Source organism: Manis pentadactyla, chromosome 13 (assembly GCF_030020395.1).
Source record: "Manis pentadactyla isolate mManPen7 chromosome 13, mManPen7.hap1, whole genome shotgun sequence".
NCBI lineage: Eukaryota > Metazoa > Chordata > Mammalia > Pholidota > Manidae > Manis > Manis pentadactyla.
Window position 1 is genome coordinate 58,092,568 of NC_080031.1, and position 72,089 is coordinate 58,164,656.

Consider the following 72,089-nt stretch of genomic DNA (forward strand, 5'->3'; position numbering starts at 1 on the left):
AGGGGACCTTTGCACATTGTTGACTAGAATATAAATTGGTGTAGCCACTGTGGAAAACATTGTGAAGATCTCCCCGAATATTAAAAATAGAACTACCATGCTATCTAGTACTTTTACTAGTGGATATTAATTTGAGGAGAACAAAAATACCAACTTGAAGATATATATGCACCACTATGTACACTGCATTCTTTTCAGGAGAGAAGATATGGAAACAATCTAAGTGTCCATTGATAGATGAATGGATAAATAGGTGGCACATAGATATAATGGAATATTGCTCAGTCATAAAAAGGAATGAAATCTTGCCATTTGTGGCAATGTGGTTTGGCCTGGAGGGCATTGTGCTAAGTGAAATAAGTCAGAGTGAAAGATAATCAGATGATTTCACCTTTATATGTGGAATCTAAGACAGTATTTTTGTATGAACAACAAGAGCAAAACAGAACAGACTCATAGATACAGGAAACAAACGATTGGTTACCAGAGAGGAGGAGGTTTGGGGCAGCAGAAGTACATGAATGGGATTAAGATGTACAAACTTTCAGTTATGAAATAAATAAGTCCCTGAAAACTATAAGACACTCTTAAGAGAAATTAAAGAGGACACTAACAAATGGAAACTCATCCCATGCTCTTGGCTAGGAAGAATTAATATCATCAAAATGGCCTTCCTACCCAAAGAAATATACAGATTTGATGCAATCCCTATCAAATTACCAACAGCATTCTTCAACAAACTGGAACAAATAGTTCAAAAATTCATATGGAAACACCAAAGACCCCAAATAGCCAAAGCAATCCTGAGAAGGAAGAATAAAGTGGGTGAGGGGGGGGGGATCACTCCCCAACTTCAAGCTCTACTACAAAGCCATAGTAATCAAGACAATTTGGTACTGGCCCAAGAACAGAGCCAGAGACCAGTGGAACAGAATAGAGACTCCAGACATTAACCCCAACAGATATGGTCAATTAGTATATGATAAAGGAGCCATGGACATACAATGGGGAAATGACAGTCTCTTCAACAGATGGTGCTGGCAAAACTGGTCAGCTACATGTAGGTGAAAGAAACTGGATCACTGTCTAACCCCATACACAAAAGTAAATTCAAAATGGATCAGAGACCTGAATGTAAGTCATGAAACCATAAAACTCATAGAAAAAAACACAGGCAAAAATCTCTTGAACAGTAAGATGCTGTAAAATCACTACTTTTCTTCTCTGTGTTGCACAGCCCTCCCCATGCCCCCCGTGAAGGGGCATTTGGGGGGGGCTTGGTGAAGGGGCGAACCTAGTAAACATAATGTTCTTCATGTAATTGTAAATTAATGATAACAAAATAAAAAATAAAATAAAATCTCTTGGACATAAACATGAGCAACTTCTTCATGAACATATCTCCCCGGGCAAGGGAAACAAAAGCAAAAATGAACAAGTGGGACCAACATCAAGCTGAACATCTTCTGTACAGCAAAGGACACCATTAATAGAGCATAAAGGTACCCTACAGTATGGGAGAATATATTCATAAATGACAGATCTGATAAAGGATTGACATCTAAAATATATAAAGAGCTCATGCACCTGAACAAACAAAAAACAAATAATCCAATAAAAAATAGGCAGAGGAGCTGAACACAGTTCTCCAAAGAAGAAATTCAGATGGCCAAAAGACACATGAAAAGATGCTTCACATTGCTAGTTATCAGAGAAATGCAAATTAAAACCACAATGAGATATCATCTCACACCAGTAAGGATGGCTACCATCCAAAAGACAAACAACAATAAATGTTGGCAAGGTTGTGGAGGAAGGGAAACCCTCCTACACTGCTGGTGGGAATGTAAATTAGTTCAACCATTGTGGAAAGCAATATGGAGGTTCCTCAAAATGCTCAAAATAGACTTACCATTTGACCCAGGAATTCCACTTCTAGGAATTTGCCCTAAGAATGCAGCAGTCCAGTTTGAAAAAGACAGATGCACCTAAATGTTTATCACAGCACTAGTTACAGTAGCCAAGAATTGGAAGCAACCTAAGTGTCCATCAGTAGATGAATGGATAAAGAAGATGTGGTACATATACACAATGGAATATTATTCAGCCATAAGAAGAAAAATATCCTACCATTTACAACAACATGGATGGAGCTAGAGGGTATTATGCTCAATGAAATAAGCCAGGCGGAGAAAGAGAAATACCAAATGATTTAACTCATATGTGAAGTATAGAACAAAGAAAAACTGTAGGAACAAAACAGCAGCAGAATCACAGAACCCAAGAATGGACTAACAGGTACCAAAGGGAAAGAGACTGGGGAGGATGGGTGGGAAGGGAGGGATAAGGCGGGGAAAAAGAAAGGGGGTATTATAATTAGCATGTATAATGTGGGGGCCGGCATTGGGAGGGCTGGGCAACACAGAGAAGACAAGTAGTGATTCTACAACATCTTACTATGCTGATGGACAGTGACTGTAATGGGGTTTGGGGGGGGCCTTGGTGAAGGGAGGAGCCTTGTAAACATAATGTTCTCCATGTAATTGTAGATTAATGATAACAAATAAAATAAAATAAAATAAAATAAATAAATAAGTCTTGGCAATGTATATCATCAGGAATACACAGGAATTCCTTATTTAATTGCACTTGAGTTTATTGAGCTTATTAGATACTGCATTTTTTATTACTTGATGGTTTGTGGCATCCCTGAATCAAGCAAGTCTACCATTGCCATTTTACTAAGAGAATTTACCAACTTTCTGTCCCTATGCCACATTTTGATAGTTGTTAAAATGTTTTCCGTTTTTATTATTATCATATTTGTTATGGTGATCTGCGATCCATGATCTTGATGTTACTATTGTAATTGCTTGGGGGCGCTGTGTATCACAATAGGAGACAGAAAACTTAGGGATAAACATTGTGTGTGTTCTGACTTCACCTACCACCCAGTCCCTGTCACTCTCCCTGCCCTCCAGCCTTCCTCTTCCCTGAGGCACCACAATATTGAAAATAGGTTCATTAAAACCCCACAGTGACTGCTGGCTGCTCATGTGAAAGGAAGAGCTGCACGTCCCCTTGCATGAAGTCAAAGCTGAGTGATCAACCTCAGTGAGGGAGGTGTGTTGGAACCTGGGACTGGCCAAAAGCAAGGCCTCTTGTGCTCAGTAGTCAGCCACATTGTGAATGTGATGGGAAAGTTCTTGAAGGAAATTTAGAGTGAACACACAAATGATAAGAAAGTGACACAGCTTTATCATTAATATGGAGAAAGTTTCAGTGGTCTGAATAGAAGACCTAACCAGCCACAATATTCCTTTAGGACAATGCCTAATCCAGAGCAATGTCCTAACTCTCCAAGTCTATGAAGGCTGAGAGAGGTGAGGAAGCTGTTGAAGAAAAGTTTGAAGCTAGCACAGGTTGGTTCATGAAGTTTGAGGAAACAAACAATCCCCATAGCATAAAAGTGTATGGTGAAGCAGCAAGTGCTAATGTAGAAGCTCAGAAAGTTATCCAGAAGATCCAGCTAAGATAATTCATGGAGGTGGCTCCACTAAACAAAGATTTTCAATGTAGACAAAACTGCCTTCTATTGGCAGAAAATGCCACGTAGGACTTACAGTTAGAGAGAAAAGCCAAAGCTTCAAAGGACAGACCAACTGTCTTGTTAGGGGAGAGTGCAGTGGTGACTTTAGGTTGAAGCCAAAGCTCACTGACCATTCTGAAATTTCTAAAGGCTTATTGAATCATTCTAATCTACTCTGCACTGCTCTAGAAATGGAACAACAATGCTTGGGTGACAGCACATCTGTTTACAGTATGATTTACTGAATATTTTAAGCCCAGCGTTGAGACCTACTGCTCAGAAAAAGAAGATTCCCTTCAAAATAGCACTGCTCTTGACAATGTACCTCATCGCCAAAGAGCTCTGACAGAGATATAAAGTGAGATTAATGTTGTTTTCACACTTGCTAACACAAAATCCATTCTGCAGCCCATGGACCAGGGAGCCATTTCAACTCTTAAGACTTCTTAAGGGGCACATTTCATAAGGTATGGCTGCCATAGATCATGATTCCTATGATGGATTTGGGCAAAGTAAATTGAAAACCTAGAAATATTCACCAGTCTAGATGCCTTTAAAAATCTTTGTGATTTGTGAGAACAGATCAAATATAGACATCAACAGGAGTTTGGAAGAAGTAGATTCCAAACTATGTTGTTAGTTTGAGGGGTTCAAGGCTTCAGTAGAGGAAGGAGATGCAGAGGTGGTGGAAATAGTAAGAGAACTAGAATAAGAAGTGGAGCCTGAAGAAGTGACCAAATGGCTGCAATCTCATATCAAAACTGAATGTAAAAGGTTGTTTCTTGTGCATGAGAAATGGAGGTGGTTTATTCAGATGGAGTCTACTCCTGGTGAAGGCACTGAGAAGATTGTTGAAATTACAGCAGTCTTGAATATCACATAAACTTAGTCAATAAAGAAGCAGTAGAGTTTGAGAGGATTGACTCCAATTTTGAAAAAATTCCTGCTGTGATTAAAATGCTATCAAACAGCATCTCATGCTACAGAGAAATTGTTCATGAGAGCAACAGTCAATAAATGCAGTAAACCTCATTGTTGTCTTAAGAAATTGCCACAGCCACCACAAGCTTCAACAACTACCACTCTGAACAGTCAACAATCATCAACATTGAAGTGACACCCTCTATCAGCAAGAGGATTACAACTTCCTGAATGCTCAGATGGCGTTAGGAATTTTTAGCAATAAAGTATTTAAGGTGAGTACATTGTTTTCCTAGATATACATCTATAATACACTTAATAAACTAAAGTACAGTGTAAACAATTTTTATGTGCATTGGAGGTCAAAAAGATCATTTGACCTGCTTTATTTTGACACTCCATGGAAACAGTCTCAAATTCAACCCACAATATCTCTGAGGTATTCCTGTAGCCAATAGTAACATAAAAACTTCCTATGTTGACAGATGGTTAGATTTATCATGTGAATCACTTAATAATGTATAAAAATATCAAACCACTCTGATGAACACCTGAAACTAATAGGATATGATATGGCAATTATACTTGAAAAATCTTATGCTACAAAAGGAGGGTGAAAAGTTAATAAAATAGCATAACTTACTCTAGTTCATTGAAAAATGCCATTGATATTTTGATAGAGATTGCATTCAATCTGTAAATTGCTTTGGGCAGAATGGACATTTTGACAAAATTAATTCTTCCTTTCCATGATTATGGGATAGATTTCCATTTGCATCTCTTTAATTCCTTTCATCACTGTCTTATAGATTTCAGAGGACAGGTCTCTCACATCATTGATTAGTTTAATCCTAGGTATGTTATTATTTTTGATGCAATTTTAAGTGGAATTGTTTTATTGATTTCTCTTTCTGCTACTTTGCTGTTAGTATATAAGAATGCAACAGATTTCTGTATACTGATTTTGTATTCTGCAACTTCACAGAATCCGGTTATTAGTTCTAATAGTTTTATGGTGGAATCATTAGGTTTTCTATATATTATCATGTCAACTGCAAATAGAGAGAGTTTTAGTTCTTGCTTGCCCAGGATGGGCCAGAGGACATGATCATCTGGTTTCAGGCAGAAGTGTTGGAACCTCTACCTACATGGCTTTTGCTTTTTTAGGATATGGGGGTGGAATACATTGTTATGTTGGGTTCTGAAATGGGTAGACTGGCTTCCCTGATGCCTCACCCTTCCCTCCAGCAGCAGTTGCCATGTGCCCATCACATCTCAGGGAATCAGGTGCTTCTGGATTGTCTGACAATAGCCATCAGGGCATTTTGGCCTAATCAGGGTGATTTACCATACTTTCCCACTAGCTGTCCAATGTACGCAGAGCTCCAGCAGGTGTTACAGGAGTTGGGTATGAAAAATAGCATCTATGATACAGACTCCTGAGGTCCCTGTGAATAGCTGTTCACCATAGGAATGAGAAACCTGGTGCTCCATATCTGGATACCTAGTGAATATTCTTGCCCCCTGCATATGTCAACTCATAAGTGAGGCTACTCATACTTTAGCAGAACTGGGGGAGGTTGAAAGAATAAGATCATGGAAGGAAGTGTGGGCTACAACTGAAAGAAGAGGCATAGGGCTCCGTGAAGGTCTTGAGGACCCAGATGTGGGTTGATTTGATAAAGGCAAGGGTAGTGAAAGAAAACCTTAATAGACAACCAAATAGGGCACCAATTAAAGCCAGAACAGCAGTTCTGGTTACTGAGGTCCAGGACATGGAGGCCTGAGGCAAAGCCTCATGTGTGTCCAGGCTCCCTGCAGGACTTCCTGGGGTTAGTACTCAGGCTCTGCCTGGGCCCTAACACCCACAGGAGGACAATTGGGCATTGTGGTTTGACTGAAGTTGGGTTCAACGCCCCCAATTTGGGTGACGAGTTGGGGACCAGAGTCCACATGTAGGATTAGCCATTAATTGGTCCCCTGTGAATGTACAATGCATCCTGGCACTGGCAGACACATGAGCTGAATGTTCTCTGATTCATGGCAACACTGAGTGTTTTCCTGGTGATAGCTGGCTATAGGGGGTAAGGCAATTACAATGAAAAAAGTCCAAACACCATTGGGAATAGGGCATTTTACCCCCAAAGGACTATACTATGTACATTTCTCCCATCCCCAAATATATTTTCTGGGTGGATATCCTGTAGGGTCTATGGTTACAGACCACTGCAGGTGAGTTCGGACTGAGGGTATGTGTGGCAAAGGCAATTCTGAGTTGACATGCTAAGCACACACCTATAGCTCTGCCTGTATCTCAGTGGGGGACAAATACTAATCCATATAAATTGACTGGGGGACACAAGGAAATTGGATAAACTCTACAGGAGTTGGAGAAGGTGAGCATCATAAAGCCCACTCATAGTCCTTTTAATTCCCTGGTGTGGCCTGTGAAGAGCTGGATAGCTCCTGACGTATGACTGTGGATTACAGGGAATTGAATACTCACACCACCTTTGCATGCTGCTGCTGTCCCCTCTATAGAAGTGCATACAGACACCCTCAGTCATGAACTAGGGACATATCATTATGTTGTGGACCTTGCTAATGCTTTCTTCTCTATTGATATACCACAGGAAAGTCAGGAACAGTTTTTCTCCATGTTGGAAGGCTGGCATTGGACATTCACTGTCCTTCCACAGGGATACCTCCACAGTCGGACCATTTGTTTATGGGCCCTTGGTCATACTAAGACAGTTACCATATACCATGAGACTGGCTATTTGTCTGTGGCATACCCAGGGAACGAAAAAGCAGACACAGTGGCCTAGTTGTGTTGGCTAGATGGAAATTCTGCCTCTGATATAGCCCAATGGTTGCATCAGCATTTGTAGCATGCATGGCAAAAGACAATGTGGGCTGTACCCATCAGTGGGGCTTGTGGTTGACCTTTTGAAGGAGTCAGCAGAGCCAGGGAGGAGTGCTTTGTGTGCTCTAAGGGGGACTTACACCGAGTCTTGCAGCAACATGGGGCAATAGTAAAGGGGCTAATACTCCTGGTCGGTTGTCAGATAAACTCTCTTGGGCCTCTGTCCATATGAAAAGTCTATTGGTATGCCATGACTTGGGTGGCACAGCTACCGGACTGTTAGTTGCTTTTCCTGCATGTTCTTCAGACCAGCAAATGACCAAAAGGGGCCTAGAGCATCTCTTTGCAGTCAATGGCTGGCTGCAGTTGATTGAGAGCAATCAAGAACCCACTTTACTGGACATGAGTTACAAGAATGCATGCAACAATTAGGGATAAAGTGGAAGTTTCATGTACCATAAAACCCTACCAGGGTTATAGAGAGGTACAGTGGTTTGTGGAAATCTGGCTTGCAGTCAGACACCAATAGTCTATGGGGCTGATCAGTTCTCTTATGGACAGTACAATGCATTTGAATGAGAAGCCCCGTAAAGGAGCCTTGTGCTCTGTGAATATGCTAACACACATTGCCGCCTCTCCTGTACAACTGTATGTGCAAACCAGAGGAGCTTGAAGCCAGGAGATGGCCAGCAGAGCAACATCTTGCTGCCAGCCCCAAATGCATTGAACCCTGGAGATGCTATTGAATGGATTTGGCCACAGACATTTTGACCCATGGACCAGCGATGGCTGCCCCTTTTGGCACCTTGGGAAGAAGACCAGGAAGCTGAACTGCTGTGTGTTCCTGGAGTAACAGCAGAGTGGCCCCCAGAGATCATGGTAGTGTTTCCAAGACATCCAGGAGCTAAAAGCATCTTACGGGAAAGTTTTGTTTTATCTTTATGGCCAGTGATTGACCTCCCTTAGTCCTATATATTGACCCATCTGTAACTCCCACAGGAGGGTTGGGGGTGAAAGTCCGGTATACTAGACCAAGAAACTTTCCTAACACAGGACTACTCAGTTGCATGCATCCTACCTGATGGACAAGATTTGCCTATGTTCATGTCATTAAAATAAGTATCTTATTGACCTTAAGGTTATTTTCTGCTACAGTTCCTGTGACATGGACAAGCCTACTAGCGTCAACTGCTGCATGATGAGTGCACTGAACTCACTACCTATTCAGCTGACGGCCTGTGGAATGGGTGAGCTACGCACTTAATTTGCATAGGACTTTGAACATAGCTGAATCCTCTCGCTAGAGGATTATCATGATTTTAATGCTGTTTTTATCATATATTATTGGTCTTGTTTCAGTGCTCCAGCTTTCTCACACAGGGGCCATTGTGGAAGATGGGGAACAAATAGATTGTGAGGTAAGATTTCTGGAGAAGTGGGCCATGGGTAAAATTGTAATATTTCCAGAATCTCTCACCTCACCTTAGTGCATCTCCATATCAATAGGGGTTTCCAAGGAGTGGAGAGAATAATCCATCCCCATATCAATAGGTGATTACATGGGTGGTGCTGACCAATGCACACCTGGACAGAGAGGCTTTGGTGGGATCTTTTTTCCACCTAGGTCATGAGAGACAAGCAAGAGTAGATGACTGCTCGTGAGCAATAAATGGGTTGCTCCTACTTTATTTCTCCCTTTGACTGATTTTGGCTTCAAAGGTTTATTTTTCCTGAGCTGGGCATCTATTTTCCCCCCAGAATTGTAAGTATTTTGTTTATATTCTTTTAGAACCACCTCTTGGTTTCACTGACTTTTTTCTATTGTTTTATCATTCTCTATTTCATTTATTTCTGCTCAGATCTTTATTATGTCCCTCCTACTACTAACTTTATGGCTCATTTATTCTTCCTTTCTAATTTCTTTAGTTGTGAGTTTATATTGTTTACTTGGGATTGCCCTTGTGTCTTGAGGTAGGCCTATATCGCTAGTACATCCCTCATAGAACTGCTTTTGTGGCATCCCAGATATTTTTTTCTTTGTGGCTAATATTTACTTTTATAAATTGCTAACATTACTGAGCTTGTAATATGTGCTAGGTAATATATTAACATTTTTCAATGAATCTTAAACAAGCATTGATAAGATGCATTATTATTTTATGTGCTAAGAAGTGCTATTCATTAGGAAAGAAAAAACTGCTGTCATGGAAACCATGATAAAAATACTTTTCCACTAAAAATAGTTCATTAATACCTATTTAAATATTCCTTTAAGTTTATATTTTTAGTACATGTCATTCTTCTACAGATATAAAAGGAAATTATAAGAAAAATATATTGGACTTAAACTTCTTCACATTCAGAATTTCTTTTGAATTTCTTGTTGATTCAGAATCAAGCATGTAATGGTTTTTCCAGAAAATATTGTCCTTTGAGCCATAAAAATCCCTGGAATTTCTTTTTTGGAAGTATAGATGATTTTGCTTTTAAGTATAGAACACAGTTGTTCAAAATTTCCCATATAATTAAATCCTCACCACAACTAGCACAGTTACTGTCAACATAGGAAGATATTACAGAATCACTGGCTTTATTTTCCATGCTGTACTACCTCCTCATGACCAACTTATATTATTATTGAGAGTTTTTGTGCCCCTTTACCCCCTCATACTCCTCTCACACAACCCAACCATTCCCCCTTGGTAACCACCAGTCACTTCTCAGTGTCCTTTGATATCATCATGGAGATCCCCTTATAGGTATCTGTCTGTCTCTCACTTAAGATTCTCTGTTCACCTTTTATTTTTCAAAATCAGTTGGACTGAGGGATATCTGGGAAAGCATTGTCTACCTGCCCTTTTTTATCCATAGAGTGCTTGCTCTAACCCCAATCCCTCTGGCATGCTTTCCTCTTCTGGTAAATCTTTCAAACTGCCACCACCCTGTTCGGTCTCAGTAGGACCATTGGAAAATGCCTCTCCTTGACAGTGGTCTCATCTTCCCAGAGTGTTTCAAATATCCCTGGTGTCCAGCCCCATTAATCACCAAAACCCAATGCAATGTGAACTCATGTCCCCAGAGAAGATCTCCAGTGCCTGTTGTGCAGGTGCCTGACTGCTTATCCCATTCCTGCTCCATTCATCTCCCTCATGCTTCTGTGATGGGATGGGAGGCGGACTTGGGTCACAGTCAATCATGGCTCTGCCACTCTACCCTGCTTTATGTAGTCTTTTCCTTTTCAGCAGTTGTAGGTGTCTGTTCTGCAGTCTTCAGGTTGTTTTCAGGGTTTCAGTGTCTGTTGTATTTGCTGTGGTTGATTCCTTGGTGTTTATGTCAGAGGAGGTTCCTGCCTTGCCTTCCTACTCTGCCATCTTTCCCATACCTCTTACAATAAACCTTATTAATGAGAAGGATTAAAAGGCAGTGCTATGAACAACAACATGCCACCAAATTATATAAACCAGATTAGGTGGGAAAATTATTAGAAAGATGCAAACTGTAGAAACTGACACAAGGGGAACCAGAAAATTTTAATCACCTAGAACAAGTAAGAGATTTATTTAGTAATCAGAAACACTTCCTACAAAAAAGGAAAAGCTGAGGACCAAATAGCTTCACTGGTGAAATCTATCAATCATTTAAAAATCAAAGCTGATCCTTTGAAATTCCTGCAAAAAAATAGAAGAGGACCCGCTTTGCAACTTATCCCATTAGTCCACTATTACCCAATTACCAAAATCATACACAGACATCACAAGAAAAGAAATCTATAAACCCATATCTCTTATGTAAATAATGCAAAATTCCATCAAATATCCATCAAATACTAACTGTTGCCTTTGTGTTATATAAAATATTATATACCATAGCAAAGTGGAATTTATCTCCCAAAATGCAAGTTTCATTCAATATATGACAATCAATGTAATACACCATAGAAATAAAAGAATAAAAGTATAGGATAATCTTGTTAGATGAAGAAGAATCGTTTTATGGAATCCATTGCCTTTAATGGTTATGATAATAAGAATAATACTCCTTATAGAAGGGAACTTCTACACCTGATGAGGAAATTTAGGAAATTCAAAGGTAACATAATAATAATGAATAACTAAAATTTTAAGTAACATCAGGAACTCAGCAAGGATATCCACTCTTCCTACTTATATTCAATAGTGGACTGGAATTTTTAATCAGAACATTTATTTGAAGAACAGAAAAATAACATCTAGATTGCAAATAAAAAGTACAACTAAATCTATTCACTGTTAGCATAAAAAATTTCCTCTCTCTGACAATTCCTAACTTTGGAGGGTGATTTTGTTGAACATCTTACTCTTTGTCCTATTTCCTGATGTCCTCTTTCTACAGTCATTATAAACACAATTTATTATATTAAAGGAAATTATGAAGTTCTAGATCATAGATATACTGCACTAGGTTACCTAACATAAATGCCTCCATGTAAGTTTTGAAATGAATTAAGAAGCAAACATCCAAATGTTTTACTTCATTTGTATTTATGTGCATGGGAAAGACTTTGAAATAGACTGTCCAAAATTTAACACAGGTGTCATGCTACGCGGGTGTACAATAGACAACTCCACCTTCATCTCTCTGGCTCTCATCTTCCTACATGACTTCTGTTGGGTTTTTCTATTTTGATGCAATAGGTATTAACACAGAATACCAAGAACACAGTAGATGTCTGTTGAACTGTACTCTGTTGTAACCACCATCCTTCAGAGAGTGCTGGAATAAAATCATATTTTTCAACCATGATGTTATGAGATTCCATAACAAACCTGCGCTAATTTTAGTATGTGACAATTTCTTTCTTACTACTTTGTTGCACTTCCTTGGTTTGCAGTACTAACAGTGATATGTCTTCTAGAAACATTCCAGATCTCTACAGATTAGTTATTCTAGCAGACGAGATGCTGTTTTTCTGAGGATAGTGTCTTGGAGGTGATGAAGAATGATGCCAACAGACAAGAGTACAGAGCAACCAGCAGCATTTTTAATGAGGAATGAGGAGTGAAAAGAGAAAGTTTATTCTAATCAGGAGGGGCTCCAAGGGATGGTGCCATCAAGACTGCAGGATCTAAGGTTTATAAGCACAGAGAAATTTACATGATTGCCAATTCCCAGAGAATACCCAGGGATGGGGAAATAGGACAACAGGGAATTCTGGCTATGAATATGGAGATACTGTTTGGGATGTTGAAAGGTTATAAAAACAGATACTGGGGATCACAGGAAGATGGTGGCATGAGTAGTTCAGAGGAACTCTCCACCCCAAAATATATATATTTATGAAAATACAATAAATACAACTATTCCTAAAAGAGACACCAGTGGATGCAGTACAACAGCCAGGATACACCTACATGTGTGAGAAATCAGCATCACATGAAGGGGGTAACATACAAGCCGCGGCCAGGCGGGACCTGAACGCTCCCCCACCCCAAAACCCAGCCGAAATTAAGAAGTCGGAACGGGGAGAGAGCGAAATCCCAGGACTGCTAAACAACCAGCTGTAGAAATCTGCACCTGGAACGCAGACACAAGGTGCATGGGGTGCTGGATATTAGAGAAACAGAAAAGCAAAACCTGTGGGCAGGTCTCTGCAACCGGTGCCCCTGAGATAAAAGAAAAGCGAGTGTTTTCTGCAAGTATTAAAGAGACAGCGACCCCATAGCTGGACGATGTTGTCCCGGCAGCTGGGAATACCGGGGAAAATCAGGCACCCTAAATTGAGGCAGTGCAGCTCTGAAGCCCCTCACAGGACTAGGCTGCATGCCAGTCATTCCTCCAACTGGCGTGGACCCCGACACACAGGCCCAGTAGCAGGAGAGTGGGAGCGCTCGCCGGTGGTGGAAGCACTGGAAGGAACCAAGAGCAGATCCGTGCGGTGCAGGGGAGGCATGTGATAGCCCGCAGCAGCATGACCGAACAGCCCGGGCACAGCTCGTGTGCACTGGTGGCAGTGAAGCCAGAGCCCAGTAGAAGCCTGCGTGGAAAAGCCTTGCGCACACCAGCAGCGGAGCCAGAAGGAGCAGGCATGCTCTCAGGAGCTGACTGGAATCCCAGCCCAATGCACAGCCACCCGGGCCAGAACCAAAGGCCGCTGCTGCCACACAGCTGCCCAGCAGGGTTGCCGCTAGCACACTGGAGCACACCTGGCGTGCCTGCCACCCCCCACAGGGCTCCATGCTTCTCTGATGGACGCCTAGCCCACAGCAGCTTAGGAGATTAACCCAGTGGCTGCTCCAGGAGTGCAGGCAGCCGTCACAGGCAGTGGAGAAGGGCAAGGCATCCAGCAAGCAGGAAAGGCCTTTCTTCTCCCAGCTGACACACCTGCAACCTGCCTACAGCCACTGCTATCACCATGAAAAGGCAAAAAAATCTGGTCCAGTCCAAGGTAGTTACACCTGAGAAAGGATCTGCAGAGGCAGACCTAACCAGTCTCCCTGAAAAAGAATTCAAAATAAAAATCATAAACATGCTGACAGAGCTGCAGAGAAATATGCAAGAGCTAATGGATGAAGTCTGGAGGGAGATTACAGATGTCCAGAGGGAAATTACAGAAGTGAAACAATCTCTGGAAGGATTTATAAGCAGAATGGATAAGATGCAAGAGGCCATTGATGGAATAGAAAACAGAGTACAGGAACGCATAGAAGCTGATGCAGAGAGAGATAAAAGGATCTCCAGGAATGAAACAATATTAAGAGAACTGTGTGACCAATCCAAAAGGAACAATATTCACATTATAGGGGTACCAGAGGAAGAAGAGAGAGAAAAAGGGATAGAAACTGTCTTTGAAGAAATAATTGCTGAGAACTTCCCCAAACTGGGGGAGGAAATAGTTCCTCAGACTACAGAGGCACACAGAACTCCCGAGAGACAGGATCTGAAGAGGTCAACACCAAGACACACAATAATTAAAATGGCAAATATCAAGGAGAGGGACAGAGTATTAAAGGCAGCCAGAGAGAGTAAAAAGGTCACCTACAAAGGAAAACCCATCAGGCTATCATCAGACTTCTCAGCAGAAACCTTACAGGCCAGAAGAGAATGGGATGATATATTTAATGCAATGAAAGAGAAGGGCCTTGAACCAAGGATAATGTATCCAGCACGATTATCATTTAAATATGAAGGAGGGATTAAACAATTCCCAGACAAGCAAAAGTTGAGCGAATTTGCCTCCCACAAACCACCTATACAGGGTATCTTAGAGGGACTGCTCTAGATGGGAGCACTCCAAAAAAGAGCACAGAACAAAGCACCAAACAGACGAAGAATGGAGGAGGAGGAAAAAGAAGGGAAAGAAATAATCATCAGACTGTGTTTATAACAGCTCAATAAGCAAGTGAGGTCAGACAGTAAGGTAGTAAACAAACTAACCTTGAACCTTTGGTAACCACAAATCTAAAGACTGCAATGGCGATAAATACATATCTTTCAACAATCACCCTAAATGTAAATGGACTGAATGCACCAATCAAAAGACACAGAGTAATAGAATGGATAAAAAAGCAAGACCCATCTATATGCTGCTTACAAGAGACTCACCTCAAACCCAAAGGCATGCACAGATTAAAAGTCAAGGGTTGGAGAAAGATATTTCATGCAAACAACAGAGAGAAAAAAGCAGGTGTTGCAATACTAGTATCAGACAAAATAGACTTCAAAATAAGGAAAGTAACAAGAGATAAAGAAGGACATTACATAATGATAAAAGGCTCAGTCCAACAAGAGGATATAACCATTATAAACATATATGCACCCAATACAGGAGCACCAATATATGTGAAACAAATACTAACAGAATTAAAGGAGGAAATAGAATGCAATGCATTCATTTTGGGAGATTTTAACACACCACTCATGCAAAGGAGATCCACCAGACAGAAAATAAGTAAGGACACAGAGGCACTGAACAACACGCTACAACAGATGGACCTAGTAGACATCTATAGAACTCTACATCCAAAAGCAACAGGATACATATTCTTCTCAAGTGCAAATGGAACATTCTCCAGAATAGACCACATACTAGGCCACAAAAAGAAGTAAATTCCAAAGGATTGAAATCCTACCAGCCAACTTTTCAGACCACAAAGGTATAAAACTAGAAATAAATTGTACAAAGAAAGCAAAAAGGCTCACAAACACATGGAGGCTTAACAACATGCTCCTAAATAATCAATGGATCAATGACCAAATTAAAATGGAGATCCAGCAATAAATGGAAACAAATGACAACAATAACACAAAGCCCCAACTTCTGTGGGACGCAGCAAAAGAAGTCTTAAGAGGAAAGTATATAGCAATCCAGGTATATTTAAAGAAGGAAGAACAATCCCAAATGAAAAGTCTAATGTCACAATTATCAAAACTGGAAAAAGAAGAACAAATGAGGCCTAAGGTCAGCAGACGGAGGGACATAATAAAGATCAGAGAAGAAATAAATGAAATTGAGACGAATAAAACAATAGAAAAAATCAATGAAACCAAGAGCTGGTTCCTTGAGAAAATAAACTAAATAGATAAACCTCTAGCCAGACTTATTAAGAGAAAAAGAGAGTCAACACACATCAACAGAATCAAAAACAAGAAAGGAAAAATCACGACGGACCCCACAGAAATACAAAGAACTATTAGAGACTACTATGAAAACCTATACGCTAACGAGCTAGAAAACCTAGGAGAAATGGACAACTTCCTAGAAAAATACAACCTTCCAAGACTGACCCAGAAAGAAACAGAAAATCTAAACAGACAAATTCCCAGCAACAAAATTGAATCAGTAATCAAAAAACTACCCAAGAACAAAACCCCCAGGCCAGAAGGATTTACCTCAGAATATTATTAGACATACAGAGAAGACATAATACCCATTCTCCTTAAAGTTTTCCAAAAAAATAGAAGAGGAGGGAATACTCCCAAACTCATTCTATGAAGCCAACATCACCCTAACACCAAAACCAGGCAAAGACCCCACCAAAAAAGAAAACTACAGACCAATATCCCTGATGAAAGTAGATGGAAAAATACTCAACAAAATATTAGCAAAAAGAATTCAAAAATACATCAAGAGGATCATACACCGTGACCAAGTGGGATTCATCCCAGGAATGCAAGGATGGTACAACATTCAAAAATCCATCAACATCATCCACCACATCAACAAAAAGAAAGACAAAAACCACATAATCATCTCCATAGATGCTGAAAAAGCATTCGACAAAATTCAACATCCATTCACGATTAAAAACTCTCAACAAAATGGGCATAGAGGGCAAGTACCTCAACATAATAAAGGCCATATAAGATAAACCCACAGCTAACATCATACTGAACAGCGAGAGGCTGAAAGCTTTTCCTCTGAGATCGGGAACAAGGCAGGGATGCCCACTCTCCCTTCTGTTATTCAACGTGGTACTGGAGGTCCTAGCCATGGCAATCAGACAAAACAAAGAAATACAAGGAATCCAGATTGGTAAAGAAGTCAAACTGTCACTATTAGCAGATGGCATGATATTGCACATAAAAAACCCTAAAGTCTCCACTCCAAAACTACTAGAACTAATATCGGAACTCAGCAAAGGGCAGGATACAAAATTAACACACAGAAATCTGTAGCTTTCCTATACACTAACAAAGAACTAATAGAAAGAGAAATCAGGAAAACAATTCCATTCACAATAGCATCAAAAAGAATAAAATACTTAAGAATAAACCTAACCACGGAAGTGAAAGACCTATATCCTGAAAACTACAAGACACTCTTAAGAGAAATTAAAGAGGTCACTAACAAATGGAAACCTATCCCATGCTCCTGGCTAGGAAGAATTAATATTGACAAAATAGCCATCCTGCCCAAAGCAATATACAGATTCGATGCAACCCTATCAAATTACCAACAGCATTCTTCAATGAACTGGAACAAATAGTTCAAAAATTCATATGGAACTGTCAAAGACCCCGAATAGCCAACACAGTCTTGAGAAGGAAGAATAAAGTGGGGGGGATCTCGCTCTCCAACTTCAATATCTACTACAAAGCCACAGTAATCAAGACAATTTGGTACTTGCACAAGAATAGAGCCACACCAGTGGAACAGCATAGAGACTCACTCCAGACATTAACCCAAACATATATGGCCAATTAATATTTAATAAAGGAGCCATGGACATACAATGGGGAAATGACAGTCTCTTCAACAGATGGTGCTGGCAAAATTGTACAGCTGCATGTAAGAGAATGAGATTGGATCACTGTCTAACCCCATGCACAAAAGTAAACTCCAAATGGATCAAAGACCTGAATGTAAGTCATGAAACCATAAAATTCTTAGAAAAAACATAGGCAAATATCTCATGGACATAAACATGAGTGACTTCTTCATGAACATATATCCCTGGGCAAGGGAAACAAAGGCAAAAATGAACAAGTGGGACTATATCAAGCTAAAAAGCTTCTGTACAAGAAAGGACACCATCAATAGAACAAAAAGGATCCCTACAGTATGGGAGAATATATTTGAAAATGACACATCCGATAAAGGCTTGATGTCCAGAATATATAAAGAGCTCACACGCCTCAAAAAACAAAAAACAAATAACCCAATTAAAAAATGGGCAGAGGAACTGAACAGACAGTTCTCCAAAAAAGAAATACAGATGGCCAACAGACATATGAAAAGATGCTCCACATCGCTAATTATCAGAAAAATGCAAATTAAAACTACAATGAGGTATCACCTCACACCAGTAAGGATGGCTGCCATCCAAAAGACAAACAACAACAAATGTTGGCGAGGCTGTGGAGAAAGGGGAACCCTCCTACACTGCTGGTGGGAATGTAAAGTAAGTTAGTTCAACCATTGTGGAAAGCAGTATGGAGGTACATCAAAATGCTCAAAACAGACTTACCATTTTTCCCAGGAATTGCACTCCTAGGAATTTACCCTAAGAATGCAGCAATCAAGTATGAGAAAGATCAGTGCACCCCTATGTTTATCGCAGTACTATTTACAATATCCAAGAATTGGAAGCAACCTAAATGTCCATCTATAGATGAATGGATAAAGAAGATGTTGTACATATACACAATGGAATACTACTCAGCCATAAGAAAAGGGCAAATCCTACCATTTGCAACAACATGGATGGAGCTGGAGGGTATTATGCTCAGTGAAACAAGCCAAGCGGAGAAAGAGAAATACCAAATGATTTCACTTTTCTGTGGAATATAAGAACAAAGGAAAAACTGAAGGAACAAAACAGCAGCACAATCACAGAACTCAAGAATGGACTAACAGATACCAAAGGGAAAGGGACTGGGGAGGATGGGTGGGTAGGGAGGGATAAGGGGAGGAGAAGTAGGGGGGTATTAAGATTAGCATACATGGGGGGTAGGAGAAAAGGGGGTGCTGTACAACACAGAGAAGGCAAGTAGTGATTCTACAACATTTTGCTATGCTGATGGACAGTGACTGTAAAGGGGTTTATAGGGGGGAACTGGTATAGGGGAGAGCCTAGTAAACATAATATTCATCATGTAAGTGTAGATTAGTGATACCAAAAAAAAAAGGCAGTTCCTGTGTGGTAACCTCCAATGAGTTCTACACAAGTGTATAAAGAGCATATAAAAGTGTAGGCAAAGGGTCTGTTTGTGTTTATACAGAGGATCAAAGCCTAATTGGGCTACCCCGAAAATGAACTAAGATACGATATGAAAAAGAACTTCCAACATCTGCACTCTCTGGAAGACTCATGCCAGAAGATGATCATCAAAAAACCCCAACAAAGATCCACGCACTGCTACAGCTGTAGATGCACTCATCCCACCAGTTACTGGACTTCCCATGGGAATGAAGAAGGAGATATCTAAGCTGGCCTGTGCATATAGTAAAACAACAAATTTGGCTGGATCTATACTATTGGAACTCAATCAAGAATTAGGAGAAATGCAAATTGTAGCACTCCAAAATCTTACAACTACAGACTATCTACTGTTAAAAGAACATAAGGGATGTGAACATTCCCCAGGAATGGGTTGTTTTAATTTGTCTGATTTCTCTCAGACTGTTCAAGTTCAGTTGGACAAAATCCACCATATCATAGATAAGTTTTCACAAATGCCTAAGGTGCCTAACTGGTTTTCTTGGTTTCACTGGGGATGGCTGGTAATTACAGGTATGCTTTGGTTATGTAACTATACTCCTATTATGTTAATGTGTGTGCGCAATTTAAGTAGTAGCTTAAAACCTATACATGCTGAAGTTACTCTACAAGAAGATATGTCAAAGAAATAATCAATCTTCCCATGTTTTCTGCCGCCTGCTACTTCTATAGCTTTTCTTCTTCCTTCCTAATTACAACCCTTAAATAGAATTCGTGCCTCATATCAAATTTACCGAGTATCATAATTCTTCCAAGTGGTAAAGATACCTCAAGACAAATGCTGGGCATAGAAGCTACAGGGCATAAATATGCAAAGAAATAAAAAGCTAACCATTTCAAACAATAAGGCTTCTCTCTCACTTACCAACTTTACATTTCCCTGTATGGCCCCGGAAGATGACTGGTTAGCCAGAGACGGGTAAGATTCCTCAAGGGAGGAACAACCTAAGACAGGCACAATCTCAGGGGGTTCATCAGGTGAGAAATTGGGGATCAACAGAGGTGAGGCATAGAACCTCACCCCCCCTGTTCTGAGAGAAATCTTCTGCATACATGGATGTTTTATTGCCCTTGTCTAGCTTGGATTAACACATAGTCTACAGGCACACACCTGATCATCTACATTTGCTCTCTTACAACACTAAACTATGTTTTCTACCTTTATCTTGTATCTACCTACCACTTCAGCATTTTATTAAAAATAATAATGATAAAGAGAGAAATGTGGTATCCACATATAAATCAAGTATAAAAATCAAATAAGTATTCATATTTGAACTGACTTTTTATAGTTCATAATGCATGAGCAAAACTGAAAGTTTCTGTGATGACTGCCCTTGTACTGTTCACTATGTAAGTTATTCACTATGTAAGAATTTGTTCTCCATGTAAGAACTTGTTTGTTATGCCTCAGAAGATTGGAGACTGATGACAATTAGGCTTGGGGTGGATTAATGATTGTGCATTGAGCATTGAGTCCCCTATACAGAATTTTATTGTCGTTTTCAACCATTTGATCAATAAATATGAGAGATGCCTTCACAAACAACAACAGCAAAAAAAGTACACACTTCCAATGGTAAAATAAATAAGTAACTGGGATGTAATGTATAGCATAAGGAATATAGTCAAAATATTGTAACAGCTTGGTATGGTGATAGCTGGTACCTAGAATTATCATGTATATAAATGTTGAATCACTATATTGTACACCTGAAACTAATGTAATGTAATACTGTGTGTCAACTACCCTTCAATAAAAAATAATTATCTATAAAAAAAAGCTTCTGTACAGCAAAGGATACCATCAATAGAACAAAAAGATGTCCTACAGTATTGGAGAACATATTCATAAATGACAGATCTGATAAAGGATTGACATCCAAAATATATAAAGAGCTCACACACCTCAACAAACAAAAAGCAAATAATACAATTAAAAAATGCGCAGAGGAGCTGAATATACAGTTCTCTAAAAAAAGAAATCCAGATGGCCAACAGGCACATGAAAAGATGCTCCACATCGCTAATCATCAGAGAAACGCAAATTAAAACCACAATGAGATAACCTCACATGAGTAAGGATCACCATCATTGAAAAGACAAGCAACAACAAATGTTGGTGAGGTTGTCGAGAAGGGGGAACCCTCCTACACTGCTGGTGGGAATGTAAACTAGTTCAACCATTGTGGAAAGCAGTATGGAGGTTCCTCAGAATGCTCAAAATAGAAATACCATTTAACCCAGGAATTCCACTTCTAGGAATTTACCCTAAGAATGCAGCACTCCAGTTTGAAAAAGACAGATGCACCCCCATGTTTATCACTGCACTGTTTACAATAGCCAAGATATGGAAGCAACCTAAATGTCCATCAATAGATGAATGGATAAACAAGATGTAGTATATATACACAATGGAATATTAATCAGCCATAAGAAAAAAACAGATCCTACCATTCGCAACAACATGGATGGAGCTAGATGGCATTCTGCTCAGTGAAATAAGCCAAGCGGAGAAGGACAAGTACCAAGTGATTTCACTCATATGTGGAGTATAAGAACAAAGGAAAACTGAAGGAACAAAACAGCAGCAGAATCACAGAACCCAAGAATGGACTAATAGTTACCAAAGGGAAAGGGCCTAGGGAGGATGGGAGGGAAGGGAGGGATAAGGGTGGGGAAATAGAAAGAGGGCATTACGATTAGCATGTATAGTGCATGGGGGGCATGGGGAGAGCTGCACAACAGAGAAGACAAGTAGTGATTTTACAGCATCTTACTATGCAGATGGACAGTGACTGTGAAGGGGTATGTGGGGGGGGACTTGGTGAAGGGGGAAACCTAGTAAACATAATGTTCTTACTGTAATTGTAGATTAATGATATCAAAATTATAAATAAATAAATAAATAAATAAAACAGATACTGGTCATGGTTGCACAATATTGTGAATCTATTTCATGTCACTGAATTGTATACTTAAAAGGATTTAAATGGTAAATTTTACAGTGTTTTTATTTTACCACAACAGTATTACCACACAAATTATTAAATATAAGAAATTAAGGAGAATATTGTATATCAATGATACCTTAATACAAAAAAGAAATTAAGGAGATAGAGAAATTAAGACAACCTTAGATAAACAACACCAGTTTCTCACGGGTCAGTTATCCATGCAAGAAACATTAAGTCAGTTTTCAGTGTCAATTGTGTACAAATACTCATCCATAAATGCCCATGGAACAGTATTCATGAAAGCCAAAAGGAGGAAGCAAACAACATGTACACCAACTGATGAACCAATGAAAACATTTGGTATAGCCAAACAATGGAAATTTGTCCAGGAATAGGAAAAATAGAGAAGCCATGATTTTGTCAAATTTTGTTTTTTCCATTGAGTTTTATAGTTTTAACATGAAGGTATATTTTTTTGACTATTATAAAATAGTACTGTCTGATTTTCCTTTTTTCATTTTTCACTCAACAGTGTGCTATTAAGATCCAACAGATGTGCATTTATTTTTATAGGTGCATTTGATTTCCTACTGTGTGGCTCCATTACAGGGTCTTTCTTCTTGTCTCATGATGGGCATTTGGGCTGATGGCAGATTTTTCTTTAGTCCAACTGCATTGCTGTGAACATTCTTGTACATGTTTCCTCATACCTCAGTACAAGTACTAGTTTGGAATGTACCTGGGAGTAAAAATGGGGGAAAGATGGGGACGTGAGATGTCAGGCAGAGACCTCCTCCCAAAACAACATACAACGAAAATACACCAAATACAGCTAATCCTGAAAGAGCAGCCTGAAGGCTGAAACACACGGCCTACATCTGGGGAAAATAGAAGGCCTCACAGAAAAGGGTAAAGTAGCAAAGCTGTGACCCAGCAGGACCCAAACCCTTCCACGACACATGCTCATAGGCAGGAGGAAGAGAAATGAGGAGATGAAGGAGTATAAGCTCAGGACTGCTAAACACTCCATCCTGGAGATCAGCTCTGGGATCACAAACCCACATTACATGGTGCTGCGGAGATTAGTGGGGTTGGAAAGTCTCAGAGAGACCTAGATTTTAGCCACTTGAGCATAACAAATACCCACAACTGGCTATTCCATGACAAAAGAAAGGCAGGTACTTTGAAAAACTTACCAATAGTGAGAGGAGTGCTAAAGGGGCAAGCATTAAGCAGACGTTGCTGCTCAGGAGATAAGACAGGTGAACAAAACTGTCCAGGCACACTCAGCTTTAGCAGGTTGGGAATTTTCAAGGGCTTCAGACACTCCATCCTCCTGGCTGACAATGGAGTGCTGAGGTCCCCAACTACAATACACAGTCTGCCACTCCTTCCTCCTGGCAGGTCCTGGGTGACACATCCACAACCCCGGCCATAATGCAAGGCAAGACAGAGGGTGGTAATGACTGCAGCAGCTATGAGGGTGTAATGCAGAAGCTCCACCCTGCACACTCATCCCACTGCCACTTCTAGTGGAGGAAGGTGCTGCAGCTGGGAAGTGGAAAAGGGTTCTTCCTCCTGGCAGGTGCTGGCACTGTGTAAAATGGACCCCCATGCCATCACTCCAGGGGATGGGAAGCTCCAGACAGTAGAGGTACTTGGCACTAAAGGGCCCCACATACACAGAGTTATTACTCCATAGTAGTCATTAGAAATATGAAACAGCAAAAGAACTTTGTACAAACCAGAATCCCTCAAACACCAGAAAGAAGGATAAGTGAAACTGAAATCACCAATCTTTTCCATAAAGATTTAAAACTAAAAATCATAAACATGCTCATGAAGCTAAAGAAAAATATTCAAGATTTCAAAGAGGATTTCACGAAAGAGATAGGAACTTTGAAAACACAGTATCAGATGAAACATGCAATGAAGGGAAATAAAAGCAGGTTAGATGAGGTTGAGGAAACTGTAAATGAAGTAGAAATTAGATAACAGGAAAACAAAGAAGCTGAGGCACTGAGGAAAAAGGAGCTCTAGGAATGAAAGAATAATAAGAGAACTGTGTAACCAATTCAAACAAAACAATATTCTCATTATAGGGGTACCACAAGAAGAAGAGAGAGAAAAAGGAATATAAAGTCTCTTGGAAGAAATAATTGCTGAAAACTTCCCCAATATGTGGATGAAAATAGTCTCTCAGGTCATGGAAGTGCACAGATCTTCCAACACAAGGGACCCTAGGAAGACAACACCAAGACATAATAATTAAAATGGCAAAGATCAAGGACAAGGAGAGTTTATTAAAAGCAGCCAGAGAGATAAAATAGATCATGGAGAAGGAAAGCACTTCAGGCTATCATCGGACTTCTCAACAGAAACCTCACAGGCCAGAAGGGAGTGCCATTATATATTTAATGCAATGAAACAGGAGGGCTTCCAAACAATAATACTCTACCTGCAAAGATTATCTTTTAAATTTTAAGCAGGGATCAAATGATTTCCAGATAAGCAAATGTTGAGGATATATCTTTATAGTGTATTTTAAAGGGACTGCTCTAGATGGAAGTGTTCCGAAGGCTAATAGCTGTCACCAGAGAAAGGAAAACCACAGTAAAGGAGGTAGATGAATTAATTACTAAGCAAAGGCAAAAGTAAATCAACTATCCACAAAGTCAGTCAAGGGATACACAAGGAGTACAGATTATGACACCTAATACATAAAAAGTGGAGGAGGAAGAGTAAGAAGGGAGAAAAAAGCAACTTCAGATTATGTTTTTAATAGCACAGTAAAAAGGGAGTTACGTTAAATGATAGTAAAGAAGCTGCCCTTGAATCTTTGGTAACCATGAATCTAAAGCCTACAATGGCAATAAGTATATATCTATCAACAATCACCCTGAATGTAAATGGACTGAATGCACAAATCAAAAGACACAGAGTTACAGAATGGATTAAAAAACAAGACCCATCAATATCCTGCCTAGAAGAGACTCATTTCAAACGCAAAGACATATACAGACTAAAAGTGAACAGATGGAAAAGATATTTCATGCAAATAATAGGGAGAAAAAAAAGCTGTAGTTGCAGTACTTGTATCAGAGAAGATAGACTTAAAACAAAGAGAGTCACAAGAGACAAAGAAGGGCGTTACATAATGATAAAGCAGTCAGTCCAACAAGAGGATATAACCATTATAAATATCTATGCACCCAATAGAGGAGCAACTAAATACATGAAACAAATACTAACAGAATTGAAGAGTGAAATAGAATGTAGTGCATTCATTTTAGGAGACTTCAGCACAACACTCACTCCAAAGGATAGATCAAAAAGGCAGAAAATAAGTAATGAGACAGAGGCACTGAACAACACATTAGAAGAGATGGACCAAACAAACATCTGCAGAACACTCCACCCCAAAGCAGCAAAATACACATTCTTCTCAAGTGCACACATGGAACATTTTCTAGAATAGACCACATACTAGACCACAAAAAAAAGCCTCAATAAATTCAAAAGATTGAAATTGTGCCAACCAGCTTCTCAGACCACACAAGTATGAAACTAGAATAAATTACACAAAGAAAACAAAAAAGTCCACAAACACATGGAGGCTTAACACCATGCTCCTAAATAATCAATGGATCAATGAACAAATAAAAACAGAGATCAAGCAGTATATGGAGACAAAGGAAAACAACAATTCAACACCCCAAAACCTGTGGGATGCAGTGAAGACAGTTCTAAGAGGAAATTATATAGCAATACAGGCCTACATCAAGAAGAAAGAACAATCCTAATTGAGCAGTCTAAACTCACAATTAATGAAACTAGAATACAAGGTACAAAGGAGGTCCAAAGTCAGTAGAAGGAGGGACATAATAAAGATCAGAGTGGAAATAAATAAAATTGAGAGGAATTAAACAATAGGAAGAATCAAGGAAACCAGGAGCTGGTTCTTTGAGAAAATAAACAAAAAAGATAACCCCCTAGCCAGCCTTATCAAGAAAAAAGAGTGTACACACATAAACTGAATCAGAAATGAGAAGGGAAAAATCACTATGGATGCCACACAAATACAAAGAATTATTGGAAAATACTATGAAAAGTTATATTCTAACAAATTCAATGACTGAGAAGAAATGGATAACTTTGTAGAAAAATACAACCTTCCAAGACTGACCTAGAAAGAAACAATAAACTCTGAACAGAACAATGATAAACAATGAAATTGAACTGGTAATAAAAAAAAACTACCTAAGATCAAAATCACTAGACCAGATGGCTTCACTGTTGAATTTTATCAAACATTTAGAGAAGACATAATACCATCCTCCTTAAAGTTTCCCAAAAAGTAGAAGAGGAGGGAATACGTCCAAACTTATTCTGAGGTCAGCATCACTCTAATACCAAAATCAGGCAAAGACATCACACAAAAAGAAAATTACTGACCAATATCCCTGATGAACATAGACGCAAAAATACTCAACAAAATATTAGCAAAACGAATTCAAAAATACATCAAAAAGATCATCCATCATGATCAAGAGGGACTGATTCTAGGGATGCAAGGATGGTACAATATTTGAAAATCCTTCAATCTGATACACCACATCACCAAAAAGAAGAACAAACATCACATGATCATCACCATAGATGCTGAAAAAACATTTGACAAAATTCAACATAAATTCATGATAAAAACTCTCAACAAAATAGGTATAGAGGGCAAGTACCTCACATAATAAAGGTCATTTACAAAAAATCCACAGCCAACATCCTACATAACAGTGAAAATCTAAAAGCTTTTCCTCTAAGATCAGGAACAAGACAAGGATGGCTACTCATACCAGTGTTATTCAACATAGTACTGGAGGTCCCTGCCATGGCAATCAGACAACACAAAGAAATAAAAGTCATCCAGATTGGTACAGAAGAAGTTAAACTGCCACTGTTTGAAGAGACATGATGTTTTACATAAGAACCCTAAAGAATTCACCAAAAAAACTACTAGAACTAATAACAGAATTCAGCAAAGTGGCAGGGTACAAAATTAATACACAGAAATCTGTTGCATTCGTTTATGCACATGATGAACAAGCAGAAAGAGAAATAAGACAAACAATTCCATTTACAATTGCATCAAAAAGAATAAAATACCTAGTAATAAACCTAAGCATGAGGTGAAATACATATACTCTGAAAACTAAAGCACACGCATCATGGAACTTAAAGAAGATGCCAATAAATGTAAATACATCCCATGCTCATGGATAGGAAGATTAATATTGTCAAAAGTCCATCCTGTCTAAAGCAATATACAGACTCAATGCAATTCCTATCAAAATACCAAAGGCATTCTTCAATTAAATAGAAAAAATAATTCTAAAATTCATATGGAAACACAAAAGACCCAGAATAACCAAAGCAATCCTGAGAAGGAAGAACAAAGCAGGGGATTGGACTTCCCGAATTCAAGCTCTACTACAAAGGCACAGTAATCAAGACAATTTGGTAATGGCACAAGAACAGAGCTACAGACCAGTGGAACAGAATAGAAAGCCCAGATATAAACCCACACATATATGGCTAATTAGTATATGATAAAGGAGCCAAGGATATACAATGGGGAATTGACAGTCTCTCAAACAACTGGTGTTGGAAAAACGGACAGCTATATGTAAGAGAATGAAACTGGATTATTGTCTAACCCCATATACAAAAGTAAACTGAAAATGGATAAAAGAATTGAGTGTATGTCATGAAATGATTAAACTCTTAGAAGAAATCATAGGCAAAAATCTCTTGAATATAAACATGAGCCACTTTTTCCTGAACACATCCTTGGGAAGGGAAACAAAAGCAAAAATGAACAAATTGGACTACATCAAACTAAAAAGCCTCTGTGCAACAAAGGACACCATCAGCAAAATAAATAGGCATCCTACATTATGGGAAAATATATTAGTAAATGACATATCCGATAAGGAGTTAATATCCAAAATATATATGAACTCACATGCCTCAATCCCCAAAAAGCAAATAACCTGATTAGAATATGGGGAGAGGATCTGAACAGACACTTCTCCAAAGAAGAAATTCAGATGGCCAACAGGCACATGAAAAGATGCTCCACATCGCTAATTATCAAGGAAATGCAAATTAAAACCACAATGAGTTACCACCTCACACCAGTTAGGATGGCCAACATCCAAAAAACAAGGAACAAATGCTGGCAAGGATGCAGAGAAAGGGGAACCCTCCTACAGTGTTGGTAGGAATGTAAATTAGTTCAATCATTGTGGAAAGCAATATGGAGGTTCCTCAAGAAAACTAAAAATAGAAATACCATTTGAACAAAGAATTCCACTACTAGGAATTTATCCAAAGAAAAGATGATCCCAGATTTAAAAAGACATATGCAACCCATATGTTTATTGCAGCACCATTTACAATAGCCAAGATATGGAAGCAACCTAAGTGTCCATCAGTAGATGAATGGATAAAGAACAGGTGGTACATAAACACAAAGGAATATTATTCAGGCATAAGAAGAAAATAAATCCCACCATTTGCAACAACACGGATGGAACTAGAGGGTATTGTGTTCAGTGAAATAATCCAGGCAGAGAAAGTCAAGTACCAAATGATTTCACTCATTTATGAAGTGCAACAACAAAACAAAACTGAAGGAACTAAATAGCAGACTCACATACTCCAAGAAGGGACTAGCAGTTACCCAAGGTAAAGGGCTGGGGAGCGTGAGTGGGGAGCGAGGGAAGAGGGGATTTAGGGACAATATGAATCGGACACATAATATAGATGGGTTGCGGGGAAGGCAGTATACCATGGAGAAGATAACTAGTGACTCTATATAGCATCTTACTACACTGATGGACCTTGATTGCAATGGGGGAGGACTTGATAATATGGCTGAATGTGGTAACCATAATGTTGCTCATGTGAAACCTTCATAAGATTGTATATCAATGAAACCTTAATTTTTAAAAATGTTAGGAAAAAATACTCAACTGTAGACACAATGAATACACAGTTTATAAGATAATGCCAAATTGATTCTTACCTTTACTCACTATTTTTGAAAAGGTAAGGGAAATAGCTAATTTTGAGATTTTTAGATAGAATTAGAAACATAATTGACTTAAAATTGAAGGACTATTCTTAAAAGTAAACAAATGAGAAAATGAAAGGAAAATGAGAAAATCTTTTGTAGAATTTCATAAATTCTCAACCCTAGAAAAGTACAAGTCCATTTGGATATTCTACTCTTAGCATTGCTCAATAAGGAATCCCAGATCATTGGGTAGCAAAATGAAAGACCACCACTGATCTTCTCCACCTTCAGGATATTCACAAGTGAGTAAACTAAATACATGGAAACGCACCTTCCATCTGTCCAATCAGAAAACGTAAGACAACTCGCCACTGCCAGCATCATGTGGGTGACCTAGTTTTCAGGAGAGTTTGTGGAAAGAAGCTGGTCCTGTGGACAAGCTGGACTGACTCATGATATCTGAAGAGTATAATCACCATGTAGACATGGATCTAAGTCAAGGGGAACAAACACAGGAAGCCCCATTAAAAATATGTCACTTAGAGACATTATTGAGCCAAGGCTTACAGCCAAAATTTTCTCTAATCCACATTATCCTACTGAGGACATAGCTGTAGCAATTCATTCTCTCACCTCATCACCATTTCTCTCTCAACTATATGTCTGTATGCATTTAAGACATGGCTTTCTTTATCCTGTTTTTTTTTTTTTACCAAAAGTATTGCCTTGATTCCCTCTCATCTCTAGATGCCACCCCACATGTATGCTTATTTTTACTGATGTAGAAAAGCCCCTCTGAAATGTTTCCTCCACTCGAGGTCTCAATTCCTCATCGTCCATTCTTCGAGTTTATTGAATATAGTATATATACAATATTATATTGGATTCAAATGAACAACATGGTGATATGACAATTATATACATTATTAAATGTTCGTCATATGTATAGTTACCATCTGTCACTTTACAAATATATTACAACATCCGAGCTGTATTCCTTATTCTGTACCTCCATTCCTGTGACTAAATTATTTTATAATTTAAAGTTTGTACCACCTTATCTCCTTCACCTACTTCACCTGTTCTACCTGCCCCCCTACAAGGTAAGCAACCATCTGTTCTCTGTGTTTTTATGAATCTATCTTATGTGTGTTTGCTCATTTGTTGTGCTTTTCAGAGTCTACACTTAAGTGAAACTATATGGTATTTGTCTTTCTCTGATTTATCTCAGCATAATACCTATAGGTCCATCCATATTGTCACAAAGGGCAAGATTTCATTCATTTTTATGGCTGAGTAATATTCCATTGTATGTATGTGCTAGAGCTTTTTTATCTATTCATCCATTGATGGACACTTCAGTTACTTCCATATCTTAACTCTTGTAAATAATTGCACAGCAAATTTGGGTGAATATGTCTTTTTGAATTGATTATATCCTTTTTCTTCAGGTAGATCCCAGAAGTAGAATTGCTGGGTTGTATGGTATTTATATTTTTATTTTATCAAGAAACTTACATACTGCTTTATATAGTGGCTGCACCAACTTGCAATCCCAATAGCAGTGTACCAGGGTTCTCTCTTTTCTCCACATCCTTGCCTACACTTATTCCTTATCTTCTTGATAATAGCCATTCTGATTTCCATGAGGTGACATCTCACTGTGGTTTTGATTTACATTTCCCTGATGATTAGTTATGTGGAGTATCTTTCAAGACTGTAGACCATCTGTAGTATGTCTTTTTTGGAAAAATGTCTGCTTAGGTCCTCTCCCCATTTTTAATTGGATTATTTGTTTTTGGTGCTGTGTTATATGAGTTATTTACATATTTTATATATTAGCCCCTTATCCCATATATCCTTTGTAAACATATTCTCCCGTAGAGTAGGTTGCCTTTTCATTTTGTCAACGGTTTCCTTTGCTATGTAGAAGCTTTATAGTTTCATGTAGTCTCACTTGTTTATTTATTTTATTTCCTTTGCCTGGGGAGAAATATCCAGAAAAAAATATTACTAATGTTGGTGTTCTAGAGTTACTGCCTATGTTTTCTTTGGAGTTTTATGTCTTTAGGTCTTTAATCCACCTTGAGTTCATTTTTGTGCATAGTGAAGTGACCCAGTTTGAATTCTTTTGCAGGTAGTTTTCCCAAAAGCATTTATCAAAGGGAATATTTTCTTCACTGTATATTCTTCCTTCCTTGGTCATATACTAATTGAACATAGGGTATGGGATTAATTTTTGGCTCTCTATCATGTTCCATTAATCTATGGGTATGTTCTTATGCCAGTGCCATACTCTTTTGATTACTGCAGCTTTGTAGTATAGCTTGAAGTCAGGGAGCTTGATAATCAAAGCTTCGTTCTTTCAAGATTACTTTGACTATTTGGAGTCTTTTGTGGTTCCACACAAATTTTAGGATATTTTTCTCTACTTAAGTAAAAAATGTCATTGGTATTTTCATAGGAATTAGATTGAACCTGTAGATTGCTTTGAGCAGTATGATAATTTTAACAATATGAATTCTTCCTATCAATGAACACTGTATGATTTTCCATTTATTTGTGTCATTTTCAGTTTCCTTCATCAATGTTTCATAGTTTTCAAAATACAGGTCTTTCACTTCCTGGTTAGATTTATTCCTACGTATTTTATTCTTTTTTTATGTAACACTTAAATGGGATAGTTTTCCTGATTTCTCTTTCTACTAGCACATTGTTAGTATACTGAAATGCAACAGATTTCTATATATTGATTTGATGTCCTACAGCTGTAGTGAACCCAGTTATTAGTTCTGATCATTTTTTGGTAGAGTGTTCAGTGTTTTCTCTATACAGTGTCATGCCACCTGCTAATAGTGACAAATAGATTTCTTCCTTACCAATATGGATGCCTTTTATTCATTTTTCTTGTCCCTTGGTGGAGTCTTCAGGGTTTTCTCTATATGGTGTCATGCCACCTGCTAATAGTGATAAATATACTTCTTCCTTACCAATATGGATGCCTTTTATTCATAAATCCTCCTTGATCCTGATGAATGATCTCTATAATGTATCTCTGAATTCAGTTTGTTAATATTTTATTGATGATTGTTGCAAGATCAGGATCAAGGCAGGGATGCCCACTCTCCCCACTTTTATTCAACATAGTACTTGAGGTCCTAGCCACAGCAATCAGACAAAACAAAGAAATAAAAGGCATCCAGATTGGTAAGGAAGAAGTCAAACTGTCACTATTTGTATGTGACATGATAATGTACATTAAAAAAACCCTAAAGAATCCACTCCGAAAACTACTAGATGTAATATCTGAATTCAGGAAAGTTGTGTGATACAAAATTAATACACAGAAATATGTTGCATTCCTACATACTAACAATGAACTAGCAGAAAGAGAAATCAGGAAAACAATTCCATTCAAAATTGCATCAAAAAGATTAAAATACCTAAGAATAAACCTAACCAAGGAAGTGAAAGACCTATATCCTGAAAACTATGGGACACTCTTAAGAGAAATTAAAGAGGACGCTGACAAATGGAAACTCATCCCATGCTCTTGGCTAGGAAGAATTAATATAATCAAAATGGCCATCCTGCCTAAAGCAGTCTACAGATTCAATGCAATCCCTATCAACGTACCAGCAGCATTTTCCAACAAGCTGGAACAAATAGTTCTAAAATTCATATGGAACCACAAGAGAACCTGAATAGCCCAAGCAATCCTGAGAAGGAAGAAAAAAGCAGGGGGGATCTCACTTCCTAATTTTAAGCTCTACTACAAAGCCACAGTAGTCAAGACAATTTGGTACTGGCACATGAACAGACCCACAGACCAGTGTAACAGAATAGAGAGTCCAGATATTAACCCAAACATATATGGTCAATTTATATATGATAAAGGAGCCATGGCTATACAATGGGAAAATGACAGCCTCTTCAACAGCTGGTGTTGCCTTTCTTTCAGGTGTATGTCCAGCAAAACTGGACAGCTACATGCAAGAGAATGAAACTGGATCATTGCCAAACCCATACACTAAAGTAAACTCGAAATGGATCAAAGACCTGAATGAAAGTCATGAAACCATGAAACTCATAGCAAAAAACATAGGCAAAAATCTCTTGGACATAAACATGAGCAACTTCCTCATGAACATATCTCCACAGGCAAGGGAAACAAAAGCGAAAATGAACAAGTGGGACTGTATCAAGCTGAAAAGCTTTGGTACAGCAAAGGACACCATCAATAAAACAAAAGGCATCCTACAGTGTGGGAGAATATATTCCTAAATGACATATCCAACAAAAGGTTGACATCCAAAATATATAAATAGCACACGCTGGTGGGAATGTAAATTAGTTTAACCATTGTGGAAAGGAGTATGGAGGTTCCTCAAAAAACTCAAAATAGAAATACCATTTGACCCAGGAATTCCACTTCTAGGAATTTACCCTAAGAATGCAGGAGCCCAGTTTGAAAAAGACATATGCACCTGTATGTTTATTGTAGCACTATTTACAATAGCCAAGAAATGGAAGCAACCTAAGTGTCCGTCAGTAGATGAATGGATAAAGAAGATGTGGCACATATGCACAATGGAATATTATTCAGCCATAAGAAGAAAACAAATCCTACCATTTGCAACAACATGGTTGGAGCTAGAGTGTATTATGCTCAGTGAAATAAGCCAGGTGGAGTGAATCACAAATGATTTCACTCATCTGTGGAGTATAAGAACAAAGAATAAACTGAAGGAACAAAACAGCAGCAGACTCATAGAACCCAAGAATGGACTAACAGTTGGGGAGGATGAGTGGGAAGGGAGGGACAAGGGGGAAAAGGGGCATTAAGATTAGTACACATGGTGTGTTGTGGGGTCACAGGGAGGGCAGTGCAACACAGAGAAGACACGTAGTGATTCTATAGCATCTTACTACGCTGATGGACAGTGACTGTAATGGGGCATGTGGTGGGACTTGATAATGCGGGGAGTCTAGTAACTATAATTGTAATTGTACATTAATGATATCAAAATTAAAAGAATATTTTAATGTAATATTTTGATGCCTATACTTAAGTCCAAAAAGAATGCTAAGACACATATATTAAATTGCTTAAATTAATAGAACTGCATTAATTACAGCACTTATGTGTTAGGTATCCATTTAAAATTCAATTTTGGTTTATTAACCTCATATACTAGCATTTACATGCATTTTTATTAAATCATTGGAGACTTGAATGTTTCAACGAAGAGATATGTGTCCTCAGGTGGTTACTTTAATTAAAAATACTTGTAAATGTATCAAGAGATCCATCTGCAGCTAAGAGAGTAATTTGTTCTTCCTCAGGACAAATCAGAAAGTTCACTGTGCACAGCCTGGGCTACAGTCCGTGGGGAGGGAGTAACTCCTTCCTCTGCTCCTCTTATAACGTGGATCCAGTCTCCCGGGTTCAGCTGCAGCCATCAGAGGCATCCCCTGACCTGGCCTGTGGGGCTTGGATTGGTAAGTCACCTCCTATCTGCAGCGGCTGCATGAAGGGAGCAATCTGGACATCTTTGCAAGAATTTACTTCCCATCCTTTTATCTTTCAGACTCTTATGCTAACTGCTTTGCCTCTGCTCCATGTCAGCCTCCCCTGTGCCTATCCTTCAGGCACAGCCTCTGCTTGTTTCCTTGTTGTTTTCTATTCTCTCATCTCTCTGGTGTGTAACTCCTCTGATTCTGCTCTCTTCTCCCTTCATTTCTCTTTACCTATTAACCTTGCTCTGATTGAAATTATTTTTCTTTCGCTTTAAGATCTTCATACTCACTTCTTATATCAGTATTTGTTTTCTTTTCATCAGACTTTTTACAAAAGTTTTTATCCTTACCAATATTCCACCTTTCCTGAGTGTTCTCATCAGTTATTTTTCTGCCCTTAATTTATTTCCTGCTTTGAAAGCCCATTTGTAATTTCCTTTTGCATTTCTTCCTTCTTTCCCTCTTATCCTCTTATTTCATAATCCCTTTCTTCTTCTGTCCCTCTATTCTTTTACAGGTATATATCTTATCCCCTTCTATTTTCTTCATATTTCTTAAACATGTTGACTGTAATGTTTTTTCTTCTTCTATACTGCCTTTCAGGTATTACTAACCACTGCTTAGTGTCATTCATCTATATTCCTTTTACTTTTACATGTGTTCTAATGTTCTCATAATCAAAAAATTTATTGAGTTTATTGTCACTAATTCTTTCCTATATGTTTTCATTCTGTAAAATTCTTCTAAGTCTCTAGATCTAATTAATATGTCATTTTAAACAATTTTATATATTTTATAGTATTACATGGCAATTTGAAGCTATTAAAAAGACAATTACATTTCCTTTAAAAATCTCAAGGCATTCCAAACCTCATATACATATAACATTTTCTAGAAAATGTAGTATTCCCAAGTTCAGATTCATAAACTAATTGGAAAAATAAATGGCTGCCTTTCTTTCAGGTGTATTTCCAGTAGAATTTGGCTTCAATGTTCTTATTTATACAAGTTTGTGTAAATTTATATTTTGTTTATCAGGGGCATGCTACCAACAATATTTATGAGGATTCATTTCAGATGTAGTTATTTAACTCATTGTCATAGATGAATAAAAATTACATATATGTATATATTTTATATATGTACATACATGTATTCTGCAGAATAGCAAAACAGAGTGATTAATAATGACTTCCCAGTATAAAACATTTAGTCATCTTTTAAATGCATATATTGAATGGAGGTATGTGTTCAACAAGAGGGATAATATAAAGTACTTAATTCACATTCCATAGGTTGAACTATAGGAGACATGAAAATATTTCATGTAAATGTTAATATTCACACCATGCCAGAATTAGCATTATTAGTTAAAATAATACTAAACCATTTATATCAGTCTCATTACTTGTGAGGGGTCATTTCTTTCACTGTATTACATGCACAGGTACCTGAGACGTTCTCATGACAGCACCTCAGGGATGGGGAAACCGATTTGGAAATGGATGGATAAGAGGGGCCAGGAGGAAGTGCCCCCAACTCCAGGCCACTCTGTGAAGTGGGTGCCCACAGCCTCTCAGGGAGCTGTGCACACAGAGTTCCCCCAGAGGGTGCAGGGATGGGGAGACTGGAAAACTGGTCATTTCAGAAGGTTCTCGGTGCAGCAGGAAAACGTGAAGACCTGCAGGCTTGGCCCATGAATGATAACAGCCCCAGAGCTCTAGCTTGCCAGGGTTGTTTTTCCTCCATTTGTTCATATACTTTGCTCCTCCCGTGTCATCCTTCTGTGGTCTGATCCAGTCTCTTCTCTTCAGTGCCTCCTCCTTCTGACACGTGTGTAATTCTTACATTTGTCCTATTTCTTATATTTTGTGTCCATTGTTAGTTTCCTACTGTTCATCTCATTCTCATTAGTACTGTGATGTCACCCCTCCACCACTGTTTACTCCTGTACCTCTTCTGCTCCCAGACTCTGTGTCTTTCATTCACATATTCTTCCTTCAAGAGTAAATTTTCTATTCATGCTTCCTCTTTTTTCACCCCTAATGTGTTTTGTGCTATCATCTTAACATTTAATTGCTTTATATTTCAAATCTAATCTGTCAATCATTCCGCTTTTCAATTTGCCACCTCCCAGTATTTACATCCTGTGGTCCCTCTTTCCAAAATAACAACTTTTCTTCATTCACCTTTTAACTTTTTCAGCATAAAAACACTGAAACTTTTTGTTTTAATAACACTCCGGTATATTCTTTTCTTCCTTTTATTCTCTTTATTATTTAAGACTTCAACACCCCATATTTTGTTTGTTTTCCTCTTATTTCTGTCAAGCCATATTCTCATCTTTCCTACTGTTTTTTTCTATTTTCAATACTCTCTTTGATCATATAAAGGATTGATTTTAATTTGTTCCTCTATTGGTTTCCATGTATGATATGAACATCCTCTTTTTATTTTCTCCTTTTTTGTTTCTGAATTTTCTTATTATTTTCCATTTTCCATTGCTCTGCCATCTTCTTCCTCCTACCTCTAAGTGCCATCTGATATTTAAATTATACAAATCTGTTTCTTTTTGACCTTTAATATTTCCTTTTCACCCTTTTGGGGAGGAAAAACTGTTCCTCTCCCCTCTTATGTTTTGTGTGGAGGCTTGCAAAGTCAATAGACAAAAGACAGATTATGTGAAGGAAAAAAAAACAAAATTTTTCTATCTGCATATGGAAGCTCACAGAAATAGTAGCCCTGAATGGTTAAAATTAGGAATTCATATAACGAACTTCAAAAAGGAAAGGAAGATGGAAGAAGAGGTTTCTATAGGAAGAACAAGTGTATTTCTAGGGGTACAACAGGAAATAAGAATATGATAATCATTGTTTATGCACTGAAGTGGCATTTTCCATCTTTTTCGTGGCCATAATACTGCCCCAGAGAAAGGCAGTAACATGACAGTTCCACTCCCAGAAGTTTCTGCTTTTAGTGGAATCAGTGAAGGTCCTAGAAGACTTCTTTCTGTATCTGTTCAATGTCAAAGAACTTCAGTTCAAAATAATCTTCATATTAATTCTGGAGACCTACAATCCACTCTAAAGTTTCTCACAGACATTTCTTATTCAGAAAACAATTGCTTTGGGAAATTATGCTTTTTCTTGCTTTCCTAAAATCTCCCATTTTCTGCTTTCTAACTTACTCTGACTGACATATATCCTAGTATTTTTTCTATTTCTTTTTAGGTGTCACTTTTTCCATAATCCTTTCTTTGAATCAGTGCCTTTTTTATTTGCACCCGTTTGTTTCCTCGCCTGCCGCAGCTTGTGTCTTTTCTCTTCTCCCCGTCACTCTGCTTGGCTCACTTCCCTGCTGGGACGGAACTGTCTGTCCTCCGCTTCTGTCTGCTGTCGCATCCACCATCATATTTACTGAGCCTCACCTTCTTTATCTTTGTATTTTGATTAAACGTTGCTCCCGGATTTTAATTCTCTTTCTAATTTATTTTATTTCACCTCTTCTACATATTCTCATTTTTAAAAATCATTCTCACCATATACCTTCTTGTTTTCTTATTCACGTATCTTCGCTTGTTCATGCTCATCTGATCCAACAAACAAAACTTTAGAAACAACTTGTCAAGTTCAAAGTAACAAAGGGTTTACATTTTCTTGGAAGTTCCATTAAGTTTTAAATGCTGGTCAGAATGGGCACTTTATGATATTGGATATTCTGACTTGAATACTCTATATAGTACTATTTACTTCTGCCTTTCTTCACATCTTCCATTGATTGACATAATTTCATCCAAAAAATTCTGACACAAATTGAGGTTATTCCAATGCATTATTGGTACTGTAAATCCCACAATTTCTGCAATTACATTGACTAAGTCAGGAAATAACTTTTAAAATAATTTTTGCTGTACACCATCTTATCATCAGTGAATAATAACAATCACATTTTTGTTTTTTGGAATATTTATCCTTTCTTTTTGTCCACCACCTATGTTAGGAGCTCAAATGCAATAAAAACTGGAGACATGATGTTTGGTACACTTGTTACATTTCTGACGTAAAAGAGAACTATATTGGATTTCATGATTTGTATGTTTGTTCTATGTTTATGTTTGCTAGCTACCTTGCAAAAAGTAACTAAACTCTTGTATCTAAAATACACTATGGTGATTTATTCTATATCATGAGTGGATGCAAAATATATATAAATGTACTTTTCTCTCTTATGGAGTGGTCATGTACCTTTCATGTTTCAGATGGCAATCAGAGAATTATGTTGCCAGAGTCACTAAAGGGAATGCACCATACCATTTCGGGGAAAAACTGAACTATACACAATGTATTATTCTTACTCATACTTTGGTGCAAAAAGTTTACACTTATTTATATGTGTTTTTGAGTTGACATGACAAATAAATGAAATTAGCAATTTTAAAATTTGTGATTCAGTGGCATTTACATTTGTAATGTTTTACAGCCACCACTTCTATTAATCTTCAAACATCACATCACCCTGGTAGAAAACGCCAGACTCCCTAGTACTCCTCCCTTCCAGCCCCTGGCAAACACATTTTTGCTTACTGTCTCTGTGGGCTTATATATTTGGCATACAAATGGAATGATGTGCTATGTGACTTTTTGAGGCTAGCTTCTCTCACTTCTTTCTAGGGCTTTCTCATGCAAGTGTGGTCCTCTTGGTAGTTGGCTGGCAGGTGGCTAGTGTCCCGTATGGGTGTCAGTGTTGCTGGGAGAGCAATGCACTTATGTATAGTTCTGTAATGTAGCTGAGACCTGGGTTTCAAACATGTGGCTCCTCATCCTACAGTAGGATGTGTTGTTTCACATGCTGAGTTCCAAGCAAGGCAGCTGAGCAAGCCCCACATAAAGACACTTATCAAGATCCTGTTTGTGTCATATTTGCTCCACAATGACTGGTCAAAATGAGTCAGAGGCCAACCCATGATCAAGGGGTAGAGAATAAGAGCCACTTCTGGAGGTTGGCCACAATGTCCCATTACCATGTATACAGGAAAGGGAGAATTCATAGGCGTTTTGCAGTCTCCACATCCTGTGATCAAGAGCAGATGAGAATGAGAACTTGGGCAGAAGGAGTAGAGACAACTATTTAGAGCAGTATTATTCAAAACAGAAAGGGAGAAATGACTCAAGAATGTGTAAGAACTACAATACATCTGCAGGTTGTGGGAGAAAATTTGATAAATTTTAAGAGAAAGAAAGTAACCCAAAATAGATTCTTGGCAGAAAGAGACACAAGATTTATTGTTCAAATGGAGAGACTGGTTATTAAAAATCTTGGTTATTAAAAAACATTGACTATTAACTCACAGTGCCAGGTTTAAACTATGAGGTTTTGGGAGAAGGATATAGAAAGAAGGATTGATTTATTGTCCAGACTTGGGAGTAATAGCTTTTCAATTGCTTTACTTTTCTTTTGAAATATGCAGCATTTTATCAATTGAATGTGAGATTGGAGAGAATATCTTGGTGGTATGAAAAAAGAAGTTACTGAATAGTCAACAAGAGTAGTGAGAAAGTGAATAGAACTAGACAAGGTTTAGAAAATTTATAGACATTTTTGACTGGTAATTAATGCTCAGGGGAGCTTAGTGGTGAGGAATTTGATGTTCAGGTTAACATGGTTGTGTATTTTCTCTCCAGGTTTGTGTATCTGAGCAGGATGGCATGAACTAGGAAGAATAGCAAGTTTCAATGGTGAGCACTTTGAAGTAGGTGATAAAAAAGCAATGGAACTATGTGTATTTGCAGAAGTGATTATAATGTTAGATATCAGAGTTTACATAAGGAAGAGACAGTAGGACAGGTGTGAAGAGTAAAGAGATCAGTGATTTGCAAACCCAGGTGATGTCAAGGAAATTTTGGAATCAGGCATAAGATGGAGTAAGTTGGAAATAGCTACTGACAAAAGAATGAGATGCTTGGGAGTGAAATATCGTGAGTTCACAATATTGATAATGATGATATCTGAGATGTGATCAGCAGTGTGGATGAGGTGGGGGACAAGAGTGTGGGAAAAGAGGAGACCACAAGTGTGAGAGGTGAGGGCATTGCACAGATGGTCTGCATGGAGACTACAGTCAACAAGAACAGGACAGGAGTTGAGTTGGGGGAGAGTAACAGGGGGTCAGGAGGTAGGAAGGGGAGTGATCTGGGGTCAGCAGATTATTTCTGGAAAGATAGTGATGGGTATTTTAGACAGATGACAAGTATTTCAAAGCAGGAGCAATGGAGAATTATCTGCAAGTGCTGGGGATTAGAGGACATTCCCACCACAGGCCTGGAGGTATACGGGGCATGGGAGAGAAAGATTCCACTGCTTGAGAGCCTTGTACTTGAGGCAGGGACCACAGGGTAGAGCAAAGAGATGAAGTGAATTTTCACAGCTGATTTGGGGGATGCACAGAACTGACCGATGAGCTGATCTGATATTTGTTATGTACTTTGGAAGAGTCTTGCAGCTGAGGAACAGTGACAGAAAAAGTCAGAGAAGAGCAGTTATGGAGCCAGATTGGCCCTGTGTGACTCTAAGCATGGAGATTCCCAGTGAATGGCAATAACACCAATGTGTGCCACATTCAGTAGGAACATAACAATATGAATTAAAATCCCTTAGTAATTTTCTATACTTCACAAGAGACCATGAGTGCATTCAAAATTCTGAAATGAAGTTCAGTATATATGGAGAATTTAAGTAAAATCTCTCTAAATGTGAAATTGTATTGTTCATGAATAAATATTCTCCTTCAGGATGCTCAGTTTATTTCTCTGAATCAGACTAATAATGTTTTATAAAAAAGGCATGCCTCACCTCAACCCAGATATTCCACTGTAGTGACTTCAGTAATGCTTGACATATGTCTCTAGAGCTAATTCTTCATTTTCTGCCCATTGTTACAGAGCATGTGCACATCCTACTGCAGAGAGTGACCCCGCCTCACGTACTCTCCATACAGCCCTGTCATTTCCCTCAGGATTACGATCCATTCTGTGCTCCTTTTAGGATTGTGCAGGAGTCTACCCAAAGTATAAGAGGCCGATGAAAGCAATGGTGTCAAATGCTGCTGTTTTGGGAATATTCTTTGTCTCTCAGTTTGGGATTGGTTTTATTGGGAATACATTGCTACTCACATTACAAACCAATATCCTCTTATTTCAGCATCGTACAAAGAAGCCGATAGATTGGATATTCATCCACTTAACCTTAGCTAATGTCATGACAATTCTTTTCAGTGGGGTTCCAGAAATAATACATTACTTTGGAATAAGAAATTTTCTGGATGATGCTGGTTGTAAGGCAGTGCTCTACCTGTTCAGAGTCGGCCGGGGTCTTTCCCTCTGTACAACGTCCTTGCTGAGTATGTTTCAGGCTGTAATTATCACTCCCAGCAACTCTAGGTGTGCGTGGCTCAAGCCCAGAATCTCCACCTGCATTTTTCCTGCTTTCCTTCTGTTTTGGATCCTCAACATGCTGATCTACATCCGGGTCATCATGAATGTTGTCGCGCCCTACAACTCCACGGAAGTCAATCAAATATATTCCCTGCCGTACTGCATTTCGGAAGGTCCTTGTACAAAGAAGATATCTCCCTTTCTGGGCGCAATGGTCACACGAGATGTCCTGTGCTTGTCCCTCATGATCTTGACCAGTATGTACATGGTGAGGCTCCTCTTCACACACCGCAGGACCGTCCAGCACATCCACAGGACCAGCCTCTGCCCACGAGCCTCTCCCGAAACCAAGGCCACCCACACGATCCTGGCCCTGGTGAGCTGCTTTGTCTTCTTTTACTGGACCGACAGCTGCCTTACTATTTACAGAAATTACAGACACAACTTACACGGGTTGGAGAACATCTCTCTTTTTCTTGCCTGTTCTTATCCATCCATTTGCCCTTTTCTGCTGATCAAAAATAATGAAAGAGGATCCTTTCTAAATGTGCATTTCCGAAAATCAGAAAGTTCTCACTAGAGAAAATTTCCCTCAGCTTCTAAAACACTTCTATGACACAAAGGACATGTGATTAGGATTTCACACACCAACATTTCAGTAAAGTAAAATTTTGAAAGATTTAATAATTTTAACTTTGGATATTTCTTCAAACCATCCAGATTAGTGACCATGCAGAAGTAAATGGCAAGCCTCATGGAACAAAACATCTACAAGACAGTTGCACCTGGATAGGGCACTCTTTTACCTTTCCTAGAATGACTGTGACAAATTCATACTTATGATTATTTGCAGACCCATTTCTTATTGAGATATAATTGATATGTACCATTTTACAGGTATACAATATAATGATTCAATATTTGTGTGTATATTGCAAAATGATCACCCCAATAAACCTAGTTAACATTCATCAGCTTACATAGTATTAGAAATTAATTATTTAATTCTTGCAATCTACTTCTTAGCAATTTTCCAATATGCAATGCAGCATTATTAACTCTAGTTGCCGTGCTGTACGTTACATCCCTTGACTTACGTGTTTATAACTGGAAGTGTATATCTTTTCACCTACTTAACCCAATTCATCCATCCATCTGTTTCATGAGTTTTTTGTTTGTTTTCTATATTCCACATATGAGTGAGATTCTGAGATGTTTGTCTTCCTCTGTCTGACTTCTTTACTTAGCATAATGCCCTCAAGGACTACTTATGTTCATGGCAGGAGTTCAATCTTTTATGACTGAATAGTATTCCATTCTACATAAGTATACCACAAGTATTTCTTTCATCAGTGTTCATTAGGCTGTTATCATATCTTGAATATTGTAAATAATGCTACAAGAACTTGTGGGTACATTTATCTTTTCAAATGTTTTCATTTTCTTAAAAATCCAGGAAAGGAATTGCATAAAGTACTTCCATTTTCAACTTTTTTTGGAAGCTCCCAACTGTTTCAGTGTTTGAACCAATTTACCATCCCACCAAGAATGCACAAGGATTCACAACAATTATCTCTTGTATTTTTGATAATAACCATTCTAACAGGCAAAATGTATTATCTCACTGTAGTTTTGGTTTACAATTCCCTGATGATCTCTAATGTTGAATATCTTTTCATGTGCCTCTTGGTTATGTGTGTGTCTTCTTTGGAAAAATGTTTATTCAAATCCATTGCTCATATTTTAGATGGATTATTTGAATTAAATTATGTAATTTATTCATATATTTTGCATATTAAGCCCTTAACAGTTATATGATTTGCAAATGTTTTTCGCTATTCTGTAGGTTGCCATTTTGTTGATGGATTCCTTTGCTGTGCAGAAACGTTTTAGTTTGATGTAGTCCCACTTGTCAATTTTTTTCTTTTGTTATTTTTGCTTTTGCAATCAGATTCAAAAAATCAATGGCAAGATTGTTATCAACAACATTACCACCTATGTTTTCTTCTAGTTTATAGCTGTAGAGCTGATGTTTAAATGTTTAGTTCATTTTTACTTATTTTTTGTGCATGTTGTAAGGGAGTGGTCTAGTTGTATTCTATTCCATGTGTCTGTCCAATTCTTGCAGCAGCATTCAGCAAACAGACTATTCTTTCCTCATAATATATTTCTGGCTCCTGTGTCATAAACTAATTGAATATATATATATATATATTGGAGATCTCTGTGCTGTTTCATTGATGTATGCATGTCTTTTTATGCTAGTACCATACTATTTTGATTACTATAGCTTTGTAATATGGTTTTGAATCAGGGAGCATGATGAGTCCATTTTGTTCCCTTCTCAAGATCGCATTGACTATTTGTGGTTTTTGCAGTTCTATACAAATTTTAGGATTTTTTTTCTGCAAAAAATGACATTGGATTAACGGTAGAGTCTGCATTAAATATTTTTATTGTTTGGGTGGTATGGACATTTTATGAATATTAACTCCTGCAATCAATCAGTATAGAATATCTTTCCATTTATTTGTGTCTTCTTCAATTTCTGTCATCAGTATCTTATAGTTTCCAGAGTACAGGTCTTTTACCTCCTTAGTTTAATTTATTCCTAGGTATATTATTCTTTTTGATGCTATTGTAAATGGGTTTACTTAATTTCTCTTTCAGGTAGCTCATTGTATAGTCTATATATTAGATTATTTTAATATCATATCACCTGCAAATAATGACAGTTTTACTTTTTCCTTTCCAATTTGTATGTCTTTTATTTATTTTCCTTGCCTAACTGTTCTGTCTTCAATACCATGCTGAATAAATGTGGCAAGTGAATATCCTTGTCTTGTTCCTTATCTCAGAGGAAAAGCTTTTAGCTTTTTACCATGTGAGTATGATGTTAGTTATGGGCTGTTTATAAAGGGTCATATTATGGTGAGGTGTGTTTCCCCTATAACCACTTTGTTGAGAGTTTTTATCATAAATGGATATTGCATTTTGTCAAATGCTTTTTCTGCATCGAATAAGAAGACCATGTTATTTTATTCTTAATTTTTTTTAAATGTGCAGTATCACATAGCTTGATTTATAGGTGTTGATTCATCCTGTATACCTGAAATGAATCCCATTTGATCATGGTATATGATCCCCCTAATTGTGGAATTCGTATTGAATTCAGTTTACTAATATTTTGTTAAGGAGTTTTGGCATCTCTGTTCCTCAGGGATATTGGTCTATAATTTTGAGTCATTTTTAACATCTTTATGGCTTTGGTATCAAGGTAATGCTGGCTTTGTAAAGTGAGATTGGAAATGTTCTCTGCTCTTCTAATTTTTAGAGGAATTTAAGATGAATTGGGATTAATTTTCTCTGTTCAGTAGCATTCACACATGAAGCCTTTTGGTACTGGACTCTTGTTTTGGGGATTTTTTTATTATTAATTCTATCTCCATAGTTGTAATTACTGGATTCAGAATTCCTATTTCTTTGTAACTAAGTCTTGGAAGTTAGAATGTTTCTGGGAATTTACCCATTTCTACTCTGTTTTCCAACTTGTTGGCGCAAAATTCTTCATAGCAGTCTCTTATGATCCTTTGTATACCTCTGCTTTCAGGTGTAGTCTTTTTCATTACTGATTTTATGTATTTGTTTTTTCTATCTTTTCCCTTTGTGAATGTAAAGTTTGCTAATTTTATTTATCTTTTGAAAGCACCAGCTCTTAATTTCATTGATATTTCCATCAACTTTTAATTCTCTATTTATTTCACTCTGATCTTTGTTACTTCCTTCCTTTTGCTAATTTTGGGATTTGTTTGCTCTTATCTTCTAACTCTCTAAAGAGGAAATTCAGGTTATTTATTAGAGATTGTCCTCATTTCTTGAGATAAGCCTTTATGGCTATAAACTTCCTTATTAGAACTGCCTGTGCTGTATAGCATACATTCTGGTATGTTGTGTTTACATTTCCATATATCTCAAGGTAATTTTTGATATCTCTTTTGATTTGTTCATTGATCCAGTGGATGTTCAGTAGCATATTGCTTAGTTTCCACATACCTGTGAATTTTCCAGTTTTCTAATTGTAACTGATTTCTAGTTTTATACCATGTGCTCACAAAAAAATCCTTTATAGGATCTCAATCTTTTTAAATTTGTGGTCTAAAATATGACTTATCCAAGAAAATGTTTCATGTGCATTTGAGTAGAATGTATGCTTTTCTATTTGCACAAATTCCATTTTCTGTTAATTAACCTATACCAATGTTAAGTTCTTGACATGTATTTGATAACTTGATTTATTTGGATCATATTCAATATATATTATGGGTGATACTTTTTTCTCTGAATGACATACAATAATATTAGTAAACATATTTTTAGTTGTATCAAACTGTATACATGAAAATTATATTTTATTAAGTTGCTGTTGCTGTATTGGATTGCAATTTATTTTGTAACTTAATCGCATAACAAGCCATTTTCCTGAGCTGTCTGAATTAACTTTGGATGTTTCTATGTATCAACTGATAGTATTTAATAAAAATAAAATCTTGTTAGTCTCTTTAATTTTAGCTATTCTGGTTGGCATAAAGTGGTTTATACTTTAAATACAGTAAAATTCTTAAGTTTACAGCTTGGTGAATCTTCATAGATATATACATTCATGTAAATATCAGATATCTCTCATCAGATAAAGTTACCCCTCACAGTTTTTAGTCATTACTGCCCAGGAATGACCATTATTTTGACTTCTATCACCATAGATCAGCTTTGCCTGTTTTTGAACTTCTGATTATTCATATCATAAAGGTGCACATTTATCTCATCTACATAGTTGCTTAGATTCCATTGTATAAATGTATCATTATGTTTTTCCTACCTGGGGTTTTCTAAAATATCTCTTACTATTGTACACCAATGACCAATAATGAGATTTCCTTTCTATTTATATGCTTGTTCAAACTTAGTATTGTCAATCTTTTTAATTTTAGGCATTGTAAAATCTTAATGTGATTTTCATTTTCAGTTCTCTGTGACAGTATTTCTGTGTGCTTTTTGGCATATTGTCCTTGTGGATATTTTCTTCTTTTGCACTATTACAGAGTGCCTCTTCAAATATTTTGCCCATTTTCAAAGTATGTACCTTTCTCATTCTACAAGTCCTTTAAATAGTATGGATAAAATTCCTTGACGGATATATACACTGTGAATATTTTCTCATCAAGTCTTTCCTTTTCATTTTCTTAACAATGCTTTTTGGGGTTTTTTTGTATAATTAATCCACAATTACATGAGGAACATTATGTTTACTAGGCTCCCCCCTTCACTAAGTCCCTCCCACAAACCCCATTACAGTCACTGTCCATCAGCATAGTAAGATGCTGAAGAGTCACTACTTGTTTTCTCTGTGTTGCACATCCCTCCCTGTGCACACACCCTGCACATTATACATGCTAATCATAATGCACCCTTTCGTCCCACACCTCCTTATCACTCCCTTCCCACCCATCCTCTCCAGTCCCTTTCCCTTTGGTAACTGATAGTCCATTCTTGGGTTTTGTGATTCTGCTTCTGTTTTGTTCCTTCAGTTTTTCTTTGTTCTTATACTCCACATATGAATTAAATCATTTGATACTTGTCTCTCTCCGCCTGGCTTATTTCACTGAGCATAATACCCTCTAGCTCCACCCATGTTGTTGCAAATGGTAGGATTTGTTTTCTTCTTATGACTGAATAATATTCCATTGTGTATATGTACCACATCTTCTTTATCCATTCATCTACAGATGGACACTTAGGTTGCTTCCATTTCTTGGCTATTGTAACTAGTGCTGCGATAAACATTGAGGTGCTTCTGTCTTTTTCAAACTGGGCTGCTGCATTCTTAGGGTAAATTCCTGGAAGTGGAATTCCTGGGTCAAATAGTATTTCTATTTTGAGCATTTTGAGAAACCTCCATACTGCTTTCTACAATGGTTGAACTAATTTACATTCCCACCAGCAGTGTAGGAGGGTTCCCCTTTCTTCACAACTTTGCCAACATTTGTTGTTATTTGTCTTTTGGATGGTGGCCATCCTTACTGGTGTGAAGTGATATCTCATTGTGATTTTAAATTGCATTTCTCTGATGACTAGCAATGTGGAACATATTTTCATGTGTCTGTTGGCCATATGAATTTCTTCTTTGGAAAACTGTTCAGCTCCTCTGCCCATTTTTTAATTAGATTATTTGCTTTTTGTTTGTGGCGGTGCGTAAACTATATATTTTGGATGTCAACCCTTTATCGGATCTGCATTTATGAATATATACTGCCATACTTTAGGATACCGTTTGGTTCTTTTGATGGTGTCTTTTGCTGTACAGAAGTGTTTCAGCTTGATATAATCCCACTTGTTCATTTTTGCTATTATTTTGCTTGCCTGGGGAGATATCTTCATGAAGAAGTCACTTGTGTTTATGCCAAAGATATTTTTGCCTATGTTTTTTTCTAAGAGTTTTATGGTTTCATGACTTACATTCATGTCTTTGATCCATTTTGAATTTTCTTTTGTATATGGGGTTAGACAATGATCCAGTTTCATTCTCTTACATATAGCTGTCCAGTTTTGCCAACACCAACCGTTGAGGAGACTGTCATTTCCCCATTCTATGTCCATGGCTCCTTTATTATATATTAATTGATCATATATGTTTGGGTTAATGTCTGGAGCCTCTATTCTGTTCACTGGTCTGTGGTTCTGTTCTTGTGCCAGTACCAAATTGTCTTGATTATTGTGGCTTTGCAGTAGAGCTTGAAGTTGGGAAGTGAATACCCCATCCCCCACTTTATTCTTTCTTCTCAGGACTTCTTTGGCTATTCAGGGTCTTTGGTGGTTCCATTTGAATTTTTTAACTACTTGCTCCAGTTTGCTGAAGAATGCTGTTGGTAATTTTATAGGGATTGCACTGAATCTGTAGATTGCTTCGGGCAGGATGGCCATTTTGATGATATTAATTGTTCCTAGCCAAAAGCATGGAATTAGTTTCCATTTGTTAGCGCCCTCTTTAATTTCTCTTGAGAGTGTCTTGTAGTTTTCAGGGTATAGGTCTTTCACATCCTTGGTTAGGTTTATTCCTAAGTATTTTATTCTTTTTGATTCAATTGTGAATGGAATTGTTTTCCTGATTTCATTTTCTATTAGTTCATTGTTGGTGTATAGGAAAGCCACAGATTTCTGTGTATTAATTTTGTATCCTGCAACTTTGCTGAATTCAGATATTAGCTATAGTAGTTTTGGAGTGGAGTCTTTAGGGTTTTTTTATGTACAATATCATGTCATCTGTAAATAGAGACTGTTTGACTTCTTCTTTACCAATCTGGATTCCTTGTGTTTCTTTGTTTTGTCTAACTGCCATGGGTAGGACCACCACTACTATGTTGAATAACAGTGGGGAGAGTGGGCATCCCTGTCTTGTTCCCGATCTTAGAGGAAAAGCTTTCAGCTTCTCGCTGTTCAGTATCATGTTGGCTGTGGGTTTATCATGTATGGCCTTTATTATGTTGAGGTACTTGCCCTCTATACCCATATCGTCGAGACTTTTCATCATGAATTGATGTTGAATTTTGTCAAATGCTTTTTCAGCGTCTATGTAGATGATCATGTGATTTTGGTTCTTTTTGTTTATGTGGTGGATGATGTTGATGGATTTTCGAAAGTTGTACCATCCTTGCATCTCTGAGATGAATCCCATTTGGTCATGGTGTATGATCCTCTTGATGTATTTTTGAATTTGGTTTTCTAATATTTTGTTCAGTATTTTTGCATCTATGTTCATCAGGGATATTGGCCTCTAATTTTCCTTTTTGCTGGGTTCTTTGCCTGGTTTTGGTATTAGGCTGAGTATTAGAATGAGTTTGGGAGTATTCCCTCCTATTCTACTTTTTGGAAAACTTTAAGGACAATGGATATTATGTCTTCTCTGTATGTCTGATAAAATTCTGTGGTAAATCCATCTGGCTGGGGGTTTTACTCTTGGGTAGTTTTTCGATTATCACTTCAATTTCGTTGCTGGTAATTGGTCTGTTTAGATTTTATGTTATTTCCTTGGTCAGTCTTGGAAGGTTGTATTTTCCTATGAAGTTGTCCATTTCTTCTAGGTTTTCCAGATTTTTAGCATATAGATTTTCAAAGTAGTATCTAATAATTCTTTGTGTTTCTGTGGTTTCCGTCGTGATTTTTCCTTTCTCATTTCTGATTCTGTTGATGTTTGTTGTTTCCCTTTTTCTCTTCCTAAGTCTGGATAGAGGCTTATCTATTTTGTTTATTTTCTCAAAGAACCAGCTCTTGGTTTCATTGATTTTTTTCTATTGTTTCATTCTTCTCAATTTTCTTTATTTATTCTCTGATCTTTATTATGTCCCTCCTTCTGCTGACTTTAGGCCTCATTTGTTCTTCTTTTCCCAATTTCGATAATTGTGACTTTAGACTATTTGTTTGGGATTGTTCTTCCTTCTTTAAATATGCCTGGATTGCTATATACTTTCCTCTTAGAACTGCTTTCTCTGTGTCCCACAGAAGTTGGGGCTTTGTGTTGTTGTTGTCATTTGTTTCCATATATTGCTTGATCTCTATTTTGATTTGGTCATTGATCCATTGATTATTTAGGAGCATGTTGACAAGCCTCCATGTGTTTGTGAGCCTTTTTGCTTTCTTTGTACAATTTATTTCTAGTTTTATACCTTTGTGGTCTCAAAAGGTGGTTGGTGGAATTTCAGTCTTTTTTAAATTACTGAGGCTCTTTTTGTGGCCTAGTATGTGGTCTATTCTGGAGAATGTTCCATGTGCACTTGAGAAGAATGTGTATCCCACTGCTTTTGGGTCTAGAGTTCTATAGATGTCTATTAGGTCCATCAATTCTAGTGTGTTGTTCAGTGCCTCTGTGTCCTTACTTATTTTCTGTCTGGTGGATCTGTCCTTTGGGGTGAGTGGTGTGTTGAAGTCTCCAAAAATGAATGCATTGCATTCTATTTCCTCCTTTAATTCTGTTAGTATTTCTTTCACATATGTTGGTGTTCCAGTATGGGGTGCATGTATATTTATAATGGTTATATCCTCTTGTTGGACTGACACCTTTGTCATTATGTAGTGCCCTTCTTTATCTCTTGTTATTTTCTTTGTTTTGAAGTCTATTTTGTCTGATACTAGTATGGCAGCACCTGCTTTTATCTCTTTGTTGTTTGCATGAAATATCTTTTTCCATCCCTTGACTTTTAGTCTGTGCATGTCTTTGCATTTGAGGTGAGTTTCTTGTAAGCAGCCTATAGACGGGTCTTGCTTTTTTTATCCATTCTATTACTCTGTGTCTTTTGATTGGTGCATTCATTCCATTTACCTTAAGGGTGATTATTGAAAGGTATGTACTTTTTGCCATTGCAGGCTTTAGATTCATGGTTACCAAAGGTTCAAGGTTAGCTTCTTTACTATCTTACCGCCTAACTTAGCTCACTTATTGAGCTATTATAAATACAGTGTCTTACCCTTTTTGTGAGGCTCTGGGTTCTCACAGGTGTAGATGTAGCCTAGCTGTTGTACTGCATCTTCTGGTCTCTCTTTTAGAGATAGTTGTATTTGTTATATTTTCAAAACTATACATGGTTTTGGAAGGAGATTCACACTGCCCTACTCACGCCATTATCTTGGCTCCTCCTCAGCAATGCTTTACGATGAGCACAACTTTCAATACTCATGGAGTTCCATTTATCAATATTTTCATTATAAGTAATATTCTTGCATCCTTTTAAGAACCCTAAGCCTGCCTGAATATCACAAGATATGTTCATATGTTCTCTCCATAAGCTTTACAGTTTTATCTATTACATTTAGCTGTTTCATCGATCTTGAATGAATTTCTGTTGATGGTGGTATGTTGGGGCAAGGAACCTCTTTGTTCTATAGTATGTAATTTCAGCAGTGTTGTGGAGATTTTTCTTACACTAATGTGTTATCACCACATATATGTTAAAAATCAATTTCTGTGATAAGCAAGTAGAAAAAAGGAATGAAATATTCAAGAACTATGGGAAAACTACAAAGTATGTAAAAAAGAACAAAAGAAATATTTGAATCAATAATACCTAAAATTTTCCACAAGATAATACCAAACAATGAATCACACAAGAGAACGCTCAGAGACATCAAGCAGGATAAATCCTAAGCAACAATTACAACAAAAAGGTACACCTGGGCATATTTATTGAAATTGCAGAAAACTGCATGCTAAAAATCGTGAAAGAAACCAGAGAGGAGTGAACATATTACCTATAGAAGAACAGAGATGAAAATTACAAACCACATTTCCTAGAAAACATGCATGTAAAAATAGAGGGGAGTGAAATATACATACGTCATGACAGAAAAAAACCCACCAGCCTATAATTCTGTATCCTGTGACAATATCTTTCAAAACTGAAGAAGAAAAAGCACTTTCTCAGATAAACAAAACTGATGTAATTTCTTGTAAATAGACTTGTCACAAGCAACATTAAAAGCACTTCAGGGAGAAGGAAAATAATATAAGCCAGAATATCAAATCTACATAAAGAATGGAAGAGTATTAGAGAAGGAATAACTAATGTTAAAATTTAATTTTCTTATTCTTCATCTAATAGATTACATATTTTTCAAAACAATCAGCAACAATGTATTTGATGACATTATATTATGAATAAATGAAACTAATAACAACAATAATACAAGGGATAGGAGGAAGAAATTAGGAATGGATTTGTACATTAAGAGATGTGCACTATCAGTGAAGCAGTACGGTATTATTTGAAAGTAGGCTTGAAATATTGCATGCTATAGAGCAACCACTCAAAAAAAAAGCATTACTGATATGCTAAGAATGATTTGAATTGAATCATATAAAATGTTGACTGAAAGCACAATACATAGAAAAAGTGGAAGATGATAAAAGGAATAAAAAGAGCAATAAAAATGGCAAATAGAAAACAGGAATAAATATGAGTTATAATCCAACTATATAAGGAATCATTTTTACCTTCAAAGGTGTAACTACACCAGTTAAAATGGATATTGCCCAAGTGAATAAAAACAACAAACAGCTATGTGTTGTGCACAAGAACACCACATTAAATAAAAAGACACATACAGATAAACTAAAGGGAAGGTGTGAATTATATTCTAGTGGTTGTATAATGACTCAAATTATGAAAAATTATAATTTATTCGACACAAGAGTGTTGATGTATATTTAGGGTATTATGACTTGTATCTTTGGGTTTTTTCATTTATTTGATACTACAACAAAAATGCAGCTGTGAACACACTTGTATGCAAAACAAGTCAATTGGTGGGAAAAGGTAGAATAAGAATCCTGGGAGCTTGTACTGTCCCCAGAAAAATGAAAAATCTGTCAAACACTGTGAGAATTTTCTTTATTTGATCTCTGGAAGATAGTCTAATATTTACAAGCAAATTATCAACCAGAAAAAGGCAAGTGAAACATGGTCAGTGAGCATTAAAGCATTTTAATGTATCCTGGTCACACCATCTCCCCAGATCGCTGGTGGTCTACAGTATGGCAGGCTGCACTGCCACTGTATGTTCCTGGCTCTGATATGACCAGTGGAGACTGTCCTCAAGGAAATGATTTTGTCTATTTTGGTTAATCTGGGGACTCCCTAAACTACTGAAATGAAATAAGGGCTTGCCTTTCTTTTGTATAAATTGTAATTATTCCAGATTGGAGAAGAAACTTCTTTGAGAGTCCTTCTCAGAAACCTTGAAGGACAAGTTAACAAGATGCTGCTAAATGGGGCAAATGACAGCAAATCAGCAAATAACAGACAAGGAAAGCCCAGTAGGAAAATCTGGAGGTGAGATACCTTGGGAAAGAGGGCTGTAAAAAACTCTGAGTATGAAGAGAAAACTAGAAGGACATGCACATGATCAGGGCAGGATGCATGCTGACAAGACCTATGAGATGACATATAGTAACTGACTAGTTGGGATGAGCACTTAATAATGTAGATTTAAAAAAACAAGTGAATAATTGAAAATATCCATGGGAAATCCTACATCTTCACCTCTGGCTGATTTTCAGTCTCAGCACAAGCAGGAAATGAAGATTAATGTAGTTACAGATGGCCTAAGAAAACACTGAAAGACTGCAATGAAAACAGTCAGTCTGCAGACTGGGAGAGAGATTTACTTGTTTATTTTAAGGATTTAAAGAAATCACAGTCAGAAAAAAAATTGCTCATGCTTATGTTCAAGAGATTATTGCCTGGTTTTTCTAAGAGTTTTATGGTTTCAGTTCTTATATTTAGCTCTTCAGTCCATTTTGAGTGTGTTTTTGTGTAGGGAGTTAGACAGTATTCCACAGCTACACTTCAATAAAAATAATAAATAAATAAACAAGTCAAATCACAAGTGGACTAAGGCATTATTACAACTTATGAGATTATGCATGACAAACAATAGGACTCTATATAAATAGTTTACAGAAGTCACTTAACAAGCAAACAGCAGCAATCACAAACAATAACTAAAGACACTGGTGTGTTGTGAAAGCATCTGATTTCCAGAGTTGCCACATAATACATGAAAATGTCAAGATTTTAATGAAAAAAAGTTATGAGACATGAGAGTAAACAAGGAAGTATGTTACAAAATGTAAAAAACAAACTAAACATAAATTATCTCTAAACAAACACAGATATTGGACTTACTAACACAAACTTAAACCATCACAATAAAATGAAGAGCTGAAATAAATCAAAGGACTAGAGAACCAGGTGAACAATGCCATGACAAATACAAAATATGAATTAAAAAAAACATTTTAAAAATTAACAAAAAGTTCTGGAGTTGAAAATTACAACAGCTGAAATGAAAAATTTTCTAGAGATCCTCACCATCAGTTTTGATCAGAAAGAAAAAATGATCAACTAACTTGAAAATAAGTCTATCGAAATTTAAATATCAAATGAAGAGATTAAATGGAATGAATATAAATGAACAAAGCATAAGACACCTATGGACACCACTAAGCATACAAATGTAAACTTCATCAAAGTCCCAGATGAACAGAGTAAATAGAAAGGGGACAAAACTACATGAAGAAATAATACGTGAAAACTACCTAATTAGATAAAAGATATGAATCTTCACATCCAAGAGGGCCAATGGTGTCTAAGTAGAATTAACTCAGAGATTCATGTCTGAAACAGTATAGTCAAAATAGCAAAAGACAAAGACGGAATCTTGAAGGAGCAAGAGAAAAGCAAATTGTCAGGTACGATGGCTCATCATACAAGATTAGCAGTTTGTTTCTAACCAGAAATCATGGTAGACAGAAGGCTCTGGGATGACATATTTAAAGTGTCAAAGTTGAAAAGAGGAGAAGGCTTAAAGATGGCAGTGTGAGAAATGAGACAGAAACCTGCTGCCAAAACCACATATAGTACAAAAATACAGCAAATACAACTAATCCTGAAAGTGACCAGAAAGAAGAGTGTGACGAATGCCTACATCTGGGGAAAAGAGAAGACCTCACATAAACCGGTAAAGCAGCAAATCTATAATCATTCGAGACCCAAACCCTCTCACAACCCCAGCTCACTGGCAGGAGAAGAGAAATAGAGTGGAGAGGGAGTAGGAGCCCAGGACTGCTGAGCACCCACCCACTAGGGATCTGCTCTGGAAGCACAAACCCACACTACATGATACTCTGGAGATTAGTGAGGTTGGAAAGCAAAGACAAGAAGAATACTCAGAGACCGAGATTTTAGCCACTTGTAGAGATCAGGTACCCACAACAGGCCACTCTGGGACAAAAGAAAGGGGTGCATTTTGAAAGTCTTTCCAACAGCGAGAAGGATGCTAAAGCAGCAAGGATTACACAGAGTTCACTGCTCAGGAGAAAGGACAGATGGACAAAGTAATCGAGGAACACTCAGCCCAACAGGTTGGGTACTTTTGGGAGCTTCACATGCTCCATCCTGCTGGTTGGCAAAACAGTACCAGGGTCCCCCACTACAATATGTAGCCTGCCACGCCTTCCTCCTGGCAGTCATCAGTCCACACATCTGCTGCCCCCACCATTGCACCAGGCCAGCCAGAGGTCAGCCCCGCCTATGGCAACTACAGAGGTGTGACATAGAGGCTCCTGAGTGTGCACCCAGACAATGGGCCCTGGTAGTGTAGGCAGGCACTACAGCTGGGAAGCAGTATCCTCCAGCAGGTGCCAGGCACTGTGCACCTGAGACCACCCATACCCCACTGCCAATACTCTAGGAGTAGAGCTCCAGGGCACTAGAGGGCACTGCTTACATAAAGTTATTACTCCATAGTAACCATTAGTAATATGAAACAGTAAAAGAATTTTGTACAAAACAATCCCTTAAACACCAGGAAGAGGGCTAAGAGAAACTGAAATCACCAATATTCTCCATAAAGATTTCAAGATAAAAATCATAAACATGCACACAGAGCTACAGAAAAATATTCACGATCTCAGGGAGGACTTCAGGAAAGACATAGAAACTTTGAAAAATACAGTATCTGAAATGAAACATACAATGGAACAATTTAAAAGCAGATTAGATGAGGTAGAGGAAACAGTAAATGAAGTAGAAACTAGAGAACAGGAAAACAATGAAGCTGAAGCACCCACAGGAAAAAGGATATCTAGGAATGAAACAATAATAAGATAATTGTGCAACCTAAAAGGAAAGGAGCAACACACAGCAGCAATTCACTGGAGAATTCCGCTTTATTAGGGAAAGGTGCTGGGTTATATAGGAAGGGGCATGGGGTGATTGTGGTGTCACTTCTACGGGGCTGGTGGCTATTGGCTAGGTGCTGGGATTAGGGGGGAGAGGGGTGATTGGGGTTCAGATGGCTCCAGTGGGAACTGAGGACCTGGAAGACAAGCAGGAATTTCGCCATCTTATGGGTGGGGGCCCTTCATTCCCCCCTTTCTCCTCTATGGGGTTGTGGACGTTGCTTTCTCTCTGTCTGCTTCCTGCTGAATGGGGGCGGAGAAGGGAGTGAGGGCTTGAGAACTGGGAGGAAAGGGTTGATAGGACTCCCCACAGTAAGGACGAGTAGATGTGGACTTCTTCAGGTTGGAAATCAATGAAGGTCCCCTGTAACCATAGGTCGAGGACTTGTTGATTCTAATGGTGCGAATAGGATATGGGTGCCAGAAGCCAGGCGTCTGCTGCCATTGTTTCTAGGAACAGTTTCCAGTGGAGAGAAGGGTCCATCTCACCGTGTGGTGAGGAGGTTACGTGAGGGTGAGGGATCTTCTGTGGCTAAAAGCTGGTAGTTCCTGAGTAAAAGCTGGTTGAAAGTTTGATTAGAGATTTTACCAACTTGGGATTTGATAAACTTCATAAGGCAAGAAGAGACAGGTGAGGAGAATTATTATTATAGGGCCTGCAATGGGCCAAAGCCAGGTAAGGAAGGGGTTTGTTAGTATTGAACAGAATGGGTTGGAGGAGTAATACTGTTGGTACCGGGAGTTACCCATGTAATGAATGGCACGAGACCAGTAGGGACATCCCCATAGGTGTCTGGCCATTGCCTGCAACAGGCTTGTTTTAGGTCATAGAGGAAGCAGAGGTAGGGAGAATAAAGGTAGCAGCTAGTGAACACTTCGGTGGAGGGAGGAAAGTGGAGATATAAAGGCTCGGAGCAGCCTTTCAGAGGGCAGTCTGATGTGGCAATGAGGGCAGTAATTTTTGTTTGATACTGTGTGTAAGTCTGTCTGACTTTGAATCGCCATACAAAGGAGGCTGGGGTAGTGGGGAAGACAATAGGAAAGAGGAAAAAAAGTGAGAGAGAGCGAGGGAGCAGTAAAGGAGGAAAAAGTCATGATTCGGGTATGGATGGCAAAGGGGGTGAACGGGATTTTGGAGGAAAGAGGACAGTAAGGTCAGGAGTCTGGAGGGAGGGAGAGTCTGTAAACTTTTGTAGGTTAAGAGATCCTTAAGGTGATGTGGGGACAGAATGGTAAGGGGCGTCCCGAATGTCAGTTTATGAGCTTCCTTCTGTAAGAGCTGTCCAGCGGCTTATGCCCATAGGCAGGGGGCCCATCCCCGAACTGTGGGGTCTAATTGCTTGGAAAGATAAGCTACTGGGGCAAAGGATGGGCCATAATGTTGGCCTAGGACTCCTAGAGCTTGACTGGAACTCTCATGAATGTATAATGAGAAGGGCTTCGACAAATCAGGAAGATGGAGAGCTGGGGACTGGGGCTTCCACAATGGCTCGATGGAGCTTAATGAAGGAGTGTCGGGGTGAGGAGGATAAAGGTTCTTCAGGGGTGCCCTTGCTGAGGTTGTATAGGGGTTTTGCCAACAGGGAGAAGTTAGGGATACATGCTTTAAAATACCCAGCCAGGTCTAGAAAGGAAAGGATTTCTGTCTTGGTTTGGGGAATGGGCAGGTCAGAGAGGAGCCATTTTCTGTCTAAGGTAATGGACTTTCTTTGTTGAGATAGAAGAAATCTGAGGTAAGTGACAGAAGGGGAAGAGATTTGAGCTTTGACAGGGGATACCCGGTAACCTCTGGAAGCTAGAAGGTTAAGTAGGGAGGCAGTGTCAAGTTGAGACTGTTCCCACGAGGGACTGCAGAGTAGAAGATCGTCCACGTATTGTAATAAGGTGGACTCAGAAGCCTTGTGGCAAAACTGTCCAAGTGAGTTGTTCAGAATGTCTTGTGTATGGGTCCGTCCAGGTGAAGGCGAAAAAATCTTGGGAGGAGGAGTCCAGAGGGATAGAAAAAAATGCGTCCTTGAGATCTAGGACTGAGAAGTGGGAGGCCGAGGCAGGGATCTGCGATAAAAGGGTGTATGGATTTGGGACTAAGGGATGGATAGGGACGATGGCCATGTTGAAGAGGTGAAGGTCTTGGACGAGGTGGAAAGATCCGTTGGTTTTTTTAACAGCTAATATGGGGGTATTAAATGGGGAGTGAGTGGGTCTGAGGTAATTTTTGTTTAAAAGATCTTGAATGATGGGTTGGAGGCCTATGAGGGCTGAAGTGGTTAGGGGGTATTGGGCCTGACAGATATAGTGAGAGGGGTCACGTAATTTGATAGAGGCAGGAGGACATAGAGCCATGGAGGGGCTTGTAATGTCCCAAACTTTGGGATTTACAGGGTGTATGAGGGCGGAACTGGAGCTTTCATTGGGTAGAGGGGGGTCGTTGGCTATGAGAGCCATCAGAAAGGGAGTACTGGGGGCTGTGGGAGTGGATATAGTTATGGAAACATGGAGGAGAGAAAGGATGTCCCGTCCTAGTAAAGGGATGGGACACTGGGGCATAACCAGGAAGGGGTGGGAGAAAGGTATGGGATTGTCTTGGATTGTGCATAAAATGGGGGGATGGGTTTAATGGGAAAATCTGTTTACCTCCTACCCCGACTATAGGAGTAATGGCAGGCGTGGTAGGGCCCCAGTATTCCCGCAAGACTGAGAAGGTGGCTCCTGTATCTAGGAGGAAGGAGATGGGGTGACCTTCTACTATTAAAGTAACCTTGGGCTCCTGCTTGGTGATGGAAATGGTTGGGCGGGAAGCCCCCGGGCCCCGTCAATCTTCTTCTGCCAGTCCCACTACGGCGGGCTTAGGATGGGGGTTGTTCGTCCAGCCTCCCCTTCGGGTGACTGGGCAATCAGACCCCCATTGGCCCTTTTTGTGGCATCTGGGGCATGGGGTGATAGGAGATCTGGGGGAGGGGCACGCCCTTGACCAATGTTCCTCTTTTCTGCACTTGAAACAAGCTCCTGGTGGGGGGGGCTTGTTTGCAAAGGAGCGCCCAGGTTGTGGTTTTATCAGCTGGGCCAACATTTGGATATTGGCCTGGTCAGCCTTTTGTTTACAGCATTCTTTCTCCTCCTCCCGGTTATGGAAGACTTTAAAGGCCACTGTTAGGATCTCAGTCTGTGGGGTAGCGGGGCCCTGTTCTAACTTTTTGAGTTTAGCTTTAATGTCGGGGTAGCTTTGAGCTAGGAAGTATGTCATAAGGACATGTCTCCCGTCAGGCGTTTCTGGGTCCAGGCTGGTAACTGTAATAGGGCTTGAGTGAGTCTGTCTAAGAACTCGGAGGGAGTCTCCTCCCTCTTTTGAATTATGTCTTGGAGCTTTTGAAAATTGACTACTTTACAAGCTGCATTTTTCAGACCTGCTATTAAGCAGCAGACGAAGATATCTCGAGAGCGGAGACCCACGGCAGTGGGGGACTGAAGGGTTCTGGCTCAGTCTGTGGGGGAGAAACAGGTGATGGGGGCAAAGACGGAGGAGGCTCCTGGGACTTACTTAGAGGGGGGATGAAAGGCTCAGGCTTGATCTGCAGGGGGGTGAGGTGGGGGAGGAGATGGTGGGGGAGGAAGGGGGAGGGGCTGTTGTAGGAGAGGAGGGGGAAGGGAGTGGGCGGGAGGCTTCTGTGGGGGAGACGGCTTGCAGGCTAGGAGAACTTGGGGGAAGGCAGTGGGAGGAGGAGGCGGAAAGCTTCGGTATAGGGAATCTCCTTCCATTTTTTCAGGCGCTGGCAGTAGTTAAAGAGATCGCGAGTGATGTCAGGATCAAGAGCTCCCCCTGCGGGCCATTGGTTGTTATTGTCTAGGGGGTATGTCGGCCAATCTTGGGAGCAGTATTTATGGAGAATTTTTGTTTTATATCAGGCGTCAGGGAGAGGGTGGCTAGATGCTTGAGCAGGCATTCAAGAGGTGAGCTTGCAGGGAGGGATGAGGAGGCTCCCATGGCTAAAGGACAGAGAAGGAGACAAACAGGGGAAGACGAACGGAGACCCTCGGACTGGGAGCAGACCGCAAGGAGACCAAGGGCGTCCCCGATGATCCTTGGGGGTCTGCAGAAACTCGTATATGAGTCGGAATTTCTTAGGAAGTGTGGGTCATCACCCAGACTTCTCTAAGAAGGCAGAGTGCCGGAGTCCGAGGTACCTGTACTAGGAGTTTTCAGTGGAAGGAAGGAGGAGGTGGGGGAAGGGAGCGTTCTCATCCGCAAAGGAGTCACCTCGTTTATGGCTGTTGGGGGAGGGGCCTGAGGGTCCGCCGCAGCCGTGAAGGCCTAAGGCGGGGAGAGCTCCCTCCTCGTCAGGGAAGAGCGGCCCACTCTGGGGGGAAACTACCCAAAGGCCAAAGAGGAGTGGTGAGTGTGAGGAGCCAGCGCCAGAAAAAGAGGATGAGGGCAAGCTGCTGCTTGTGTCAGGGGGAAGATGTGGCCCAGTTGGGGTGTCCCGTCTCCCGGGTTTCGGCACCAATGAAAGGAAGGGAGCGACACACAGCAGCAATTCACCAGAGAATTCTGCTTCATTAGAGAAAGGTGCTGGGTTATATAGGAAGGGGCATGGGGTGATTGTGGTGTCACTTCTATGGGGCTGGTGGCTATTTGCTAGGTGCTGAGATTAGGGGGGCGAGGGGTGATTGGGGTCCAGGTGGCACCGGCGGGAACCGAGGACCTGAAAGAGAAGCAGGAATTTTGCCATCTTATGGGTGGGGGCCCTTCACAACCCATCCAAACCGAACAATGTTTGGAGAAGAAGAGAGAGAAAATGGGATAGGAAGTCTCTTTGAGGAAATAATTGCTGAAAACCTCCCCCAGTCTCGGGAAGGAAATACTCTCACAGGTCATGGAAATGCACAGATCTCCCCACACAGGGATCCTAGGAAGACAACGCCAAGACACATAATGATCTGCTTGCCTGAGTTCCATTGTCTCTGTCTCTTGAGACCTCATATCAAGGTAAGCCCCCTGAAGCCTAACTAGGAAGCCACAGGAATCTAGTCCTCCATCCTATTCTCAGAGATGTCCAGAAACAAGAATAGATTTCCAAGTCTTACTTAAGACACCAAGACCTCTGGGATAGACCCTGGGATGCTAGGTTCTCTAAGCATTCCTTTCTTCCTAGATGAGACCCAGAAGTCCATTCCAGCCAACATGCCAGTGGACTGTATCCTTTCTTATTCATCCCAGATAGAGCCAGAGTACTCAAAAAGAAAGGTTAATATTTTGAAATACCACATGGCCCCAATACCAAGTACGGACCAAGAGTAATGGCTGTTTAATGAAACTTCTAACCATAACATTCTCATCAACTTGATTTCTTCTGCAAACTGCTGGGTAAATGGGCAGAGATCCATATGTTCAGTCTTTCTTCTATCTTAGAAGCTGAGGGGATCTCTGTTGGACTTGTAAATTAGATAGTCTGCCTGGCCCTCCCTCTGCTCCATTCCCTGCATTACCACCACCCTAGAACCTGGGATGACCCAAGTGCAAACCCTCTTCAATAACCCCACTGGGTCCTCAGAAACTGGATTCTGAGCACTCAAATCTGCTCCCAAAGGCACCTACTAAAGTTCTCCTGTTAGTAGGAACAGCAGGAGGAGAATTTAGCACCATGCAAGTCTACTAACCTTTCTCGCTGACTGAATAAAAACAGCTTAAAGTAACTTGGCAGCTGTACCACCAATTCAGATAACTATATTGATCAATGCCAGCATGTCAGCCTGGCTTACAATCTCACCTGAAAAGAACGTGATAATCTTGGGAAAAATTCTTCCCAATATTGAACAAGAAACTTATTAAATAAACCTACAAGTTTGCCAGCAGTCTTCATTTGTCCTATACCCAATTTTCAATTAGAGAGACAGCTGTCCCCTCTATGGATTCTAACTGGAATTATAATGACAAAGAGGCCATGTGCAACAGGAACCATTTCCTCCTTTGCATAAAAACTGGGCTAAAGAATGCCAGACCAAAGGTTATTAACTATTCAAAGGTTCCAGCAGTTAGCCATGGCCCAGAGGAAAATCCTGTTCCATTCTTGGAAAGACTGTGAGACACATTAACTATACTAATCTAGATCTAAAGTCATGCAAGGGGTAATACTGATGAACAAATTTCTCTCGCAGTCAGCATCTGACATTAGAAAGAAATTACAGAAACAAATTTAGATAAACCCTAATAGCAGTGTAGATGAACTCCTGACTACAGCCAATACAGTGTCGTATGACCACGACCAGGAAGAGGAGGCTAGGACTCAGGAATAGGAGAAGAGGAAGGACACCCAACATAATCTGCTGTTAGGTGTTACTGTGGCCAAACCCATGTCTCCTGGTTCACACGGTCCTGACAAAAATCCTAAATAGGATAATAAATGCAACATTTTCTGAAAGCCTGGGCATTGGGCAAAGAGCTGTCCTACTATGGACAGGCCTCCCCAAGCTCCCAACTACAAGTGCCAGGAAATGTGTCATTGGGCCACCCTTGGACCCATTGACCGTAGGGCCCCAGAGTCATTAGAGCTGCCTGTGGTCCTCCAGCTCCTTTAACAAGAATGAAGAGGCCCTAGATGGCCAGCCCCAACCATGGTTATCGACATCACTAGCTAGGGCCAAGGATAACCTTGGATGTGGTGGGTAGGACAATTTTATAATTGACACCACAGCCCCCTACAGTGTCCTCAGTTCCTATTCTGGACCCCTACCCTCCAGAATGTGTACCATACTTGGAATGATGGGGAACCTACTACTCAGACATTCATTCCACCCTTAGGATGCCTCCTCCATAGTCAATCTTTTTCACATACTTTTCTAGTCATAAAGTAATGCCCCATTTCCTTTCTGGGATGATACATACTAGAAAACTACATACCAGGATAATTTTCAGTTTACCCCAGCCCATAAGATGCTGCTCCAAATTCTGGTCATTCCCAAGACCTCCTTGTAAGCTTTCCCAGAATGGTACAGTCTACTGATCCTGACATTTGGGATAAGGGAATCCCAGGAAGGGCTAAATATGCCACTCCAGGTGTGATTCAGCTCAAGGACCCAACTAAGTTTCCCAGACAAAACAGCATGTTATGAAGCCTGAGGCTCATGAAGGCCAAAATGATTGGATAGCAAAATGAAAGAACACCAAGGGACTTCTGCATCCTTGGGAATCCTCAAGCAGACATGAGCTAAACACATGGAAATGCACATTCAGTCTTTCCAAAGGAAACAAGACAGGTCACCAGTGCCAGCGTCATGCAGATGACCGTGGTTTCAGGAGAGGTTGTGGACACAGGCTGGTCCTGTGGACAAGCAGGACTGACTCACAATGTCCCTCAAGGAGAATCACCATGTGGACACAGGTCCACGTCCAGGGGGACACAGGAAGCCTCATTAAAACATGACACTTAGGGATGTTCATGGACGATGAAAATCACACATAATGAGGCCCAAACACTACAGCCAAAACTTGTTTTAAACCACATTATTCTGTTCAGGACATTGTTACAGCACTTCTGTCCTCTCCTCTCATCATTGTTTCTCTCTCTACTGCTTTTTTTGCATGTATTTACAAAGATGATATTCTTTATTCCATTTTTTTATACAAAGTACTTCTTTAATTCCCATCATCCCCGATGCAACCCCACATTCTTCTTCCCTTTACAGACACAGAAAAGCCCCTACTCCTCACCGTTCCCTGCTATGAGCCGATCACAGCAGGATGATGGCAGCATCACAAACTCCCCTGCGGTGACCTCTCTACCTCCTTTTTGCTAAATCCCATGTTACTATTATCTCATATTTTTTCATACGTTTATATCATGTACTGTTTCCCATTTCCTCCTTTGGAAAAACACTGCTCACTTGGTTACCAGGACTGACGTGTCTCTTCATTTCCCTCCAACTTCCTGGCCACTCCTCCTCAGGCCCCCACGCTGGGTCCTGCCCTGCTGCTGCCCTCTGCACCCTGATCGCCTTGTCTGCTCTGCCCCCAGTCACTCCTTGGTGCTTTATTCCAGCAACTTGGTTTTCAGCAGCAAGTGCGAACTATGTGTAAACACTTCCTCCAACTCCAGCATCGTATGTCAGCCGCCTGCGTGACCACCCACTTGGGTCTGTAGTAGAAACTTCACAGAACACGTGCGCACTGCTCTCCTGGTCTCCCCCGGAACCTTCTCTTCTCAGTGTGTCGTGTGCGAAAGCGGCAATTCCTTCCTTGAACTCACTCGGGCCAAACCCCGGAGCCAGCCTGATTCCTCTCGTTCACTCACACCCACATCTAAGGCACTAGGAAAACCTGACGCCTGCATTTAAAAAATAATCCAGAGTCGTAACAATTGTTTCACCACCAGTCTTGCTGTCCTGCTGAAGCCCATCATCTCTCACGTGCATTTTTCCAACTGCCTCTTAAATGAGTCCCTTGCATACATCTTTGCAACCTACACTCTAAAACCAGCACAGCAGCCAGAGTAATTCTGTGACAATAGAGAGTACAACAAGTCACAATAGGAAAGAATAACATAATGTCCAGCAATATGTCTCAAAACAAAACCCAAAAACCTTTTAAAGGCTTACTAAACTGGCCGTGAGCTGGCCTGATGACACCCCATCACCCTCGATCTCTCCCTTTGCCCAGACTGGCTAATGCACCCTTCTCACTATCTGGAATGCTCCTGTCCCCCTTTCCCTGACGGCCATTCCCTCATCTCCTTCAGACTCTGCTCAGATCTCACCTTTGAACAGGGACCATCCTGACCACTCCTTTCCAAGCCCTCCAGCCTCCAGCAATAATCCGTTTTTTCCTACAGTTATTTTCCAACATGCTAAATATTACACTCATTTTACCGAAAAATATGAGCTCAGTGAAAGCATCATTTGTGTCTTTTTGTTCACGATGCCAAAAGCTGAGGGTGATGGTTTAGGGATGATACTCAGCCATGAGGATTATCAATGACTTTTTAAAACCTCGGACATCGAAAACTAGGCCCTGGGTAAATAGTTGTCAAATGACTGAGATCACCGAGAGATAGTCCCGTCAGCCCTGCCGTATTGGGCTGGGAACCTGTGTGTATTCAGGAAAGGGGGTGCTGGCGGGATATGAGCAGGAAGAACCTCTCCCTTCCCCAGATGTCACAGCACTAGCGTGGGACCCAAGTCTGCCAACCCAAGTCCTGAAGAGGAGCCTAGACTCAGCACGTACCTCACTGGCCTGGGCACTACCGGAATGTCAGCTTCACTTTTACTTCAGGCTGACTGCTTTATAACAAAATGCAGTGTTTGCACAACTAAACCAAATTGCATTAAAAATAATAATACCGATAGAATAAATTGCTGAAAATATGTAGTCAAATTGGTTATAGACCTACGTATTAAGTAGTTAACTAAAAATTCAGTTTTGGTTAATGAACCCCAGATGCGAGCATTTATATTCATAAAATCATGGATCAAGAGAAGCCTCCACGGAAAGAAATTACTCTCTGGATGTGTCTACTTTGACTGGGACAATAAAAACTTCTTTTGTTTCCTAGGAAATAACTAGCATTCTATGCTTACTTTTTCTTCTACTGCTACACAAATCTGTGTCATCATGTCTTCCATAACTGGGGTAAAGCTCTTTGCGACTTCAGGTGCTGAGTTTAATTTAAATCATTTCTAAATTTATCCAGAGAACCCTCTGCAGCTAAGAGAGTAATTTGTTCTTCCACTGGACAAATCAGAAAGTTCACTGCGTGCAAACCGGGATGCAGTCCGTGGGGAGGGAGTAACCCGCTCCTCGGCTCCTCTTATAACCTGGATCCAGGCTCCCGGATCCGGCCGCGGCCACCAGAGGTGTCCCCTGACCTGGCTTGTGGAGCTCAGATCGGTAAGTGCCCCCACACTCGCCCAGTCTGCAGCACCAGGTTGAAGGGGGCGATCTGGGCATCTTTGCAGGAATGTACTTACCATCCTCCTTTATTTCTAATTCTCCTGTGCTCCCTGCTTTGCCTCTGCCCCGTGTCAGCCTCCTCCCCGCCTGTTCCCACACCCACGGTCCTCTGTCTCTGTCCCCTGATGTTGTTTTCTTTTCCACTTCTCTCATCTCTCTTTTCTGTTATTCCTTTTATTGTGCTATCTCCTGCCTTCATTTCTTTTCATCTCTTTTTCTCACTGCTCTGAGTAAAATTATTTAATTTGAAAAATAAATACCTGCTTTTCTTTAAGGGGCATTTCCAATAAAATTTTGCTTCTGTGACACTTATTTATACTAGTTTGTGTGAATTTATATTGTTTTGTGCTACAAACAATATTACTGAGGAGTCTTTTCAGAAGCAGTTATATAACTTGATGTCATAGACAAATAAAAATAACATATATAACCAAAAATTACATATATATTAAACATCACAATCAATAATGAATTTCAGTGTAATGTATGCTACATTTTGTCATCCTTTTAGTGGACATATGAAATGGATGTTCATCAACTTAAAGGAATAATGTAAAACATTTATTTCCTCTTCCAGTAGTTTTGATTACTCACGACATGAAAATATTTTATGCAACAGGTTAATAATCACACAATGCCAAAATTAACATTCTTTACAACTAAAGAACATCAAAGGATTTATATCAACCTAATAACCTGTGAGGGGTCACTTCTTTCAGTGCATTGCACACACTGGTACCTGGAATGATCTCAGGACAGCACCTTAGGGATGAGGAAAGTGATTTGTAAATTGCAGGACAAGCAGAGCCAGGAGAAAACCCCCCCAGCTCCAGGCCACATTGTGAGGTGGGGGAGAGAGCACGCTGCCCCCCAGGGGGCTGTGCACACAGGGTCCCGAGAGGGTGGAGGCATGGGGAGAACTGGGGTCCTGGTCATTCCAGAAGGTTCTGGGGGCAGCAGGAAAGCTTGAGGACCCCGGGGCCTGGCTGGTGACTGATGCCAGCCCAGGAGCTCTAGCTGTGCCAGTGGGCGATTGTTTCCCCATTTGTTTCCCCTCGTGTCAGCCTTCCCTTGCCCTGTCCAGCGCCTTCTGCTCAGCGTCTCCTCCTACCCACGCCTGTGCAATCCTCACTTGTGTCCTATTTCTCATATTGCGTGTCCATCATTGTCGGTGTCCTGCTGCGCACCCCGCCCCCCTTAGTGCTGGGAGGTCGCCCCCTCCGTCAGTCCTGCTCCCCTCCCCTGCCCCCGCTGCTCCCAGGCTCCTGTGTCTTGCATGTGGATGTTCTGCCTTCACAGGGAGATTTCTAATTATTTCCTCTTCTCCTTTTCATCCCTAATATGTGTGTTTTGTCTCCTTTATCACCTTAATATTCACTGCCTTATACTTCTTATCCAGCTTGTTCATCAATCATTCAGGTTTTCATTTTGCTATCTCCTGGTATTTAAACCTTTCTCCTTCTTTCCAAACTAACTACTTTGCTTCGTTCATCCCTTAATTTTTTTGGTCTAAAATAATTTTTTAAATTCCTATTTTATTAATATTCAAGTATGTTGTGTTTTTCTTGCTGTTATTTCAGCCTCTGCTCCCACCGTCCTTCCTTTTTCCTGTCGTGTCCAAACTCTCTTGTTTACTTCCCTCTGTCTCTTGTCCCTTGACTCTTCTGATTAGGAGTTTTGATTTTTAATTCTTTTCTCTATTTGTTTTCATATGAAATATAACTTCCTCTCTTTTTAGTTTCTCCTTTTTAGTTTGTGAATTTCGCTGTTGATTTCTATTTTCTACTGCTTTATATCTTATTCCGCTCACTTGTAAGTACTATCTGATGATTAAGTTATACAAGTTCACATCCTGTTTGAGGTTTAAGATTTCTTGTATTATGTTTGGGAGAAAATCTTTTCTTCTACCCTCTTATATTCAGTATGGACCCAAAATAGATTAACAGAAGAAAAAACTCAAAATTTATTCATATGCAATGTATGGAAGTTCACAAAAGAAGTGGTTTGTAAAGAGCTCAAATTAGGAGTTTATTTCCCTAAATTCAAAAAGGAAAGGGTCAGGGGAGAAGAGGATTCTATGGGAAGAATAACTGTTTCTTCAAATAGAAGATAAGACAGCTTATAATAATCATTGTTTATCTAGGTGCTGTGGTATTTTCCATTTTTCCTTGGCCATAAAACTCCCCCAGAGAAGGGAATTTATGACAGTTTCATTACCAGAAGTTTCTACTTTTTGTGATATAAGGAAGATCCTATAGAGCTTCTTTCTGCGTCAGTTGGATCTCAAATGTGCAGTTTTAAATTAAGCTCGTATTACCTCTGCAGGTCCAAGTGAATCCCCACAGTCTTTCCTAAATATTGTCACAGAAATTCTTTGTTCTGAAACAAATGCTTGGAAAATTATCCTTTCCTCTTGCTTTCCTAAAGTCTTATATCTTGTGCTTTCTAATTTATTCTGACAGACATATATCCTGGTATTTTTTTGTTTCTTGTCAGGCTTCACTTTTTCCATAATCCTTTCTTTGTATCTGGGCTTTTTATTTGTTCCAGTTCATCTTCTTGCCCACCCCCACTTGTGTTTTTTTCTTGTTTCCCCCTTATTTTGTTTAGCTCATTTCCCTGCTGGGATGGCACTGCCTTCATCCTCCTGTTCTATTTCTAGTGCCACTTGTGCCTTCTTATTTATTGCTGTTCTCTTTCTTTACCTTTCCTGTTTGAGTAAACTGTCTCCTGATTTTACTTCTTTCTCATTCACTTCTGTATTCTCATTCATTTTAAATACTCTCCACACACACCTCTTTGTTCTCCTTACCCTTATGTATGGCTCTTTATCCTTCTCTGGTTTAACTAACAAACTTTTAGGTAAATCTTGTCAAGTTCAATGTAACAAAGGAGTTTAGATTTTTCTTTTTGGAAATTTCATCAGTTTTAAATAGTGGTGAGAATGGCTCTCTATTATATTGGATATTTTGATTTATAAATATTCTACATACAATTCCTTATTTTTCTTTTACACATACTTCAATTGATTTATATAATTTCACCCAAGAAATGGTTGTACAAATTTGAGGTAATCTAAAGTACTATTGTTATCATAATTCCTATATTTTCTAATTTACATTGTCTAGCTAAGGTAATAACTTTTAAATTAGTGAACTGAATTATCTATTGTAATACTTTTCTGTAGTTTTAAATCATTTTTAGTGTAGACCATCTTACCATCAGTGAGTGATGACCATCACCTTTGTTGTTTCTCTGGAATATTTATCTCTATTTCCATTCTTTACCACACATGGTAAGAGCTAAAATGCAATAAAAATTGGGACATTATTTTAGTATATTTGGGACATGATTTCTTTCATTTGTGACTTAAAAGAGAGTCAGTAGATTTCACAAATTATATTATTTTTTTCTATATTTATACTATCTAGCTATGTTGCATATAATTAATAGTCTTCTCTATATTTATAATCTGAGTTTTCTTAAATCACAAATGGATGTTAAGTATATATAAATGTACCTTTCTTCTTTTCTCAGATGGTTAAGTGCTTTTATCCTTTTAGTTGTTAATATGGACAATTACCATAATAGATTTCCTTATAGTTAAGACATCCTAGCATTTCTGGGAAATTCCAAACTCTTCATGATATATTATTTTTATTTATACTTTGCTATAGTTTATCATTGTTTCCATGTATATTTATATATTTTATTGTGATGAAATTAACAAAACATAAAACTAACCATTTTAAAGTTTGTCATTCAGCATCATTTACATTTGCAATGTTGTTCAAGCACCACTTTTTTTTAAACTTATTTTTTTAAGTGTAATTGATATACAATATTATATTGGTTTCCAGTATACAGTATAGTGATTCAACCTTTACATATATTATTAAATCATCACCCCAACTAATAAAGTTACTATCTGTCCACATAGATAGATGTTACAGAACCATTGACTATATTCTCTATGCTACACTTTGATCCCTGTGACGAACTTATATTATGATTGATATTTTGTGCCTATTTATCCCCTTCACCAGTTTCCCCCACCCACCCTAATCCCTCCCCTTGGTAACCACCAGTTACTTCGCAGTGTCTATGAGTCTACTGCTATTTTCTTCATTTTGAGATTCCACATATAAGTGAAATCATATGGTATTTGTCTTTCTCCACGTGGCTTATTTCACTTAGCATAATACCCTTTAGGTCTACCCATGTTGTCATGAATGGCAGTATTTCTTTATATTTATGGCTGAATAATATTGCATTGTGTATGTGAACCACTTCTTTATATATTAATCTATTAATGGATACTTTTGTTGTTTTCATATCTTGGCTATTATAAATAATTGGCAATAAGCATAGGGGTGTGTATATCTTTTCAAATCAGAGATTTTGTTTTCTTTGGATAAATTCCTAGAAGTGGAGTTACTGGGTCATATGGTATTTCTATTCTTCGTTTTTTGAGGAACCTCCACACTGCTTTCCACAGTGGCTGCACCAAGTTACATTCCCACCAACAGTGTAGGAGGGTTCCCTTTTCTCCACATCCTTGCGAACACTTATTTCTTGTCTTTTGCATAGTGGCAAAATAGTGACAGTTTTACTTCTTCCTTACTAATTTGGATGCCTTTTGTCTCTTTTCCTTGTATGATCGCCATGGCTAGGACCTCCAGTACTATGTTGAACAAAAGAGCAAGGGTATCCTTGCTTTGTTCCTGATGTTAGAGGGAAAGCTTTCAGCTTTTCACCACTGAGTATATGATGTTAACAACTAACATGAATTTGTCATATATGGCCTTTATTATGTTGAGATATGTTCCCTCTTTACCCATTCTGTTGTGGGTTCTTATCATGAATGGATGTTGAATTTTGTCAAATGCTTTTTCAGCATCTATTGAGATGATCATATGGTGTTTATCCTTCCTTTTTATAATGTGGTGTATCACATTGATTTACAATATTGTACCATCCTCGGAATAAATCCCACTGGTCATGATGGGTGATCCTTTTGATGTATTTTAGAATTTGGTTTACTACTATTTTGTTGAGGACTTTTTTGTGCCTATGTCCATCAGAGATATTGGTCCATAATTTTCCTTTTTTGACTATTCTTTGTCTTGTTTTGGTATGAGTGTGATGTTGGCCTCATAGAATGAGTTTAGAAGTATTCTCCCTTCTATTTTTTGGAATACTTTATGAAGGATGTAAGTTCCACTTACTTTAAGCTTGCAAACATTTCATTACCACAGAAGGAAACTCCAGACTCCCCAGTCCTCCCTTCCTCCAGTCCCT

At 39.0% G+C, this 72,089-nt stretch overlaps 1 protein-coding gene across 1 annotated transcript; it reads left to right on the forward strand.

The window, feature by feature from the left end:
• The first annotated feature begins 41,707 nt into the window (after positions 1-41,707).
• LOC118923775 (vomeronasal type-1 receptor 4-like) lies at positions 41,708-42,640 on the forward strand. The gene has a single exon (XM_036907963.2). The coding sequence runs from the start codon at positions 41,708-41,710 to the stop codon at positions 42,638-42,640; it is 933 nt and encodes a 310-aa protein (XP_036763858.2).
• Positions 42,641-72,089: the final 29,449 nt, after the last annotated feature.

Coding starts and splice junctions, on each gene's coding strand:
- LOC118923775 (XM_036907963.2), top strand. CDS start 41,708: ATGAAAGCAATGGTGTCAAATGCTGCTGTTTTGGGAATATTCTTTGTC.